At 36.9% G+C, this 72,089-nt stretch overlaps 2 long non-coding RNA genes across 2 annotated transcripts; one reads left to right on the top strand and one right to left on the bottom strand.

Moving 5' to 3' along the window:
* Positions 1 to 29,347: 29,347 nt before the first annotated feature.
* Positions 29,348 to 32,231, top strand: LOC116255549 (uncharacterized). Its single transcript, XR_004172892.2, has 2 exons — positions 29,348 to 29,536; positions 31,879 to 32,231. It is a non-coding gene; the product is annotated as an uncharacterized LOC116255549 (long non-coding RNA).
* A 15,660-nt stretch (positions 32,232 to 47,891) lies between these two features.
* Positions 47,892 to 50,753, bottom strand: LOC116255528 (uncharacterized). The gene is made up of 2 exons (XR_004172886.2): positions 50,616 to 50,753; positions 47,892 to 48,243 (listed from the first exon to the last, which is right to left on the bottom strand). It is a non-coding gene; the product is annotated as an uncharacterized LOC116255528 (long non-coding RNA).
* Positions 50,754 to 72,089: the final 21,336 nt, after the last annotated feature.

The following is a 72,089-nucleotide window of genomic DNA, read 5'->3' as shown; positions in this document are numbered from 1 at the left end:
TAAGCCTTGATTAATCTTCCAAGGCAAATTAAAGGAGGTGGTTGAACCCACCTCCTCCTCTATATAAACTTCCCCTTGGCCACCAAGGGGGGGGGGTGGGGGACGAAAATTTGAGGTATTCCATCAAGTGTTGCAGCCAAGGAGCTACGAGGGAGAAGTCAAGGAAGAGAGGAGAGATTCGTCCTAGTACTCTTCCCCATTTTTTCTTGATTTTCTTCTATTCTCTCCATTGATTTTGCTAAGTTAGGGTGCTTAAGTGAACCCTTACTTAGGATTTTCATGGTGAGAAGTCTTCTTTCCTGCTACAAATTCCAACAAGCAAGCTATTCTACTTCTAGCTTTGCTAAGCTCGAATCCAACCTTGGATTCTTGCTTAGGATTGCTCGATTTAGAAAACAAGTGAAGACAAAGATCAAGTATCAAGACCGACCGCAAGGTAGGTGATTTTAACCAATTTCTCATATATTTTGGCTTCTCGTTAGTTCATTTTAATTCCAGCAATTCGTGGGAGGGTTTATTTTTATTTGTTTAATGGCTAAAAATGATGTCCAGCTAGAAAAAACCTACGATTAAATGTACATGTTAATGCATAATGCATGCATAGCTCGGTTTTTCTTAAAGATGAACCCACGTATCAAATCTTGAAAAGGACCTCAAGGCCATGTTCCTTTCAAAACAGCCAGCTTAAAACCATTTTGAACTCCCCCACCATGAGAGAATCTCACAGTGAGAGAATGTTCTTGCTGTAATATATATATATATATATATATATATATAATAAAAAAAAAGCCTATTAGGGCTGGATGCATTCTCATGAATGGAATCCACATTTGCATGGTGAAACTAAGGATTGACTAGCTTGAACATTCATTTATCTCTTTCTATTTAAAGTTATTTTATTTCATGCTTTATTTAATTGATCAAGGGTAGTAGGAGAGATTTGAAACAAGTTTTCAATCCTCCTACATAAAAGAACCCAGCCATGAATCTTCATGACTCGTGAGTTATGTGGTCCCTTCATGAAATTTCATTTTGAAGAGTAAAGTACGTATATGTATACGTTGTTATATACATGTTCAATCTCTTGTTAAAAAAATCTTTCTTCTCTTAAAATCAGATTAGAACACGTTTCCAAACTGTTTTTAAGAAGATGGTTCATTTTGATTTTCATAGTACCAAGTTATGAAATCATTTTCATTTCATTTTAAAATTTGCTTAATTTTAGCAATCCATACGTAAGATGTATGTATGTTGTTGAAATCAGACCATGTTTTATAGGAATTGGTTTAAGAATATCAAATTTTACATATTTGAAATGCCAACTATCTTAGATCCATCCAAAGAAGTTGGCAATTTCATGAGTACGAAATCTGAAATTTGATCAAGGACTTCTCACTTATATTTAAGAAACAAGCCATTTATTGGGATCAATGTCCACAACTTTCAGCCATCTAAATCAATATAAAATCTAATTTTTTTGGCTATCTTGAGACAAAAGTGGATGTCATCCACGTCTCCCATCTATTTCCAAAAATTGATTTTGGCATCATTTGTATATATATATATATATATATATATATATATATATATATATATATATATATATATATTCATCATTTTGATAATTTTATGTTAAGTCTCAAGCTTATGGACTACATCTCTAATTCATGTGCTTTATCATATAATAAGCACATTTAGAGAAAGTCCTACATTTTAATTAAAATTAATCTTTATGTGTAGATTGTATGACATGTAATTACAATGGATGAACTTTGAGAGATTATGAGAGAGTGAAAAATGTATGTTTTATGTGAATGAATCTTGAGAGATTATGAACGAGAGAATAATGAATGTTTCATATAGTTTCCCTTCTCATTTCATGCATTCACTTTCACTCAAAATCAGTAGCCCACATGCACATTCTCAAGAAGTTAAGTGATTCAAATTTAAGTTGCAAAAAGTGACCAAGTCATATTGCAACAAGAATTGGTAAACTTCTATTAACTTAAAAAAAAAAACACAAGCAATGCACTCACAATCTTGGCCAAAGTGTGTTTGAAAAACAACACGTTTTCTAACAATTTGGAACATATGTTTCATCAAAAGAATGAACTCTACTTAATCAAATCACATGATTTGGTAAAAAAAGAATTCAAAAATCAAGTTTCTTTGCTAAGAAAACTTAGATATTTTTCTAAAGTTAATCATAATTTCAACTCATGAACTATGTAGAGTTCACAATAAAGAACTCAATTTCACTCTTCAAAATCCTCAAGAATTGTGTATTTCAAATCGAATGACACAAAAACAAAGGTTTTTGAACCAACTTGAAAATCCTCTAATCTTCAAAACTAGTTCAAATCACTCATTCAAAATGAATTTTAGTTCTTGAATCCAAAACCTCAATGCATAAGCATATAGGATTTGCATCAAAAAGCTCGTACATGATTCAAATGTTCCTTCGTCCTTGGTCCAATTAGCCCTGTTAAAGGCGGTAGAAAAGGTTGGACCTCGTACATGTCCCTTTCCCTTAGGATATTTTTCAAAACCTCCATTTGAAAAGAATTTTGCTGATTCGCATTTCAACCCCCATTGAGAGAGGGGTGGGGTGAGAACAGATGGCACACCTGGTCAATTGCATGCACCATCAATTTATGCTCCAGTAGTGTACCTTCATTCGGTTAGCTCACCCTGGCCGTTCTGTATGTGGTTCTTCGACGTGGTCGGTCCAATCAATCCGCCTGCCTCAAATGGACATAGGTATTTTCTTGCAGCAATAGATTATTTTACCAAATGGGTCGAAGCAATCACCTTAAAAACAGTCGAAGGACGACATGTAGTGTCCTTTATCCACAAAAATCTTTTGTGTAGATTTGGCATCCCGCACGATATCGTTTCTGACAACGGTACTCATTTTAAAAATGAGAAAGTGTGCAATCTTTGTCACAAACACAAAATACAACATCACTTCTCTGCCCCATATTACCCTCAAGGTAATGGTCAGGCAAAAGCAACCAACAATATTTGATTCGTGTCTTAGAAAAGACTATTGAAACAGGCCGAGATTGACACGAGAAAATGCACAATGCACTTTGGGCGTATCGAACCACAATTCGAACACCCACCAATGCTACACCAGCAGAGTTAGTATATGGAACGGAAATTGTCCTTCCATTACATGTCCAAAAACCAGCAATGAAATTTGCTGCTCTCATTGAACTCCCAATTAGCAAGTATCAAAAAAAGAGACTTGCTCAATTAGAACTCTTAGACGAGAAAAGGCTACAAGCGGCAGAGCATGCTGAAGTCTATCGCATGAGAGTCACCCGACATTATGAAAAATCAATTATTGAGAGAAAATTTCAGGTAAATGATCTTGTACTAAGATCTATAGTTCCACTCAGGAGTAGACCCAAAGGAAAATGGGCACCGAACTGGGAAGGCCCCTATGTTGTCAAAGAGGTTCTACCTCACAATTCTTATCGGCTGATTGACGCCGATGGGGTCGAAATCCCTGATCCAATTAATGCCTTGCATCTCAAGAAATTATATACTTGAATTTGCGAATCAATGATTTCGAAACAATTGTGTTTTAATAAGCACATTTTTACCAATTTTCAAACCAACTAAGGGGCACAGTATCCCTTAGAGAAAATTTCAAAAAAAAAAAAGCATCAAATTTTCCAAAATTTTCAAACTCAGCTCATGTTTTGAGGACAACAATTGAGGGATTAATGTATAGAAATTAATGTTGGTCCCGACAAGTGGCACTTGTAAAGGTCTAGCATGAGATGCCACAAGAAAAAGCCCTTGTGACCCAAAAGACCTTGGCAAGATACAAGAAAAAGCCCTTGTGACCCAAAAGACCTTGGCAACATACAAGAAAAAGCTATCAAGCAAAATGAGTTGAGCGATGAGCTCGGGGTGAGTGTAGTTGTACGTCTGGTTCAAAGCTCTGTAGGCGCGGGTGGGCATATGACCTACGCTTACACCATGAAGCTAAACATAAATCCATGAACGTTTTGCTTATATTAAGTCTCCTAAAGCCTTCTGAATTCGAGTAAGTAAGTCCGAGGAGTGTTTTACACTTGGTACCCTAAGGCCAACTGGTCTAGGAGTTACCGGCCCAAAGCTCGCTACAAGGGTTCAGAAGAAAGCCCGATAGACTTGATATTGTACAAAGCAAACTACACAAAACCACCAAAGAGGTGGAACTCCATAGTAGCTTTTGGGGTGGTGAGGAATTTTCCCTAAGAGTGAAGGGTGGCTCAAAAAGAGAAAATCAAAATTCAAAAGCAAAGGTGAATAGGTGAAAAGCTAAGTAAAATGAGAGAAAAAGCACTTGCCAATGGTCTACAAGGCATCAAATGCAAAAAACTTTCGCAATTGCAAAATTTTTCAACCAACATTAATTCCTCCACAAAGTCTCCAGCGAGAAAGAGGAAAATATTCTTATTTCAGGTCTATGCCTATCATTTCCCCTCGAGTGAGGATAGTTCAACCTCACTTGAAAAATGGATTTTTCAATTTCAATTTGCAAAAATTTGGTGCGTAAATCTTTGCTCTAAGCAAATTCTTCAACTTGCTTAACAACAAAGAGGGGCATCTGTTAACACCCCAAATTTTTCCACATCAAAATTGAAGCAATGTGAAAATTTCTCAAAAGAATTGTGAAATTTTGTAATTTCAAAACCAATTTCAAACCTAAATGTAATTTGGATTCAAATAATGAATTTAACTTGTGACACAAATCCCAATGCAGGATTACGAGTCCAAACTATGTCCAATTTAGGATTTGAAATCCAAATCCAATTGCAGAATTCAAATTTTGACTTAGATCCAAGAATTGGATCTAATTCAGTCTAGAATGCTACGTGGAACCCACGTGTGGGCCTTACCTAGCCCGTGTGGTCAGGAGGCCCCCAGGGGTCACACCCCCCATTTAAAAAAAAATAAAAATAAATAAAAGTTTTCTCCCAATTAAATGAAAAAATGATTTTCAAGGAGAAATGAATGATACTATAACTAAAAATCTAGGAAAAGAGAAACATTTATGCATCTCTCTCTTCTTTAACTAGGTCCTCTTTAAAGAGTTTTCAATCTTCGAAAAGCAATAACTAGACTGGTCAAACCCACTTAATTCAAGTAGGTTCGACCCTAGTGCACCCAAATCTTAACTAGGCTCAGTCAACATGAGCTCAGCTTGGCAAAAAAGTAGGTCTGTCTCACGATCCAATTAATGGACGAAAATAGACTTTGACCGAACCAAACTCACTTTGACTAAACTAAGTCAAAGTACAATTTAGCTCAATTAAGAGCTTTCTTAGCTCAAATTTATCAAATTACCTCAAACAAAGTCAAACTACTCACAAATGAGCTTTGACTTTGGCCAATTGGTCGAAATTAACCAATCTGGACAATTTTGCCCTTCTATGGTCAAATTGAGATTACAAAGTCCGAATTGGTTTATGAAAGACAAATAAACATTTGGATTTGTCAAATTCATAAATCAAATACCAAATTAAAATTCAAATTTTCAAACGAAAGTTTGATTCAGTTGAAATCTGTCTTCAATCAAATTATGGACAGAAATACCCTTTTCGAGCATAATTTGATAAAATTTTTAAATTTTATTCAAATTTAAATTGGATTATCATAATTCGATGGCATTTGGAGCTTAGAAACTAGGTTTGAACCTAACAAGCTTGATTTCAAAAAAAAAAAAAAACATAAAATAAGGCAAAACCCTATGCAAGAGCATTTTCATCCAAAATTTTTGTCAAAGTTGGTCTGCTAGGTCTGAACCAAGGTTGACCACACCTAGCCCAGCCCATCTAGTTCGTGCAAATGGGCTAAGAATGATTAAATAGAGCCATAAAACTCATTTAATCCATTTTTCACCACTCTAAGCCTTGATTAATCTTCCAAGGCAAATTAAAGGAGGTGGTTGAACCCACCTCCTCCTCTATATAAACTTCCCCTTGGCCACCAAGGGGGGGGGGGGGGGGACGAAAATTTGAGGTATTCCATCAAGTGTTGCAGCCAAGGAGCTACGAGGGAGAAGTCAAGGAAGAGATGAGAGATTCGTCCTAGTACTCTTCCCCATTTTTTCTTGATTTTCTTCTATTCTCTCCATTGATTTTGATAAGTTAGGGTGCTTAAGTGAACCCTTACTTAGGATTTTCATGGTGAGAAGTCTTCTTTCCTGCTACAAATTCCAACAAGCAAGCTATTCTACTTCTAGCTTTGCTAAGCTCGAATCCAAGCTTGGATTCTTGCTTAGGATTGCTCGATTTAGAAAACAAGTGAAGGCAAAGATCAAGTATCAAGACCGACTGCAAGGTAGGTGATTTTAACACATTTCTCATCTATTTTGGCTTCTCATTAGTTCATTTTAATTCCAGCAATTCGTGGGAGGGTTTATTTTCATTTGTTTCATGGCTGGGAATGATGTCCAGCTAGGAAAAACCTATGATTAAATGTACATGTTAATGCATAATACATGCGTACCTCGGTTTTTCTTAAAGATGAACCCATGTATCAAATTTTGAAAAGGGCCCCAAGGCCACGTCCCTTTCAAAACAGTCAGCTTAAAACCATTTTGAACTCCCCCACCATGAGAGAATCCCACGGTGAGGGAGTGATCTTGTTGCAATATATATATAACAAAAAAAAAGCCTACTAAGGATGTATGCATTCTCATGAATGTAATCCATCTTCGCATGGCGAAACTAAGGATTGACTAGCTTGAGCATTCATTTATCTCTTTCTATTTAAAGTTATTTTGTTTCATGCTTTATTTAATTGATCAACGGTAGTAGGAGAGATTTGAAACAAATTTTCAATCCTCTTACATAAAAGAACCCAGCCATGAATCTTCATGACTCGTGAGTTATGTGGTCCCTTCATGAAATTTTATTTTGAAGAGTAAAGTACATATGTGTATACATTGTTATATATATACATATAAATGTTTAATATCTTGTTAAAAATTGCTTTTCTCTCTTAAAATCAAATTGGAACACGTTTCCAAACTGTTTTTAAGAAGATGGTTCATTTTGATTTTCATAGTACCAAGTTATGAAATCATTTTCATTTCATTTTAAAATTTGCTCAATTTCAGCAATCCATATGTAAGATGTATGTGTGTTGTTGAAATCAGACCATGTTTTATAGGAATTGGTTTAAGAATGTCAAATTTTACATATTTGAAATGCCAACTATCCTAGAACCATCCAAAGAAGTTGGCAATTTCGTGAGTACGAAATCTGAATTTGATCAAAGACTTCTCACTTATATTTTAGAAACAAGCCCTTTCTTGGGATCAATGTCCACAACTTTCAGCCATCTAAATCAATATAAGATCTAATTTTTTTGGCTATCTTGAGACAAAAGTGGATGTCATCCACGTCTCCCATCTATTTCAAAAAATTGATTTTGGCATCATTTATATATATATATATATATATATATGTATGTATTCATCATTTTGATAATTTTATGTTAAGTCTCAAGCTTATGGACTACATCTCTAATTCATGTGCTTAATAATATAATAACACATTTTGAGAAAGTCCTACATTTTAATTAAAATTAATCTTTATGTGTAGATTGTATTACATATTAATTACAATGGATGAACTTTGAGAGATTATGAGAGGGTGAAGAATGTATGTTTCATATGAATGAATCTTGAGAGATTATGAGAGAGAGAATAATGAATGTTTCATATAGTTTCCCTTCTCATTTCATGCATTCACTTTCACTCAAAATCAATAGCACCACATGCACATTCTCAAGAAGTTAAGTGATTCAAATTTGAGTTGCAAAAAGTGACCAAGTCATATTACAACAAAATTTGTAAACTTCTCTTAACTTCAAAAGAAAACACAAGCAATGCACTCACAATCTTGGCCAAAGTGTGTTTGGAAAACAACACGTTTTCTAACAATTTGGAACCTATGTTTCATCAAAAGAATGAACTCTACTTAACCAAATCACACGATTTGGTAAAAGAAGAATTCAAAAATCAAGTTTCTTTGCTAAGGAAACTTAGCTATTTTTCAAAAGTTAATCATAATTTCAACTCATGAACCATGTAGAGTTCACAATAAAGAACTCAATTTCACTCTTCAAAATCCTCAAGAATTGTGTATTTCAAATCGAATGACACAAAAATAAAGGTTTTTGAACTAACTTGAAAATCCTCTAATCTTCAAACCAAGTTCAAATCACTCATTCAAAATGAATTTTAGTTCTTGAATCCAAAACCTCAATGCATAAGCATATAGGATTTGCATCAAAAACTCGTATATGATCCAAATGATCATTCGTTCTTGGTCCAATTACCCCTATTAAAGGTGGCAAGAATGGTTGGACCTCGTACCGACGGGCGGATCCCTTTCCCTTAGGATATTTTTCTAAACCTCCATTTTAAAAGAATTTTGCTGATTCGCATTTCAACCCCCCTTGAGATGGGGGTGGGGTGCGAACACTGTGCTAAGCAAGTTCACCATAAACATAGGCTCTTCTTTTATGCCTCAGCTGGCTTCCATTTAAGACTCCACTTGAAGATAATATGCTCAGAAAAAACAAAGAGAAAGGCTGATAACAGGAAACAAATAAGGAGTCATCAAGAAATGTTGAGATATGAAAATTATAATAGACTTTTTCTTTGATTATAAAGGGGAAAGAAACTTTTCCAAGCTCTGCTGTTGAAGCATCACAGTCTCAGCTAATGTTATATAACCACTGTAAGATAAAAAAGAAGTCAGACAACATAAATATCCAAGTAGTTAATGACATGCTGATCCAGAAACTAACATCTGTCACTCTGTCTCTCCGTGAGAATTACACAATTAAGATCATACCAAGTATCCTGATTCATATGATACCTTTGTTATGTAACATAACTATAAAGAGAAATTAAACATGGAAAAACCAAAGGACTTACAACAACCTGCAAGATAAGCAATCATGTAGTGTGATTTTGACAAGTTCACTTTAAGACTGACCTTTTTGAAATAGCAACTTCTGCCTGCAAAATGAACAAATCCATAGTTCAACTCAACTATATTTAGATTTCATGTTTAAGTGTCATACTTTAGCATGAAGGGTTGATCTTGATTGCATAGAATTTATCTATTGATCTTGATTACTACCTAGTAATCTTCCACTATCTGTGTCCACAACATGGTGAGTAAGCCACTTTCTGTGCCTCAAGCAAGAACGTAAATTACATGGTGAGTAAGCCACTTTCTCCAATCTTGCTCGAATACTATGGGTTCTGCCTCTAAGAGTCTGATGGTCATCCTTCTGCTAGGCTTTCCACTGAGCTCCTACAATTTCCCTTTTGTAATGGCAGGCGGCAACTAACATAGCCAATAGGTAACGTCTACGAACATCGGCATCCTGGTAAGACTGGTGACAATAAAATAATTTAGGATCGATGTAAAATGTAATGGTACTATAGCAACCTGAAACCTCATTCTCTCATACATGTTACGGTTTAACCTTCCATTAACTTTCATTGCAAGTATATTCACCAGATTGGTGAATCCTTGACAAGGAAAGAGACTTGAAAAGCCAGTCACATTTTGGGACTGTTTTACTCATTTCTCATATAAGACACCTGAGAGGAGACTTCATGAAACATAATGGCTAAAACCATATCAATTTAGCAATAGACAGAGAGAGAGAGCATCGTTCCAATAAAACATCACCAACTAATCTCTTTTATAACTACATGCAAATGGTTCATATATATAACAGATAGACAAATGCTCAAGGAAGAAACAAAAGGAGAGGAGTAACACATAAATCACAATAATCTATGTGTATGATGAATGAAACTTCAACGTTATAGTTGTGTCGTATCTATCTGTGATGAGAGAGCTGCCAGTGTTCTTCGAGGGTCATCGGAAAGGTGTAACCCCATGCCGATAGTCCTCGACAACAAGGGGAGATCGGTTGAAGCACTCACCTAAAACCTTGAAGGATGACACAAAGTAACAAACTTACAAGGGTTTCATTTGGGGAAAAAAAATGTGATATGATAGAGAGAACAAAAGGGCAAAGAGGTACTCACTAGCTCACTGCGACGAGAGAGCTGCCGGTGTTCTACCAGGGTCATTGGAATGGAGGAACCCGACGGTCCTCGTCAACAAGAGGAGATCAAAGCGGCGGCGCCTCGCTTGAAACAAGTTGAAGTTGAAGGATGAAGGGTTTTCTTACGAATAAGGGTTTCTACATTGGGGGAAAGCATTTTTGAAACAATTGAGAACAAAATGGCAAACCGAGACAAAGGGTTCCAAAACCAAATTTTTAATAAAAAAATGAGTCGGGCACTACACATGATTAATCGAGCTGAGTCGAGCTTTAACAGTCTGGAACCAGTGAACTCGAACTCAACTCGATTATTTGAATGAGTCGATTCATGAACTCAAGCTCGACTCATTAAGCAAATTACTTAGCTCAAACTCATTTTCGAGCCGAGCTTTAACAAGTTGAGCTCGAGTAGCTCGATTGTTGTTCATCCCTATACAAAATTGAACATATGAGCATGCAACTATCAATATATTGTCCTGTCACGCATAGATAACCTAATGTTTGCTACGAAATCCACATATCAAATGTCAATGTCGTTGCGTAGAATCATTTATAAATTCTTCAAATTGGGCTTTCTCAATTACATGACATAATTTCTCTTTTCAACATTTTTCTAGAAAATGGAACTAACCTTTCATTGCACCCTTGAAGAAGTTTGTTATGATATTTATATTCTGCTAATTTGAACGAAAGCTCATGTGCTATTACACACTTTAACATCAACTTTCTTATAGACTCCATGTCAAATTTTTGTATACATAGAGAAGTTGCACCAGAGTCACCAACTGCAAATGATAAAGTTCTTTGTTTTCCTTCATTGATTTGCCTATTTAAACAAGATTTTATATGTTCAATTAAATGACTAGTTCCATTAGCACGGCTTGTTTTCAGTTGTTCTCCACAATGTTTGCATTTGACAAACTCTTATTCCTTATATTTAGCCAATATAAAGTCAATTCATACTTTTGAAGTCATTTTTTTCTTGGAGACAACTTCTCTCTCGGTAGATGAGTATGATTCGACTATTTCCATAAGGAGTTGGGCAATATTCTTCATCAGAGGAACTAGGCAACATAACTGACATAAGTTGAAATGACACATGTAAATAACCAAGACAATAAAAATGAACAATAAGATGCATAATAAAGTTTTTGAGAATGGACTTATTTAAACTATTGATGAACAATAAAATAGAATAAGTTGCCACTTGTTGAAAGAAACAAACATACCAAAATATATCACATAGAAGATTGAGAGAAGTTACATGATAAACAAACATACCAAAACAAGTTATAGAATACATAATTTTAAGTTACATGAGAGGTTACATGATAATCTGTGTCACATTCTATCAATTCAATTGTTTTTGTAACCTTATCAAACAATTCCATTACTATTATATCAAAATTCTCTTTATTCCATTTCATGACACGCCAAGAGAGGGAAAGCATCAACACTACTAAATCCTTTACCTTTCACCATCGCTATCATCTGAACAAAAAATGACCATGTGCCGCAACTTTATATGACCAAAAACAGATTCCATAGGCTATCATTATCAACTTAGTTAAGGTAAGTTTAGTTTTAGATATACAATACTCTAATTCACAAATCTTGTGTTCTTTCAAATCTCCAAATGTATTGTTTCAGCTTCCCATAGAAGACCATAGACAATGTATTACTGGCTATTATTGGAAACACAAGCCACCCCATGCCGTACAATACTATGACAAGAAGAGAACCTCTTTCTGAACTTGTCCAATTTCCATCATGTGACTACTGCAATTTTGGAAACACCTATGGTCCCTGAGTTCTGTCCATCACAAACATTTTCATTTGTACTAATCTTTAGATAAGGTAAGCCAAATTATAGAAAATAAGAAGGGCATAAGAGCATAAGAAAATAATAACTATTCTTCATAAATGGTCAAAATCTAAGAGCAAAAGATTCCATAGGTTAAAAACAAAGGAGTTTGTAGCAGAATGAAAGCCCATATTAAAAAATAATAATAAATATGGAAGACAATATATTAATTTCTCGTAAGATTTAGACAAATTAAGCATTATAAATTTGTCAGGCAATTGTAATTAGCATGCTCATAAAACTTAGAACATGAAACTGTTAAACATAGGTACGAAGAAGGACAAACATTTTCTACATCACCCTTTCTAAAAGTTGAAGAAGCGCAGTTTTAAACTAACGAACACCACATCCACTAGATGTCGGATCCAACCTGTGAGCCTTTTCAAAAGCATACAATCGGCCTACGTAGATAACTAGAGGTATCAGGTGTCAGATTTAACAGCTAGAAAAGATGTTCACTCTGTTGCTTGATGGTGATACAAGAAAGCTCTGCTAAGTAAAATGCCCTTGTGGTGAAAGAGACTTGCTTCAGACATTTGGACATGCTATCGCAGACTAGCTATGCATAATGTAAAACAAATTTACTGGGCCGGAGGAGGTAACTGATGGGCGACGGGGAGGACCGGAGGAGGCAGCTGAATCGCCGATGGGCGATGACGATGACCGATGGGGAGGACCAGAGGAGGCAGTTCTCTTGCAAAGCCACAAGCACAGAGGGAGTGGAGGACTAGAGGAGAAGTGGAAAATGACGGACGACTCTAGTCGAGAATGAAAGATTGAAAGTATGAAACGAAAACCCTAAGTCAATTTTTCTCAAAAAAAAAATCTTTTTTAAGTTATTGTCGGGCTTCTCGGGCCCTCAACGATGATAGTTGAAAACCCGAGCCCGAGCCATTAATTACCAGGCCGGGCCGGGCCCGATCAATGAGCCCGCTAAGCAGTTTTTCTGGGCTTGGGCCCGGGCCCGAGTTGGGTCGGGCACCAGGTACCTGGTGGCGGCCCAGCTCGGTGCCCAGGCTTAATTTTACTAGTATTTTTCATGCATCATAAAGACCCAATTTTTTATGGTGTTGAAATGAGTTCCATGTCATTAGCTTATATATGTGTTTATATGCAAAATTTTCTTTTTACATGCATACTGTAAATGAAAGAAAATATAGTCCTTCCATATGATTACATGCAAATCCACAAGGGGCTGGAGCTGACCTATTGGTATGAGGTTTGACTATTCATAGTATCTTTACTAAGGGTAATTAGACTAAAGACTGGATGTTGTGTCGTAGAGTCTAAGAAATTGAATGTCATCCTATCCTTAAATGCACCAAAGCAAAGGTGCCCTAGTTTTAGAATGATCAAGTTGAAATCTAAGTGAACCATGTGAGACATGATTTATAAATTAGCAAGTTTAGAGAGAGACTAAGTCCATATCACTGTTCATCACAAGTCCATGCAAGAATGAGCATAGACAATTATTATGCAAGCACAACTATACATGACCAGGATCTAGTTTACAAAGTTTTAGGGGTTTGGACATGGCCCTAGAAGTTCAAGCTCAAATTGAAATAGTTCTGTTAGAGTTCCAATAACAACTTTATTAAAGTTTGACCTAAATACTCATCCCAAGTTCTAGTTTTGATTCTTCCTAAATGGTTCATTTGATCTAATTCCTACAAGGACAATCCAAATTGAAGGGTGATATGTAGTCATGATACAAAACCTATTGTGATGCACAGTCTAAATTTGAAACTCGATATCATATTTGTGATCCAATACCCAAAAGTCTGATTCAAGATCTACTCTAAGTTTGGATTATAATGTAGTTTAAAATCTAAATAACCTTACGACCTGAATTGGAAGACAAGGTTCAAATTAAAGTTCAAGGTCAAAGCTCCAAGGTTACATAGGGGTTATAAGTTCCAACACAACGTTGTGTTAAGGTAAAACTCATAATCCAAAATTGAGGTCCAATATTATCCTTCTTTAGATCTAAGATCTAGTGTCTAAATTTATGATCCAATTCTAGATCTATTATCGTTGTTCCAAAAGATCCATCATCCTAGTTTAATATCTAGACTACTATAAAGCACATGCTTGACTTGGAGGGATGAACTGGATATGCTTGCTGTGTTCTTTTATTTTTTCTTTTAGTGAAAATTTCTTTGAACTTTTTGGGCTAAGTTTTTTTTTTTCTTTTAGTTTTTGGTTGAGTGAACCCTACAAGGATCACAATGTTTTTTGAACTATAATATTTTTTGTCTGACTGCTTGACATACAATGCATTATTTGTGATCTTACCCGATATCAATCAATAAAGACTTCCTTTCATGATTGCACATGGTGGGGTTAATTCACTATAAATTCAAAGCATGTTTGATAAACGAGAAAAAGGAGGAATACATTTTTTTTGTCTATTTGGTGATTTAGCTTAGAGAAAAAGGGAGAAAACAGTGATAATTGGTATTTGAATTCTTGTAAATTGGCATAACCTCCATTGGTTTGCAAGTTGCAATTTGCAGTCCACTTATTCTATTAAAATGAGCACAAATTAATTTTCTTATTTCAAAATGTTAAATCCAAATGGCAATTAACAAGAAACTGATTACAAACATAGCTCCATAGCCTGGCCATGGCCAACCTTGGCCTAGCGATTGCAAAGACAAGGCAAGGCCATGACTTGCAATGGCCTGTGGCTAGCAAGGGTTGGCTTCACTTGTTTGTCCATTGCCTATGCAGGCACTTGGGTGTGCCTCTTGTTCACCATCTTAGGATATATCAAGGACAAATGTTGTTAAATACTTGTAAATTATTATTTTCCCTAGTCCATCCCAACCATAGGTTTGTTAGATTGAGAAAATGAGCAGACTTCTCATGGTGCTACCTATACTCATATGCATGGCTCGTCCTCCACAATGTCCAATAACGTTATAAATGTCATCAAGTAAGTAAGCAGGCAGGAGTCAATAGTTGCTTGGGTCAATGAATCAAGGTCAATTAGTTGGGTACCAAATTAATTATTTGAATGCTGCACTACACTAAGACTATCTACACCACTTTGCACATGCACTTGTCATTTGAACAATGATGACCTATAACACTTTCCTTGTGCTATGGTCACTTGCGCTGCAATCACCTACTTCTCCCTGTGCTTTCATTATCTCATTATTGATGACCATTGCAGTGAGACCTATTTGTGGATGTGGAGGGCACAACCTACATCGAAATCTCATATTATGAACATTACGTCGATGATGATGGTTGCTTGGAATTGGGCTAACATCGATCTTGTGGAAGCAATATGCAATGCCTGGCATTGGGCCAACACAAATCTTGAAATCTAATTGCCTTCGTATTGATATGGCTTCATGTACCTAATGAATACTGCTTAGTTATAGTTTAAGACAACCATGGTGATTGCTAAGTTGTATTGTGTATGATATAATGAATTTGGAACATAGATTTCACTATGGAGAGCGTGCATCTTGTTATTCTTCATTGCATATGCATTGTATGGACTATTCTATACTTGATTGTTTACTATGTGATTGTTTGATGCTGTTATGTAACTGTTTGATGACTGTGATTGTTTGTCAAGAGCACAAAAAGATTGTGAGAAATAACTTATAACATGTATATTTTGAGAACATGTTTCCTTTTGCTGACTGTTGGCCATGGCAGGTCATGGTTGGACTAATTGAGCCCACCATGAAATGCACGATGGGTAAGCAGCATAGGGGCCTGGGTTGTTTTTGGGAATCGGCTTCTGAAAATGGGTTTACATGGTAAGTGCTCAGCAGTTGAGCCACTAATAAGGAACAAGTCTGGTCATACAACATTGAAGTATGGGACATTGCTACTGCAATAGTAAGTTGAGGTCAACATTTTATTCCAAGGAGTCACAAAGGGGATGCTCCACAACTCTTCTTTCCAGTTGACTCATTAACAATCTTATTACTATGCTATGCAATGGTCGGCCCTATACACTTGAAGCGGGGTGGTGCCACTTTTTATTTCTTAGGAATGTATGGGTATTTTCCATATTCACACTAACTACCAATGCACATTAGTTACATATTGGTTATTTTTATTATTCGGTAAATGATTTGTATGACAATTTTGCTTTGTCATCATCATCAATTCCCACAATGGTTGGGAGCATGCATATGAGATAAGTATGCTATTGCATTGGTGTTTATCTAGTTTTATAGCCTTGTTTAGTCTACAGTACAATTATATATTACATTGTTCATTATCTTATCAGAGTTATATGGGTTGCATGTACTCCCTTTAATATATACCATTACACTAGTGATCATTCAGTTACACTATCATGCATTATATGTCAAATTGATACTTTTCTCTTGAGGTAGTATCTAGTTAGAGATCAAGTAAAACCCTTTTTTATTTGAATGGTAGGTCGTTGGAAATTGTATCATACTCAAAACATCATGCTTAAAGTTTAGTTTCCCTTTTAGGTTCTCACTAAGTGAGTGAACATGCACATTAATTGGTGTATTTACCCAAAAGCAAGGATGATCCTGGGAGAGAGGGCAATACCCATATTTTAGATTTACATTAGATTTTGGAGGATCTTTTATTGTGAAAATTGCTCACATACTATAAATCACTCACATACTGTCATGGGGTGTGATTTATGTATATAACAATGCTCTTATGTATAACGTTTCACATTTCCAATATTAAGTAGCATATATGTGTTTCATTGTTTGATCTTGTATTGCACAATTATAATTATCACCTTTATAGTATGGAATACATTATATGCTTACGATAGATCGAGCTATGTGCCAACTACGTAGGCATCGCTTATTCTGTGAATGTAGAATAGGTTGGGCCATATGCTAATTACATAGGCAAAAGCTTTCTACTATTGAATGTTCACCTCCATTGCGCATCATATGCAAATGGTGTTGTTACACCAATTAATAAAAATCTTGCTATAGTTTTCTACACTTGGTCAGTTTTTGCGTGCAACTTGCACATACAACATGGAGTATATAACCTTCTTCGAGTGTCAAGTGGGTAAAGGACATCAATGAGGGCACATCAATTATTTTAAATAACAACCCTTGCTTTCCATCCAAATCCCACTACTTTTGGACAAATTCAAAACGAAGGAAAATCCTCTTTCTTTTTCTTCCCCTTCCCTTCTATTCCTTTCCAACCAAACATTTTCCTTCTCCTTTACCCAACCATTTAAGCATTATCTAGGAGTCCTTGTCTCCTTCCAGCTTTCGACATTGGCTGCCTTGCCAGTGTTGGCAGGTCCGTCCTCTCTCTCCATCTGATGGGGTATGGCTTTTCGACATAAATTTTGTCAGTCCTTCAGTTGCCCCTTTTCTCTTTTCTCTCAAACGAAAGCATATTGCTGGTTTTATGATGCTTGTAAAAATCTTGTGTTTTTGACTTTCCAGCAAGCTTTATTTGCATCTCAAAAGTGTCTTTCTATAGTTACTCTTGTCCTTCTTCCTAAAAGATTATGTTCTTATAATATGCTTTTGTGTTGAATGTTCTAAAACAGAAGTGTGCTTTTCCTATCATTTGATGTGCTGGACTAGATTTTATTGTGTTGGACATGACATAGGTTATAGGTTGCTAAGTTAGTATTTGACTTTTTCATATTTTCAAAAACGTTTAGTGTTTTGTTACAGATTCTATTCTCATGTAAACCAGGAACTGGTTTGAATCGAATGATTTAAATGACAAGCGATGTTTGTCAAATTCTATTTCTGGCATTAGATTTTTTAATGAAGTTTTCTTTAGTGCCTGTTAGATGCCTTGTCTTAATAACATTGTTAATCTTAATCTTAGTTTGTCCGTTTTGCTTTTTTTTGTTAGTGCATATTGCTTAAACTAATAGTTGCTTCAGCTGACTGACTATCAATACGACAACCATCAGAGCTGCCTATGACTCTATGTTACATCTAGAATTCTTTGTGAACACTGTGATTTTTTGGCAGATGATGAACCAAAAGTTAATGTCAACCTTGCATCAAAGCAGTTTCCCAAAATGGGATTGAGTGAGAAAGTTAATTGCCTATTGCATGCAGAGGAGGCTCAAAATAATAAGAATTTCAAAAAGCAAGTATGTCGTTGCATGCATTGTGATTTTTCTCCCTCATTGAATTGCATGATGCTTCTTTTATCTGTTCTTACTCAAAGTACAGGTTATCTATTTGATTCCCCTATGTACCAAAGGGCATTTCTCATACTTGATCAGTTGTATGCTAAGCTTTATAAATAGTATACAATTTCTTTTCCAAACAAAGATAAATGTTTTCCAGCAGGGTTGTCCACTAATACTCAAAGTACACAAATATCCAAAATACACAAAGTGCAATACTATTAAATTGCATGAGCCTCTTCCGCATTAGTGATAAGACCTGACATGTTACAAATATTCAACTTTGGGAAGAATTAGTATCCATTTGATTTTTGTTTATATTCATATTTCTAATTTTTCTTTCTTTTTTGTTGGATCTTTTTTCTTTTTAGGTTCATGATCCTCTTGCATCAAAAGATACTTCATGATACATCAAAAGAGCCTCTCCAAACACACATGTTTGACATGCATTTATCACTGTTTCTAGAATCTATTTCATTTCTTTCTTACCATATGTCTTTGTTACATAGAGAAAAAAGTTAAATGTGCAAAATTAGTGCAAAAGTTAAATATGTGTTAAAATTCTCATGATGAAGAGCACCATTCTAATAAGGAAAGTTAATCCAATGCATGATTATCATGGTAATTTTTTTTCAATTTGTAGTGTTTAGTATTCTATTTATGTAATTTGTGAACTAACTATTGTAAGTCTTTTGCATGTAATATCTTTTGCGGTGCGGAGTCATGGAGTCACGGATAAACTTATGATAGCATGGAATGTTTTCCATTAGTGACCGTTTTGACTCTGTTCTCCTTTATGACCTTGTTTATGTTATTTTTTGTAACTAAGTAAAACATTTGAAATTGGGAAAGCATTATTTGAGGTGTTTCGGGTTTCAGCGAGTCATCAATGCCAAGATTCTACTATAACACGAACTGCCTTCATTCACTTCAATGTAAAATATACTTGTCATTTGGAACGACTCTTCCCTCCACCAAAGGAGCTTTCCTCTTTCAATTAGCTACATTTAAAGGCAGGGCCAAGTATTTTGTTTACCGAGAATTTCATTAAAATTTTCAGCTTTTTGCAGGCTTGATTTGAAAAGAAGGCAGCACGTTTGGGAATTTGTCAATATTCGGCTGTGAACTATATATATATATATATATATATATATATATATATATATATAAGATCTAGTGACTTGCTCTTACACTTGGACTTGTGCCCCAGTTGATTTCAATTGAACCAAGCAAGAAAAATGAAGATGGCTGGCCCGACCCGACCTGACACATGTAGCAATTAAAAAATAGGTTGGGCCAGGCCTCAGACGTGGTTGACTAGGCCCGCTACCCGGCCCCTTAATAGTCAGGCTGGGTAGCGGGCCAGCCCGATCCGAATTTGACATGTTAATAGTGTTCTGTAAACAGGCCGGCCCGGACCGATGCCCAGGCTTAGATGTTAACACTAAAACTAGTCAGAACCAGATTCAATTAAGAAAACTTTCAGTCCAAGTAATAATCTAAATTTGATTCTATTGAATTTCATTAGTTGAATTTGCTGAAGGCTAAATTCAAACTTGATCCGAACCATGTAAAGCTTGCATTTGATAGCCTCACATCTTATATCTGAAGCTACATAAAAAGGTGGGTCTTGGGAGATCCTCAATTGAAACAAACCGAGGATCTCAACTAAAAATCATGGATTTAAGGTCATATGGATTTATGGTTGCATGGAGGTTCAAACCTTAAATCCATGAATCAAAGATCCTAGAAATCTTAGGGTTGTTGCAGATCAAGATCAGTTTAAACAAACACAACATTATTGACCAAACATGGATTCGGGTCGAAAATTAGATAAATTTGACAGAATTGACTTCAACTTAGAGCGAGGTGTACCATACGTAAAATTCATGAAATGCACTACCACTTTCAGTAAACTTGAATTCCGACATGAATTAGGGTTCTCTAGCTTTATATATCTAGCACTCTATGCCCTATCTCTCTTCCAGTGTTCCCTTCTTGTTATGGAGGGGAAGCAGTGTAGGCTTAAGGGTCGTTGTGAGGTGATTCTAGCAGAAGGTAAAGCGAAGATGAGAGTGAAAGTCAGTCTCCTACATCATCGCATTTGTTTCTGTCTTATCTTCATCTCTGTGGTTTTAGGTTTTAATATTCTTTTTTCTTTTATATCTACATGGAATGGTAGAAACCGTAACTTCTTGGGGGAAGGAGTTATGTAGATGGGGTTCATTATTTCTGGTGACTCTAGAGTGATGTGTTTATCTTGTGTGTTCTTCAGCTAATTTTAGTCAGAAATGCTTATTTCAAAACCTAGAAGCTTATTCATGCTACTGGTTGCAAGTGAGAAGCTACCTTAGAGGTGATGAAGATCTACAGGTTGCCGTTCTGTTTGTCTCATTTGTCTTTTCAGATTTGATCCTCTTATTGACTCTAGGTGACTCAATTTCCATTTGTTGCAAGCTAGAGGTGACAAAGATCTATAGGCTGCAGTTTTGTTTGTCTCATTTGTCTTTTTAGATTTGATCCTCTTATTGACTCTAGGTGACTCGATTTCCATTTTTTGGAAGTTACTGTATTACTGTTTTAGGGTTTTCGAAAGGGTTTAGTTAATATTTATCTCAGTGTCTGGCCTACTTGTTGTCTAAGAATGATGTGTTTTCTCTTTGTTCTTTGTGTATGCAATTGGTTTCTGATAGGCATTCGGTCTATCTCTTCCATCCATTTTAAGACAATATTTCTTTGTTGGACTCGCCTTTACTGAAATCCCCCAAAATGGAGTTCCTATGTTCACAGGCGTAATGCGGTTTCATGGTATGTATTTGTTAATTGTGTAGTTCACCGACGTTCAATGTCATAAAAGTCTTATTTGTTTCTGACTTTTCTAATTTGTAGAGATTGCTTTAGTGTGTTCGTCTTTTGGTGGACAGACTAACTTACAATGGTTTGCGTTATATTGTGGTTGTATTTGATTATTCCAGTAACTAGACTAAAAACCATGCAACTGGACTAAAAACCAATAATGGCATGGTTACAATCCTACCTCTGGTTTCAAATATTTTATTTAAGCCTTTAACCTTTTATTAGTTTATAGTTTATATTGTCCAAATTGTTGTATTCGAATTCAAAACAGAAAAAGGAAAAAAGTTGGTTTAAGGTTAGCAGTGACGAAGATTGCAATGAACAAATGAAGCCTTTCCTTCTTTGGAGTTAGCAATGTTGTTCATCTTCCACGATTCTGATGCTTACCTCTTATGTCCCACAAAATTATGTTTCTCCTTTTTGCTTGGTTTTTTCTCATGAAATTTTTCCTACTGTCTTTGTTTTAGTTACATAACTTGAATTGGCATTCATTTTGTAGGGAGTTTTTTTTCTTTTCTCTAGCATGATTCCATATCTCAAAAAACTCTTCTCCTATCCCCAGCATTTCAGTTTATTCTCCCAACTTCACATGCATTTGGGTATGTAGTCTCTAAAAAAATTGGGATTCCTTTTGCAGGGAGTTTTTTCTTTTTTCTAGCATGATTCCATCTCTCAAAAAACTGTTCACAACCAATTTAGCTGAATCACCGATTAGGTTCAAAATGATTTTCATAGAATACATGACTACATAATTGAGTTGAAGTTGAAGGAGGATTCTAGGTGCTGACTACTTGATCAACTTCAAGATTCAAGCAGACCACAACCCACTTTTAAGTAGGTTTGCACCAAAATCATGCACAATATATTAGATTTCAAGTGTTTTTTTTTTCCATAGAGACTTAAAATTTTATCTTCTACAACATATTAATCTCAATTTGTAGATGCATTTCTCCTAAATCTTTGTTTGGGTCATGAAATCATAGGTGTATTGTGTGGTTTAATCTTTATTCTTATGCATTTTCATCTAGAGTAGTCTAATTGAGTAATTCCTGTGGGCATTGGTCAACTTCCATCACATAGCTATTAGTCTTTTTTTTTTATTTTCAGTATGTTCCAGACAGTTAGATTTTTTTTTCTATTGTTTCATATTGTAGCAAGATAGAAACATGTCTGTGGGCGTGTCTATGACTTTTGTTGTTGAGTACTGTCATTGTTTTGGCTTAGATATGGCAGAAATTTAGTGTAGTGATCACCAACAACACATAAACTGTCTGGTGATTAGTAGAGATTAGTGATTCCTTGATCGTATTTAGTTGAATATATAGTGACTTTATAGTACAAATTGGGGGTCCGGTGATGAGATAGCAGGCTGTTGCGTATAGGACTTGCCCAGCCCTTAATCTTCTAGATTTTCTACTAATTGCATAAGTTTTGAGTTTCCATTTGATGTAGCTTTTCCACATTAGTTTATATTTGATGTTAAAGATTTGTTTCTAGTCCATTGTTACTTTTTTGTCTAAATCAAATACGGGGTTTTATAATTTCCAATAAGTTGCTAGATGCTAGCTGAGTCCAACTTTAATTTCTCTTTTGTTTATTTTAATTGCATTCAGTTTCAACCTTTACTTGAGGTTTTTTCATAACCATCAGTTAACATTAGGTTGCTAGTAACAATTTTTAATTGAATACTTTGTATTTGATCAGTTTGAATTAGGGGTTTGTTAGTTTTCAGTAAGTTGCTGTCAAAACCCACCAACTACTGCATGTTGGTCATGCCCAGCAGCTGGTTGACGTGGAATTTGGGTGTATTCTATTGTAAGCAAGTTGGTTCAAATGTTCATCTTTCTATTGCATTGTTTTGAGTAGAAATTTCTAGTTTTAATCTTATTTTGTCGTTAATTTTAGAGTTTGGACTACATTGGAGTCATCAACCTTTTTTTGTTCCTTGGCATTTGTTTTAGCTTACACCAGTTTATTGTACGCCTTTCTGATGTTTTCTGTTATTTGAGGCTGGTGTAAATAATCTTGAGCAACTTTTGCCCTAGATACTTAGTTTAGAGAAATAGGTAATAATAAGGAAACACATGTTCAGCAGCTGTAGAGGTCTGCCGGCTAGTGTGGACATGGTTTACAGAAGACTACTATAATGTTCAACTTAAAATTGCATTTTCTTAGTCATATTTTATCATTCATTTGAATTCATTTTTAAATGCACATGAGTTGTTAGTTACTAGTGTTCGGCACTGGATTTTCTGTTTTTGGTGTAGTATGTGTGCATTCCATCTTATTATTTATTGTGTTTTACTGTAAATTCTGATGTAGTCTTGTATATTAAATAGATATTTTAAGTTTAAATTTGTTTTTCAATAAATATTAATTGGTAATAATTAAATGTACTTAATTTGAGTGTATGGACTGTTTTTACTATATTTCAGGTTGTAGCACTGTTAGTGTGCATCTGATTTAGCTTGTTTTTTATTATATTTTACAGCAAATTCTGTTGTAGATTAGTAATAGTCATATGTTGTTAAAATTAGTTTTTAAGTTAAGGCCAATTGTCACCAAAAATATATATTTTGTATTTTCAGGTTCTACTTATCGCTTGGATGCATATTCTCTTGTTTCATACTATGTTTTAAATTGTTATCTTTTGCTAGAAGTAGTGTTAGAAATAAAAATAGTACCTTTAATTATAGTTAAATTAATATTGTGAATACTTTCTGCAATTTAAGGTTTGTAGTATACTTTATGTATTTTACTTAATTTTTTGTTAAGTTTCCATAGGTTAGATAATTATCTTATATAATTTACACATTTGAACTATAATATATTATGTTAAAATTGGTCATACGGAGTGTTTTATGCTTGTTATTGTTCGTTATTCTAGTCATTAGTGTAATTTATAGGATTATCATATTTTGCAGCAGTTTGCTTTATATTCTTTTATGTTTCATATAATAGCAACAAGTGTCCAAGTGTTGCAATGGTGTAATTAGTTGTATAATCAATGTTTTAGATGATCGAAATTATTTCTGAGTGTTAGGTTAATGTTTAGGACTATGTTTTAATATGATAAGAAGTGTAGACATGTAAGTTTATGCTTTTTATTGTAGTTTACATTGTATCCATTGAATATTCTATAGGAGTGAATAATTTGCCGGTTTTGATTAAGTACTTAGAATCATATTAGTTGATTATTGTGATTGTAGCTAGTCAGTGTAGGAACTTGAGAAAGGAATCCAGCGTCGGCTTTATAGGTGGCTAGTGGTGTGCAACCAACTATTGCTGGTTGTTAACAAGTTATTTTTGTTGTGTTCTATTATAGTTTGTCATTGTTATATTCAATTGTGGACATGTTTAATAATTTTAAATATATCTAATTGGTGCTTAGAGTCTTTTTAGTAGTTGTATTTAGATTGTTAGATGTCACATTAATTTGAATTGTCTTTAACATTCAGCTCGTTTCATTTAGTTGTTTAGCATAGTTGTTTGTTTTCATTTTTTTCTTCTTATGTTATTTATTGCTAGACATATTTAGTTTTGGTTTTCAATTGATTAGATTTGGACACATTTTAGATTTCTAGCAAGCCATTGTAATAGGTTGCATATTTTATGTTCACACAAAAAAATAAAAAAAGAACGTAGATGAAGGAGTTGGATTGGCGGCTATAATTGAGTCTTAGATGACTTTTTGTCACATAGACACTAAAATTAGTTGACATTTTATATTAGCAATAGTTAACACACACACACACACACATAAGCACAAGCCCATTACATAGTGCCATGTTGTTATATAGGGGCAATATTTTCTAGTTGTCATTTTGCTTCGTAACATATTATACAATTGAATACACTTTTGTGCATCTCAAAAGGTGGAGTGATAATAAAGAGATTGAATGTTGCACAAATTGAATATTGAAGCAACCCGTTGAAGACTAAAGTGCTCAAGTGTCTTCGAAGGGCTGCCACATTTAGAACTAAGATTTTTTATTTCTTTTGTTTGTTTTTATAAAGGATAAATACTTTTGCATAAGTTTAAGAGTCCATGCAGCACTTTAACTATTGAAAATTTGTCAAACTCTATTTTTTAGCAATAAAAGTATTTCTTTAAGTATTATAACTCTTGTTTTATCTTGGTTTCAGTTGAATTGGATGTCTTGTATTGAGTATATACAATGACATTAAGGTGGTTGTCCTCCAAAGTTAAACAAATATGCAACTAGGATATAGTTAGATCTAATAGAAAACCCAAACTGATGTACACTAATAAGTTTAACTTTGATCATGAAAACCTATTTCTACCTTGCTAATCAGAGCCACAATGCATCGTAAAGCCCTAAGTAAAAGCTAAGTACAAATATAATTAAGTCATAGGAAAGCCCCTAAATGAGATTTCATAAATTGAATATTAAATGCATTTTAGATCTCAGCCCCACCCTAGCCACAAGTAGGAATAAGATCTAAGGCTAATTTGATTGCCCATATTAGGAAAAACAATCATGAAAACAATCAACTATTTCAAACAAGAAAGCAAACACAAGGAGAACTAGGGATGGCAATAGATTGGATTTTGATTTGATATACTCTTAATCATATTCACTTTTTTCAGATATTCATATATTCATATTTAAATTAAGACTCGAATATAAAGGAAAGTCATATCTGAATCAGAAATCTGGTTTTACAATTTGAATATGAAGTACAATTTTACAACCGAATCCGAACTGAATCTGATTTTTATATTTATATCCAAATCCAACTATGAATTTTTTGAACCAGATTTTGCCAATTTTCAAAATGTAGTGGCATTAGATACAAATATTTGTCCAAAAATGAAACCAATCCAATTTGATATTTATGTTTATCCGAATCCAAACGGAAGCTATTTATTAAATCCGAATTTGATTCGATTTCTTAATCAGATACTATTTTGTTTTTCTTATCTGCTTTTTTCAGATCGGTTCAATCGGATATATGATTCAAATCAGATATATTGACATCCCTAAGGAGAACCTTGATATGCTAATCACATCTTTTACCTATTCAAGCTCTAGTATCAAATCTTAAAACCACAAACTAATTAACAATTAATTTGGCTGATGAGATCTGATAATATGATCCAAATAGACATGAAGGTTATGTTTAAACCATGCTGATCTATGCTAGAACCACAAGAAATAATGGAAGAAAACAAAGTCAACAAACAGGTCTAACACCAACACTAATTCTAAATTTGAATCTTAATCCAATTAAACCCTTAAATGAATATTCTACTTAAAACCATAAATGATGCTTTAAGGTAGTCTACCTCACGCTGCATAAAAATTCAAAACCTACACCATGATCCAATCAAGACTTAATAAAGTTCAAAACCACTAGCTTGTTATGAAGAAAAATCCTAAAAGTTTGAAATAAATAAGAAATGAAAGTACATATGAAAATTCTCTACCTTTCTTTTATGATTCCAATCATCATGGGTACCTTGAGTAGGTCCTCCAAAGTTGAAAGAGATGATAGAGGAGTTTAAACACAAACAAAAGATGAGAATGAGGCTTAGTTATTGTTGAGAGGGATTAGAAAAGAGTGCTGTTGATGTAAGACAAAGAATGGTTTAAATAGAAAAGCCAGTGCCATGGGTTAGGTTGGGTCAAGGAAGTGAGGAGATTGAAAATAAGGGCAGCTCTTATTGGAGGCGTTTAAGCAATGGCACTCTTAGGGGTGCCTAGGGTTTCCACTCCAATAGTGGATCTTACTCAATGGATTGGAATTTGGAGCTCTCTCCCTTTGTTCAATTGTTGGATTTGGGATCCAAATTTAACCTTGGATGTTCTATTACACCTTGACCCTAAGCCTTCTTAAAATCTTTGATTAAGTTCCATTTTGCCCTGAAACACATGCACAATGAAGTTCGTGAAGAAAATGCACATAAATATAGACTTTCAATCATTTTAATATTCTAAATGCGCAAGTAAAACGCTATGCAATGCATACAATTCATCTTTCATCATGAAAGTTACCAAGGCTACGTCATATCGTGGAAGTGGTAAGTATGAACCCTAACAAGGTGACATTGATAGATCAATGATGAAAACTAATGGATGGTAAGGATTATATGGCTTGTTCTTGGTAAACAAGGATTATAATCCACCACTTGGAAAAAATCCCATTGTACATGCTCATGTGGGCCCAATACATGTTAGTTATTACAATAATTTAATACAATTTATGACATAAAATAGATTGGTCATGGGAATCACCACATTGCGAATACGTTGCTAACACAACCCATCAAAAACAAAAATATATTATGCCCTCTGGGGAAATTGTTGGGTTTGTTTGTGTTGGCAAGCTATCACACACAATTCATGAGACACTATGCATGCGACAATGGTGCGGGGCCTTAACAACCATGCCTATGATTAACTAATAGTGACAATGGCCTTCTGTTACAATTGCCTTACTTTCAAGCAGTAGCTTGGAGTGGATTTGGGGCTAGGTGTGGGAGCAATTCTAGAAGAGGCAACTCACGGCTTACTTCAACAAGACCATGCCTAAAACATTTTAGGTCATAAAAGTTGATGGTCCTTTGTAATGTACAAGTGAAGGCCACATCAACCCAAGAGGTGATTCCTATTGAGAAACTAAGGGGGCATTTGACAACATAATCAATAACACACTGTTTTATGAACCCGACTTAAAGATTGAGGTAAATTCTTGGAACACTACGTTCTATTCTTTTGTGAATCTACTCTAATTTTTAGAATAGATACATTAAACAATATATTAGTGTTATCCTATTGCCAAGTACCCCCTAACCACCATAACCTATGATATCTAAACAAGGTAGAGGATGACCATGCCTATACAATAGAGCTAACTCAATGAACAAGCTGAATGGATATCATTTTGACAATGAGCATCGGGCAAGGGCCAATAGCCAGTTGTTCAATGCCACCATGTCAAGGAGGAATAAAGGCAAGGTTGAGCAATGTTCTAACTTTAGCTAATTGGCCCTACCAAATATTTAGGTAGGTTGGAGAGAAGCAATAACAATAATCAAAAGCACAAAATATCAAAGTAAAGTGAGGCACCACATCTCAGGTTGGGAAAGGCAACTACTCTGCCACAAAAAATGGTTTACTTGCCCAAGCATAGTTTGTAGATCAAGAAAATCTCCTTCAACAATTCTATGTTACCTTGGAAAGGTGCCACTTTGTCAGCACCCAAACCTAAACAGACTATGTTAAAACAATCCCTGCCAGTCACCCCTTACACCATAGTGAGTTGCATGCACCACACTAGTGCACAAAATAAATATGTGTCACAGGGATTTTGAGGTGTTTTTGACATTCTGAAACAAAAGTGGACATTTTAGGAAACTAATTTCTTTCACTTCCACCTTTTTGCCCTTATACAAACACTGTGAAGTGTTGTTAACACAGTTTATAGATTTATCTTCAAGACCACATCCTACTATCAGATCATCTGCAAAGAAGACCCAATAATAGAAAATTTGATCCAATAAATTTGGGAAAAGTAATCCTCCTTGCACGCGCCTCCATTTTAATTTTCAGAGAACATCTCCACCCATCTTTATGGTGCTTTTTCAAATGGTTTACTTGAGCTTGTATTTATTTGGAGTTGGAATTGACTTTGAACCTTTTTAAGTTCAACCTGGGCCAACCTCGGGCTAATCAACTCGAGCTCGAGCTAGAACTAAGCACGAGTTCTTCCTTTTGAGATTCCAACAATGTTATATTTTGAAATCTTGCCCTTCCAAGCATATACTAACATCCTTATTCCTTGTCACTTGAAGGCATGTATGAGGGGATGTAAATGGATCAACTTATATCTTATCATTAATGGCATGTACAAGGGGATGTAAATGGAACAAATTATATTTTAATTGCTTAATTATTGGAAGACACATGGAATGGGATGTAAATGGATTGAATTGTATCTTATCACTGATTTAATTTTACATTAAACAATATCTGGTTGAAAGAATTTGATATTTAATTAATAATCATATTCAAATTGAATATGCAAATACATAACCGAATCTGAATCTTGGTTTGAAGTTTGACCAAAATTACAGTAAGGATTCAAGCCCTTTGCTTATAGGTATAGATGTAAGCTCTTATACAAGTCAGATCCAGGTTCAATTAAGAAACTTCAAATCCAAGTTATAATCTGAGTTTGATTATATGGAATCCCATTAGTTGAATTTGCCCATTTCCAAAGGCTAAATTCAACCTTGGTTCGAACCGTGTAAACCATACTGATTCAACATGGATTCGGTTCATGAACTAGATAAATTAGGCCGAATTGACTTTCAACTGGTCCGAACTCGGGGAGGGTACTCATATGTAAAATTGATGAAACGCGCTACCCGTTTCAATAAATATGGATTCTACATTGAATTAGGGTTCTCTCCCTCCGGCTCTCTCTGTCTAAAAGGGGCGCTCTGTTCGCTTACCCCCTTCCATCGTTTTGAAGGGGAAGCAGCGGAGGCTTAAGGGTCGTCGTGAGACGAGCAGAGGGAATAGAAGATGAGAGCGAAGGTCAGTTTCCTATCTCATCCAATTCGTTCCTGTTTTCCGCTCATAACGGTGGTTTTAGGTTTTCATGTCATTTTTTCTTTTCTATCTGTACGAACCATAGGAATCGTAACTTAGGTGTTTCTCTCTGGGGCCATGGAGTTCGGTAGATGGGGTTCATGATTCCTGGGGACTCTGGAGGGATGTATCTATCTTGTGTGTTTTTGAACTGATTTTAGTCGGAGACGGTGATTTCTAAACCTTGAAGCTTATTCGTGCTACTGGTTGCAAGCGAGAAGCTTCTTCATCGGTGGCGAAGATTTGTAGGCTGCCGTTTTGTTTGTCTCATTTGTTTTTCTAGATCTGATTCTATCATTGATTCTAGGCGGCTCGATTTCCAGTTGTTGCAAGTTACTGTATTACTGTTTTAGTGTTTCCGGAAAGAGTTCAGTTAATTTTTCCTGGTCTATGGATAATGCACTTTCTCTGTGTTCTTTCTTGTGCACTGCAATTGCTTTCTGATACATATTCTCTCTATCCTTTGAATCCGTTTTAAGTTTTCCTTTTTCAATGTTTCTTTCTTGGACTCGCCCGAAAACCCCCAAAAAGGACTTTCTACGTTCACAAGCATAATGCTGTTTCACGGCATGCATTTGGTGATTGTCTGGTTTGACCGAATCTTAATGTCGTAGAAGTCTTATGTCCTTTTGACTTTGCTGATTTGTAGACATTGCTTTAGCTTGTTCTTTTTCTGGTAGATAAACTAAGTCCCAATTGTTTTTGTGTTATATTGTGGTTGCATTTTTTTATTGCAGTGAATGGACTAAAGCCCATGTAAGTGGACAAAAAACCATTAATGGCACGGTTGCGCAATTCTCTCTCTGGCTTCAAATGTTTTATTGAAGTCTGTAACCTTTATTAGTTTAGAGTTGTGCGTAGTCCAAATTACTGCTTTCAATTTCAAAATGGAAAAAGGAAAAGGTGGTTTGAGGTCTGCAATAACGAAGATTGTAATGAACATCAACAAATGAAGCCTCTCCTTCTTTAGAGTTGTTAATGTTGTTCATCTTCAATGACTCTGATGCTAACCTCTTATGTCCCATAAAATCAAGTTTTTTTTTTCCGTGAGGTTTGCCTAATGTATTTGTTTTGGTTACATAACTTGAATTTATGTTCTTACTCAAAGATGAACTCGGTTGTCCATTGATGCGGTTCTTAAATTTGTGAAAGAAAGGAACTCATGTTGGCCAATAAATTGCCAAAAGAAAGGAATTTGTGTTGGCCAATAGATTTCAGCCCTTTTAAATTTTTGCCGGAATTTATGACATTAAATTAATTATATTTTATTTCCTTGTTAATGGTCCTGTGGCATTTAGGTAAGTCTTGCAATATCGATTTCTTTGATCCTTGAGCTAATGCATTTTTGGTATAAATTCTGAAGTCAGAATTGACTTGCAATATTTGGTATAAAGTCAGAAGTCAGAATTGATTTGCAAATGCCTCTTCTTTCGGCTTCAAGAGTATCGTACGTCCATTTCTTGCTGGTCTTGTTCTGGAGGCAGATAGTAAAACAAGAGAATGGGATTCCTTTTCCAGGGAGTTTTTTTTTCTTTTCCCTAGGATGATTTCTTCTCTTAAAAAACTCCTCTCCTATCTTCAGCATTTAAGTTTCTTCTCCCAACTTCACCTCATTTGAAACATCAAAGGGGAATTTGGTGGATTGGCCATGTAGTCTTTGTATTCTATATTGCTTATTATGGTCATTTGAATTGGACAAACAGGTTGTATCCACCATTATGAAAATCGTTTCGAACATTATGAAAATCGTTTTTGAACCTAATCAGTGATTCAGCTGAATTGTTTGTGAATCAGCGAAAAACATTAAAAGACCTTTCAAAAAAAAAATTTAAATTTGAAAAATGTATAACAGGATAATTAACAATAAAGATTTAAAGTATATTTGAAAAGTTCTTAGTAATGTCATAACATTGCACATGGAACCATAGAATCTGTTAGGCGGATGCATTGGCTTGAATTGGAATAAGAAAAAAGATCTGTGGCGGATTAAGGCTGACTCTGATAACAATAGTTGTGTCTTTTACTTTTGAGGTTTTATTTCTAAAATTTTTGAGGGTTATGTTGATCTACATACAACTGGTTTTCTCTCATACATCACATCTGAAGTAACCCAAGTATCTCCCCTGGATATTCTGAATTGTTTCTAGCCTTGTTCCTCCTTTTGGTGCCTCCTTTTTTAGGTGTCACTGCATTTTGAGGTTGTAACTTGTAGGATGCATTTTTTTCCTTGTCTGAATTTGGCAAGTGAGGTCGTTGAACATGTTCTTTTGTTCCTTTTGTTGGTGCAGTGGAAGAAGAAGCGAATGAGGCGCCTCAAGCGCAAGCGCCGGAAGATGAGACAGAGATCAAAGTAAGCGCCGCGGCCGTCTCACTAGACTCCATTGCTTGTTGCGTCTTAGGGTGTGGATGGAGGAAGGATTTTGATTTCCATTCCTGACAACCTTTCACCCTGTGGAATTAGGCTTTGGAGGGACGAATTAGACTCACTCTTGCTTTGTTCTTTTTTGTTTTCCTTTCAGTGGATAGTCTTTTAACCTGACTTGGTTTCGAACACGTTTTTCTTTCTTGGTTAATCTTGTTGTTTAGCGAACTGATTCTTAATCTCTATCTCAAATGATATATTCTTGTTTGATCAACCAAAGTATTACATGTATGGTTCTGTCTTTAACTGCTTAAGTTCTTTATCAACTACACACTGTTGGATGGTTGGGACTCCCAAGTAACGACAGTGAGTGCAATGGACGAAAGGACATTGAGGGCGAAAAAAATTGCGTGAGCACATGCTTAAGCTAATGAGTAATTGCAGTAAAGTTACCATAATTGATTGTCATTATCGCGACAGGACTATACATTGTGACGCCTCACAAAAGTTAGATCATGAGTAGAAATATATCCGATTCAGGATATCCGACCAATCCGATCCGAAAAAATTGAATATGGATAAAAATTTAATATCTGATTCTTGGATTCGGATTTAATAAATGACATCTGATCGGATATGGATACGAATACGGATATATATGAATATCGGATCGGATTTGGATAAGGATTTAGATGGGATTCATTTTTAGACAAATATCATCTATCTAATACTTGAAAAATGATAAAATCCGGTTCAAAATTTGGATTTGGATTTGGATATAAATATAAAAATCAGATTCGGATCGGATTTGGATTGTAAAATCGGATTTTGGATTCGAATTCGGATATGATTTTGCTTTATTCAAATTCGAATCTGAATCCGAACATATGAATATCTGAAAAAATGGATATGATTAAAGATGTATCCGATCCGAATTCGATCCGTTGACATCCCTAATCATAGTCTCAATCATGAGTCTCGGCAATTTCCTATTTTTATGTATCAATTAGTTTATTTATTGCTAATGATTTATAGATATAGAAGATAAAAAAGGATGAGTTCACCCTGATTTTGTAACGTCTTATTAGCGATACCTCTCAGCCGGGAAATGCTGTTTGACAATTTATACAAGCGAGACCACGAATCTCGTTAATTACCCACTTTATTTACCAGTTAGTTTATATTAATTTTTAATTATTTGTAGATGCACAAGATGAATATCGATGGGATTCACTCAAATTTTTACTACTAAGCCAAGCGAAACGGTTTAAACCATTACCTTGAATGGAAAATGTCAACACCAGTGTTAGGATCTTATTACAATAGTTTGAACTAAATAAAAGATTCATTACGAACCTTAATGAAATTAAAATGCAAATAAAGCAAGCTAACTGATAGGCATTCGCCTGCTATGTGGGCTGCCCTCAGAGTTCCAACTCGAAAGTGACAAATTTTAATTATTTTTGTAAAACCCTAACTTCTTTTAAATCATGCCGCTGATTTACGAAAATGGTTTTTTCAGTAGTAGTAACGACTTACGTGGTTCGCTCAATCAAAGCAAATATTGACCTGCAATGCAGTTAGACCTAATGAAACACCTAAACCGATTTACACTTACAAGTTTCACTTTGTTAATGAAGATCAATTTCTACCTTGCTGATTAGAACCGTACTGCAAAGCCCTAAGCGAACCTAAGCACAAACATAATTAATCAGTAATTGAATATTAAATGTTTTTAATATCTCAACCTCACCGTAATCACCGCTAGGAATAAGATCTAAGCCTAAATTGGTTACCCAGATCAGAAAAAAAAATATCACTCAAGCAAGCAAACACAAGGAGAACCCTAATCTGCAACTGACAACCCTAAATCAAGCTTTAGTCTTAAATCTTAAAACCAAAGCCTAATCAACATTTAATTGCTTAAAGAAAAATCATGCTCATGAACCTATGCCAGAATCCAATCAGGATTTGATCAAAATTCAAGAACACTAAATCTTTATGCCTAACAATCTAAATGTTTGAATAAATAGGAAATGAAGGTAAATAACCTGGCCAACTACCTTGATTAGGGCCTCCAAAGTTGAAAAGGGAGGATAGATAGGTTTATACAGCACCAAAAGAAAGAAAAGGGAAAGAAGAGGATGGGAAAGAAAAGGGAAAGATGAGGATGGGTCTTAATTAGTGTATGGAGGGAATTGGGAAAGAGTTGATCTTTTACAGTTGTAAGGGTAAAGCATGCCTTACATAGAGCTTTTTGGTGGTGTATGTTAGATGCGGTGCAAAGAAGTGAGGAGAGAGAAAATAAGGCAGTTGCTCCTGGAGGGGTTTGGGAACAAGTAAGACCTCCCTTTAGGTTTCCGATCCCAAGAGTGGAACTTATTTGATGAAATCAATTTTGGAGCTCAGTCCCTATACCTTGAACTGAAGTTCTTTGCCTAAATGAATCCATTTCTTAATTCAAATTTGACTCATTTAATGAACTTGAGCTTATATGAGTATGGCCTGAGGGACATCAACTAAAAAAATTCAAATCTTGAGGGGCACCCATATTTAAAACAACAAACATTTTAAGACACCAATATGAAAATAATGAAACTTTGAGGGACTGGTGTAAGCATGGTGCCCACCTTGATCTTTTTCAGCTTTGTGAAGGAATGACCTATTTGCCGTAGGTATTCCCATCCTGTGGAATTTATCTTCTTTAGGCAATCTATTTACATATAATAAAGTGACATGATCATGCTCTAGTTGGACCATGGTGGTTCACAACCTCATCCTCAAGCTTTATCTCCAACTCAAAATATACTCGATCCATCTATTTGACCAAAAAAGTGAAATGACAGGATAGAATGTGAGAAGCAACTTTCTCATCGAAAGTACACATTGGAAGAAAAAAAGTGCTTATTAGTGAGTGTCATATAGAATGACATTTTTAATGTTTGTGTCATTCTACCAAGAATAATATGTATTTTCTATCAAAATGATAGTTTTTGATGGAATAACATCATGTTACAAATATGAACAAATGGTAGCTATTTTTCATTTTGTCCTAATTGTTTCACCTTTTTAAAAGGACATAAAATTCCTTTACGTTATCATTGTAAATTTTATATCATGGTAGTGGACCTCATAATTACAATGCCAAAAGAATTGTTTATGTCCTACTTTTATATTTAAAGAAAATTTGTGGAAACTTGCTTTGGTAATTTATTTTATTAAAATCTATTGATAGACATTAATTAAAAAGCACAACATGGTCTAATTCATTTGTTGTGTCATGATGTGGTTGTATGTGCAAGTTGCATGCAAAAACTAACCGAGTGTAGAAAACTATAACAAGATTTTTATTAGTTGGTGTAACAACACCATTTGCATATGATGTGCAATGGAGGTGAACATTCAATAGGAGAAAGCTTTTGCCTATGTAATTAGTATATGGCTCAATCTATTCTGGCACATATATCATAAGGAGATAATGTGCTCCATACTATAAAGGTGATAATTATAATTGTCCAATACAAGATCAAACAATCAAACACATGTAAGCTACTTAATATTGGAAATGTGAAACGTTATACATAAGAGCATTGTTATATGCATAAATAACACCCCATGATAGTAGGTGAGTCATTTACAATATCTAAGTCATTTTCACAATAAAAGATCCTCCAAAATCTAATGTAAAGCTAAAATATGGGTGTTGCTCTCTCTGCCAGGATCATCCTTGCTTTTGGATAAATACCCCAATTAGTGTGCATGTTCACTCACCTAGTGAGAACCTAAAAGGGAAACTAAACTTTAAGCATGATATTTTGAGTATGATACAATTTCCAACAACCTACCATTCAAATGAAAATGGGTTTTACCTAAGCTCTAACTAGATACTACCTAAAGAGAAAAGTATTAATTTGACATATAATGCATGACAGTGTCACTGAATGATCACTAGTCTGATGGTATATATTAAAGAGAGTACAAACAACCTATATAATTGTGATAAGATAATCAACAATGTAATATATAATTGTAATGTAGACTAAACAAGGCTATAAAACTAAATAAACACCAGTGCACTAGCATACTAATTTCATATGCATGCTCCCAATCATTGTGAGAATTGATGATGATGACAAAGCACAATTGTCATACAAATCATTTACCGTATAATAAAGATAACCAATCTATAACTAATGTGCATTGGTAGTTAGAGCGAATATGTTAAATACTCATATATTCCTAAGAAATAAAAAGTGTCACACCCCGCTTCAAGTGTATAGGGCCGACCATTGCATAGCATAGTAATAAGATTGTTAATGAGTCAACTGGAAAGAAGGGTTGTGGAGCATCCCCTTTGTGACTCTCTGGAATAAAATGTTGACCTCAACTTACTGTTGCAGTAGCAAAGTCCCATACTTCAATGTTGTATGACCAGACTTGTTCCTTATTAGTGGCCCGACTGTTGAACACTTATCATGTAAATCCATTTTCAGAAGCCGATTCTCGAAAACAACCCAAGCACCTATGCTGCCTATCCATGGTCAACAGTTAGCAAAAGAAAACATGTTCTCAAAATATACATGTTATAAATTATTGCTCACAATCCTTTTGTGCTCTTGACAAACAATCACACCCATCAAACAGTTACATAATAACATCAAACAATCACATAGTAAACAATCAAGTATCAAATCGTCCATACAATGCATATGCAATGAAGAATAACAAATGCCAGGCATTGCATATTGCTTCCACAAGATCGATGTTAGCCCAATTCCAAGCAACCATCATCATCAATGTAATGTATATAATATGAGCTTTTGATGTAAGTTGTGCACTCCAGATCCACAAATTGGTCTCACTGCAATGGTATTAATAACAAGATAATGAAAGCACAGGGTGAAGTAGGTGATTGCAGCGCAAGTGACCATAGCACAGGGAAAGTGGTAAAGATAATAGTTGTTCAAATGACAAGTGCATGTGCAAAGTGGTGTAGAGAGTCTTAGTGTAGTGCAGCATTCAAATAGTTAATTTGCTACCCAACTAATTGACCTTGATCCATTGACACAAGCTACTATTGATTCCTGCTTGCTTACTTCCTTGATGACGTTTATAATGTAATTGGACATTACGGAGGATGAGCCATGCATATGAGTATAGGCAGCACCATGAGAAGTCTGCTCATTCTCTCAATCTAACAAACCTATGGTTGAGATGGACTTGGAAAAATAATAATTTATAAGTATTTAACAAGATTTATCCTTGATAGAGTGTCCTAAGATGGTGAATAGGAGGCACACCCAAGTGCGTGCATAGGCAATGGACAAACAAGTGAAGCCAACCCTTGCTAGCCACATGTAGTCCAATGCAAGTCATGGCCTTGCCTTGGCTCTGCAAATCGGAAGGCCAGGGTTGGACATGGCCAGGCTATATTTTTCTAATGAGTTTCTTGTTAATTGCCAATTGGATTTTACATTTTGAAATAAGAAAAATAATTTGTGCTCAGTTTAGTAGAATAAGTGGATTGCAAATTACAACTCGCAAACCAATCGAGGTTATGCGAATTTACAATAATTCAAATATCAATTATCACTATTTTCTCTTTTTTCCCTAATATCAATGACCAAATAGACAAAAAAAAAATCTATTCCTCCTTTTTCTGGTTTATCAAACATGCTTTGAATTTATAACTAGGTGAACCAACCCCACCATGTGCAATCATGAAAGGAAGTCTTGATTGATTGATATCGGGTAAGATCACAAATAATGCATTGTATGTCAAGCAGTCAGACAAAAAATATTATAGCTCCAAAAACATTGTGATCCTTGTAGGGTTCACTCAACAAAAAACTGAAAGAAAAAAAAACCCTTAGCCCAAAAAGTTCAAAGAAATTTTCACTAAAAGAAAAAATAAAAGAACAAAGCAAGCACATCCAGTTCGTTCCTCCAACTCAAGCATCAGCTTTATAGTAGTCTAGAACTTAAACTATGATGATGGATCTTCTGAAACAACGATAATAGATCTAGAATTGGATAATAAACTTAGACACTAGATCTTAGATCTAAAGGAAGGATAATATTGGACCTCAGTTTTTTATTATGAGTTTTACCTTAACGCGACGTTGTGTTGGAACTTATAACCCCTATGTAACCTTGGAGCTTTGACCTTGAACTTTAATTTGAACCCTCTCTTCCAATTCAGGTTCTAAGGTTATTTAGATTTTGAACTACATTATAATCCGAACTTAGACTAGATCTTGAATCGGGCTTTTGGATATTGGATCACAAATATGATATTGAGTTTCAAATTTAGACGGTGCATCACAATACGTTTTGTATCATGACTCCATATCACCCTTCAATTTCAATTGTCTTTGTAGGAATTAGATCAAAGGAACCTTTTAGGAAGAATCAAAACCAGAACTTGGGATGAGTATTTAGATCGAACTTTAATAATGTTGTTATTGGAACTCTAACAGAACTACAATTTGAGCTCGAACTTCTAGGGCCATGTCCAAACCCCTAAAACCTTGTAAACTAGATCCTGGTCGTGTGTAGTTGTGCATGCATATTAACAGTCTATGCTCATTCTTGCATGGACCTATGATGAACAGTGTATGGACTTAGTCTCTCTCTAAACTTCCCAATTTTTAAATCATGTATCAGATGGTTCACTTAGATTTTCAACTAGATCATTTCTAAAACTAGGGCACCTTCGCTTTGGTGCATTTAAGGATAATATGACATTTAATTTCTTAGACTCTAGGACACAACATATAGTCTTTAGTCTCATTACCCTTAGTAAAGATACTATGAATAGTCAGACCTCGTATCGGTAGGTCGGCTCCAACCCCTTGTGGATTTGCATATAATCATACGAAAGGAGTATATTTTCTTTCATTTACGATATGCATGTAAGAAGAAAATTTTGCATATAAACACATATATAAGCTAATGACATGGAACTCATTTCAGTACCATAAAAAAATGGGTCTTTATGATGCGTGAAAAACACCAGTAAAATGGATAGAAACTTGAGTAGAAGTTTCACTGAACTTTGTGACTAAACATCAATGAATATTCAACAAAAGCAGTGCTAATGTTTCAAGGAAACATTAGTATGGACCAACCCATTAGATTTTAGCTTAAGTATAAACTGATCTAGACTTGCGTTTTTGTGTCTGAAAATAATTTTTATTGATATTAATGCTAATGTCAGTGTAGATGAAAATCTTTAGTGACATTTTGCTTAACGTCATTGTAAATATAGAAACAAAGGTTGCACTCACTATATTTAATCTTAATCAAGGTCATTAAGGCCTTGCACTATTATGCAATGCATAGTATTTCATAAATTGTATGCAATAGCTTACAGTTAAGACAAACAAACCCTACAACTGCCCAAGGGGTACAGGGTTGATGAATTGGGTTGGGTGGGTTATAGTTGGACTCTCATGGATACTATGTTTTTATAATAAAAAGGTGGTGAGGACATTGTGCTAGCCAATGCACATTGATCCCACAAGGGTAAGGAGAATGGGGGGACCCTCATGCTTTTTTCCCAGTGGTGCATCACAATCATTGCTCACTAAGAAATGAGCCATGCAATTGCTTGTCATTCATTGGCTTTCATCATTAGTTTGTCATTGCCACCTTGTCAAGGTTGAAATTGACCATTTCCTTGGTATGGGGTGGCCCAGGTAACTTGCATCATGATGGATAGATTGTACATATTGTAGAAAATTTCACTCATGCATTTAGAATATTAAAGTAAATAAGAGCTCATAGTTATGTGCATTTTCTTCAAAAACTTCTTTGTGTGTAGTTCAGGACAAAATGGGGCTCATGCAAAGATTTAAGCAAGATTTCTGCCAAGGTGTAATAGAAAATCCAAGAAGTTTACATCCCAATTCCAACAATTGAACAAAGGGACTGAGTTCCAAAATCGAGTTCGCAAATAAGATCCACCCTTGGGATCAGAAACCCAGAAGGAGGTATTTACTTGTTCCCAAACCCCTCCAGGAGTAATTGCCTTATTTTCTCTCTCCTTACTTCTTTGCATTGCATCTAACCTACACCACCGAAAAGCTCTACGTAAGGCATACTTTACCTTTACAACTATAAAATATCAACTCTTTCCCAATTATCTCCAGACACTAATTAAGACCCATCCTCATCTTTCCCTTTTCTTTCTTTTGGTGTTGTTTAACCTATTTATCCTCCATTTTCAACTTTAGAGGCCCTAATCAAGGTAGTTGGCCAAGTCATTTACCTATATTTCTTATTTATTCAAACCTTTAGATTGTTAGGCATAAAGATCTAGTGTTCTTGAATTTTTATCAAATCTTGATTGGGTTCTGGCATAGGTTCGAAATTTTTATGCAACGTTAGGTATATTAGGTTAAATTATCTTAGATTGTTTTAACATAAATTAAAATATCTACTTAAAGTCTCAATTGAGTTAAGATTCAGACTTGGTATTAGTGTTAGACCACATTCTTGGTTAGGGTTTGTCTCAATTGGATAGATGTTCTTCAAATCTTTCTATGGTTCTAGCGTTAGATCAGCACGGTTTCATCTCCTTGCTAACATTGCCGGTTGAAATCGTGAGAAACAGAATTCTTAGTATCTCATCCAAGCACTCTTTGGTATGGTCTTTACGGGGATCCCTTAGCCGGACAAAGGGCTCTAGCTACGTCTGCAAAGGATAATAGAGTCGGTCCCCAAAACTATAATCTCACTACAAGCTCTCAATAAGTTTCATGGTTTCAGACCTTAAGATTACAACTTCGCAGTGGTACAATGTCTCAATCCACTAAATCTCACTCAGCATTTCATTCACATCAACCTAAGAGAAGCAAACCATGCCCCTTTCCTCGGTAAGTCTCCCATTGCAGGGCTGTGTCCTCAACAATGGTGCTAGAGGAGGAGCCCAAAAAACAGTGGCTACCGGTGACAGTTTTATACGAAAGCAACACCCTTCCCATCATTGCTATAGGGGGTGAAGGAAGATACCGGGTGAGCTCTCTCGGCGGAAGAATGGCAGCAACCGAGGTGATGAGTGTGACCTCCAAAAGCCTAGGTACTCGATCAGCCCGATGGAAGGCTCGTCCCCATGGTGGTTACCCTTGTGACAGATAATATGAGAGGTGATTCAAATGTTGTAGGAGGAAACAAATAATCAGCGAGAAATTATATGAGTGGCCACTTCATCAGAGTATGATGTCGCCCCTATTGATATTGAATAGGAGGATGTTGTCGTCGGTTTGGCGCTGGCAGTCGTCCTTCAGCAAGATTGCAGTCAAGCAGTTGGCTACTCTTCTTGCTGTAATTATTCTCCATCCGAACAATATATCTTCCAAAATAGAGGATTGTAGTCAATAGGAGAATGAGATAATTGCAGAGAGCCCTTAGTTTAGAATGCTTCACCAGATGATGAGTTGAACCTCGAGCTGTGTCTAAATTGGGGAGGCAGATGCCGTTGAATGCTGGCATATGCGTGCTGCTTTCACTCCACAGTCTTCTCCTTCGTACTACAGCTTTGGTCTGTTCATGCGATGCTCAGGAAGTAGCGGCACTCGCACAATTTTCAAAACTCACCCTCAGCTCTGATTCCTCTGAAACTTGGACAAGAGCTTGACATTAGGATGGAGATTAGACACCCTTCATTTTAGCTTCGGTTCAACTCCAGGGAAGAATCGCGTGAGACATTCAGCTCGCCTGTGTTTGGCTGATTCTCCTGAATGCTGTTCTTCACTCTCCTTTATAGGTTCATACGATTTTTCCAAAATGGACGCCAAGATTAGTCAATTCTAATCACAAGTAGGGAATTAGAGCAAGAGTTGATGTAACAAGTCACATAATTATATGGATTTCCTAGACTGTTAGACAGAATAGGTCGCGGATGAGGACATCCCCTCGTAGGAGTTCTTCGGCGACTTCCAGAGCAATAGAGTTCGTATAATTTTCAAAATTCTCCTTCTACGTCAATTGATATGAAATTCGAACACCAGCTTGTCGATGGGATGAGGAGTAGACGCCCTTCAATTCAGCTCCACAAATCGTGTGAGGATTCCATACAATAGACCCCCGATGTGCTGTGACTTCAACTCTATCTGCTTTTCCTTGAATTCTCCCATATTCCAGGGCAATACAATCAAATTCTCAACAAGCAAAATGAACTTAGAGCATGTAATGTGAAGAAGCGTCACTAGATGCTGACGAAAACCCAAATTGATGAAGAATTTGGGAATGCGTTGAGGCTTAGCCTCGCTAGTTCGATCTCAGGTGCTTCACAAGTTTAGGCGAAGCTTTTGGAGGTGGCGTTAGCTCCTTGTAGCTCGATCCAGGTTGAATCTCTATCAAACGTTCACCAAGACCCTCAAGAGCTTGTCGTCAGCGGACCATGTTCTCAGTCTAATGCATTTGAAGGAGCCCCCTCAAGCGTGAAACTGATCCACACTCATGAAGCAAGGGATGCGACATGCCTGCTGCTGCTGAAGAAGCTCAAGACAGTCGGGACACATCAATTTCCAGATGGGATTTGCCGACTCGTCGAGCTGCTTTGACACTGTTGAGCAAGATACAATGAGTGTGGAGGACACTGTTGCCTGAAGTGTGGCATTGTATGGGAATCGCCTTCTGCCGATGAACTCCGATGAAATCCCGGTGGGATATTTCGCTAGATTCTTCGAACTGGCTGGAATTCTTCGTCCGCGGCAAAAAAAACGCAGGAGATCTCCCGTGATCTTCTACAAGCAAATATCTCAATCGTTCGTGAATGAATTTCAATGTTCTATAGCTCGATGAATGCGAAATTTCTTCAAGCATCTCCTCACATGATCATCTACACGTTTTGAATCTGTGGTCGGCCAGAATGGACGACAGATGCTCTCGGACTCCTCCAAAAAGGGAAAAATGGAGAATGAAATTCAAATGCAGTGCATAAGCTCGATTTATTCAGAGAAATTAGTCATGGATTGACTCACCGTACGTAGATCAATTGTTTGGGATTGTTCAACTGCGGGATTGCATTAAAGTTTCTCCGATTAAGGTTTTGGTATTGCCAAGCTTTCTTGCCTATTACTATCGTTTCAACACCTGCAATCTCCGAATCGCCGTCGATGATAAATGTAGCTCTGATACCAAGTGGTGCAGCCTGTCCAGTGAAGCCTGTCGAGAGGCTGCCGAGGTGTCACCGCTGCCCAAGGATCACCCTTAGCCAGTGGTGCGAGGGACAGGATAATAGGGTTCTGCCAGCGGTTTGCCTTCAGGTGCAGAGGAACGGAGATGGCCAAGCGATGGCTGAGGGGTGGAAAGGCATGAAGTGGTTATGGGAGAGTGAGGGGATATCCGTGAGACTCAGGCGGAGGGGATGTAATGAACAACAAAAGGACTCCACCGTTAGATTGCCTGAAAACCAATAGAACACTGCTCGATGGGGAAGGAGTGTCATGTTTCTGCCGTGGGACAGAGACTGAGGGGCTTGGGTTGGTCGGACTGCGTTTATCCACCATCGACGATCACTCAGAACCACCACAGAGTGACTCACCTAATGTCGTAGGGGTCGGAGACGCTCGAGCTAGCCAGAGATGCACCACAATGCCAGTGATTTGTAAACCGTCATATGAGGAAGGGGAAGAACCACATCCTCCTCCTCAAATGTTGGATTTGGGAGTGTTTCAAAGGTAAAAGAAGAAAGCCATTGTTGGTTGTTTGATTCAACTCGCATGTGTTCTGGTTGCCAGAAAACCACACTGAAATCTCTTCAGAGGCTGGTATTATAAGGAGAATCAAAAGCAAAAAGCAAATCCAAACATTGTTTCTTTTTGAAGCAACAGAGGAGAAGGAAGGCACTGGCCATCCGCCGGGAGTTTCGGGTTTAATACCGATATTTTAGCAACAAATCTAATAAATCTAAGTGTAGTGCTTGGTGTATTGATCTTTTTTGGAAAGGGAGTGTGTGCGAGTTGTGTATTTCAAGAATAGGCTGGAACCAACCAGCTGCACTTTATATTTTGCTATTGTAATCTAATAATAGAGAAAGGTGCACGATCTCAACGAATTACTTCTGAATAAATCAATAAGTCCTATGTAAGAACCATAGCATTTCGTGACTCATTGGTAAATTGGATTCTCTATTAACCAATAATGTGAGACCATTTAGTTAACATGGTTAAAGCTGAACTGTTTGGGCGGCCTTGCATGCACGAGCGGCCTCGCACGTACGAGCTGTTTGCCCGCACGACCCAGTTCGACAACCAGTCGAGCTGTCGAACTGGGTCGGTCACTAAAACCCACTCGGGTCCAGACATAGACTCAGGTCAAAGGGCCGACTCAAACAAAATGGATCTGAGTCCCATCCCGAATCCACCAAAACAATCAGCTCCCCAACCTGAAAGAACACTCGTCAGGTCGGGTTTACAAAATTTGCGGGCCCCAACCTGCCTATACAGACTAGGTCCCATGTTTGGCAACCCATGACTCGCAGTATCTGACACTGCTCGGTGTGTCCCGCATCACCGAGTTGCGTGTCCCGCTTCGATTATCCATTGTGTCTCCCACGTGTCGCCGTGGCTGAGTCTGCTCCTGCTCGGCATGTCCCGCCTCGCTGCTGAATGTGTCCAGCCTTGGAACTCAATCACGTCCCGCACGTGTCCTGTCCAAGGGTCCTAACCATCCTGGCATGTCCCACGTCACACCTCAGCATGTCCAGTTCCTTGCCCTGCTTCCAGCTCTCCACGCGCTGCCTTGAAGGTGTCTCTTCCTCTCCATCGTGTCCAGCATGGCATAAGAATGTTGTGATGTTTTTGAAAACCTGGCCGAGCTCCCCTTTGGCTGTGCGTAAGGGCTCGGCAACCCTTGGTGTCCTCGGTCTGGGGTGGGAGTTAACCTCCCTTGGCGAATTTTTGCACTCTCGAAAGTCACTATGGCACCGCCCGCACCTTCGGCACTTTGACACCTCATGAATAGCCTCCCTTGAGTGGGGAAACACTACTGCAGCTGACAGCCCTTTGCTACACCTGGCTGAGATGTATAGCCTCCCTTGCATGTGAAAGGGCTCCGGAAGTAAGAGGGAGGTGCCCTTCATAAGGCAAAGATGGTCACGTCTTCCCTGTCTTCTTTAGTAAACCGGATTGTCATGTCGAGGGGATTAGGGTAATATCTCCAAGGGATTCAAGCCACGGGCTGCCGAGTACTACGTCCAGTACTATGTCCATGCCCCACAAAAACATATAAGTCTGCCCAAAATCGGTGGTGTTGTATCTTGATCTCCACGCCCTTACATGCTGCGCAATATGGCCCTCTTGCATCACCCTCAACTCCCTCATTGGGTGAGTCGTATTTCATTATCTCATTCTCAATCCAACGGACAACTTAGTGGTTTATGAGGTTTGGGGAGACCTACTATCCACAAGTAGTACTACACCCAGGTTGCCAATGTAACCATGCACTCTTAAGGCTTCGACAGTGGCGGTACTAGTGGAAGCAACGGTAGCAGCTGAAATCTCTTCAGTGCTTGCCCCCATCTCTGCTATGTGCTCGTTGGTAGATAGTAGGGTCCTGTGGTCCACGGCCTCCATTGCAACTGTTTGGCTGACAGATATGGAGGGCACCTCCTTGGGAGCCAGCCGAGTGCCCCTTCCCACTTGGGTAGAACCAAGCGCCTTATCAAGGGTAGCAGCTGCTTGCATCATCTTCTTGTGGGTTCTCTTGTGCGATTGAAGTGCTCCCTTTAGAATGGGGACCACGCTGCAAATCATTTGGGTTGTACCCGTTAGGACTGTGGGTTTTGGTGTAATCGGGTTGAACTCCATTGCATTGTGGAGGGTGTAACCGATTCAATCCTTCCTTTCGTGGCTGCCCTTGGGAAGGGTTCCCTTACCCCTTGTAACCGGTCCACTCTCGCCAATCATAATAGGCTGTAGCAGAAAAATGACCTTTATCACCTCATGCAGTCTAATAAGGGGTTCTTATTCTACCCATATTCCCGGCCCGGTGGTGATGTGTATAGGTCCTAGACGCTGCATTCTCACTAGCCGGATGGGTCATGCCGGTTCGTTCCTTTCCCAATATGCCAAAATGTTCACGCCTAATAAGAAAGGTTACTGTGCTGCTGGCAGGGGGTAACCTCTCGATTCCTCTTCATCCCCTGTTCCCTTGTGGGAAAAGGTGCCTTTGGGATCTTCTGTAAGTTTGGCAGGATAGGACCCGCCCTTGCTCATCACAGTTTCAGCTACGTTCGCCCCTCCAAGTCCGGCTGTTTCTTGCCACTCCAAACCAAGGTGGACTTGGTTGTATGCAGCCAGACTTTCCACTCGTCTTGGCTGGTCAGTGCTATGTTGGGGCAGCTGGGTTTCATGTTCTTGGCTGATCACCTCAGCCTTGCCCTCCTCTATGTCTGTTTGGACTGCACACGTAGAGGATTGAGCCGTTGTTCCTTCACTACCTGGGTGGACCAAGCCGTTTGACTCATCGATTTGATGGATGGGCTCACACCTATGCCCGCACTGTCACCTTGGGTCACATCTGAAACACTGCCCCATTCAGATGCGTTCCTTCCACTCTTTGCTTGTCATCTGTTGCAAGCTTGGTTTATTTCTATAGAGGATATTGCTGAAATTTCCCCTTTTTCTGGTTGTGCACTATAGAACGTTTCCTTGTCCACCTCACTCAAGGGATCATTCGCAGTTGAGGTTCTTCCTCTCCTAGAGTTTCACTCAAGGGATCATTCGCAGTTGAGGTTCTTCCACTCCTAGAGTTTCACTCAAGGGATCATTCGCAGTTGAGGTTCTTCCTCTCCTAGAGTTTTTGCTGATGATGAGGCTAAGTTATTCATGTGAATGAGAGGGCACATTATTTCATCTCCTTGTTGACATTGCGGGCTGAAATCGTGAGAAGACAAAAATTTTAGTATTTCCTCATTCTCTCTTTGCCACCTAAGAAGAGTCTAATAGATTAATTTAACATTTAATAGATTAATTATGTTTGTGCTTAGGTACACTTAGGGCTTTGCAGTACGGTTCTAATCAGCAAGGTAGAAATTGTTCTTCATTAACAAAGTGAAACTTGGAAGTGTAAATCGGTTTAGGTTTTTTATTAGGTCTAACTGCTTTGCAGGTCAATATTTGCTTTGATTGAGCGAACAACGTTAGTCGTTATAACTACTGAAAACACCATTTTCGTAAATCGGCGGCATGATTTAAAAGAAGTTAGGACTTTACAAAAATAATTAAAATTTGTCACTTTGGAGTTGGAAGTCTGAGGGCAGCCCACATATAGCAGGCGAATGCCTATCAGTTAGTTTGCTTTATTTGCATTTTAATTTCATTAAGAATTGTAATGAAACTTTTATTTAGTTCAAACTATTGTAATAAGATCATAACGCTGGTGTTGACATTTTCTAATGAAGTTTTTGATTCTGTGTTCGAATCTTAAAACCGTTTCTCTTGGCTTAGTAAAAATTTGAGTGAATCCCATCGATGGTCATCTTGTGCATCTACAAATGATTAAAAATTAATATAAACTAACAGGTAAATAAAGTGGGTAATTAACGAGATTCGTGGTCTCGTTTTTATCCATTGTCAAACAGCATTTCCCGGCTGAGATATCGCGAATAAGATGTTACAAAATCCGGGTGAATTAATCCATTTTCATCTTCCATATCTATAAATAATTAGCAATAAATAAACTAATTGATACATAAAAATAGGAATGTGAGGCAAGACAATGTATAGTTCTTTCACGATAATGACAATCAATTATGGTAACATTACTAAAATTACACATCAGCTTAAGCATGTGCTTCACGTAACTTTTTTCGCACTCAATGTCCTTTCGTCCATTGGTCTCACTGTCGTTACTTGGGAGTCTCAACCATCCAGCAGTGTGTAGTTCATAAAGAACTTAAAGCAGTTAAGACAACCATACATGTAATACTTTAGTTCATCAAACAAGAATATATCATTAGAGATAGAGATTAAGAAAAAGTTCGCTAAACAAAACTTTAACGAGAAAGAAAAACGCGTTTCAAACCAAGTCAGGTAAAAAGACTATCAACTGAAAGGAAAACAAAAAAGAACAAAGCAAGAGTGTTTCTAATTCGTCCCTCCAAAGCCTAATTCCCCAGGGTGAAAGGTGACACAGGAATGGAAATCAAAATCCTTCCTCCATCCACACCCTAAGACGCAACAAGCGATGGAGTCTAGTGAGACAGCCACCACGCTTACTTTGATCTCTGTCTCATCTTTCGGCGCTTGCGCTTGAGGCGCCTCATTCGCTTTTTCTTCCACTGCACCAACAAAAGGAACAAAAGAACATGTTCAACGACCTTATTTGCCAAATTCAGACAAGGACAAAAAATGCATTCTACAAGTTTCAACTTCAAAATGCAGTGACACCTAAAAAAACGAGGCATCAAAATGTGGAATATGGCTAGAAACAATTCAGATTATCCAGGGGAGATGAGATAATTGGGTTACGTCAGATGTGATGTGCGAGAGAAAACTAGTTGTATGTAGATCAACATAACCTTCAAAAATTTTAGAAATGAAAACTCAAAAAGGTAAAAGATACAACTAGTCTTATTATGTAGATCAACATAACCCTCAAAAATATTAGAAATGAAAACTCAAAAGTAAAAGATACAACTATTGTTATCAGAGTCAGCCCTAATCCGCCACAGATCTTTTTTCATATTCCAATTCAAGCCAATGCAGCTACCTAACAGATTCTGTGGTTTCAAGTGCAAATGTTTTGACATGTTAAGAACTTTTCAACATATTTTAAATTTTTATTGTTAGTTATCCTGTTATACATTTTTCCAATTTATTTTAAATTTTCATTGTTGATTATCCTGTTATACATTTTTCCTTTTTTTTTTGAAAGGGCTTTTAATGTTTTTCGCTGATTCACAAACAATTCAGCTGAATCACTGCTTAGGTTCAAAAACGATTATCATAACGGTGGACAGAACCTGTTTGTCCAATTCAGATGACCATAATAAGCATATAGACTACATACCCAGTCCACCAAATTCCCGTCAAATGAGGTGAAGTTGAGAGAAGAAACACTTAAATGCTGAAGATAGGAGAGGAGTTTTTTGAGAGATGGAATCACCCTAAGGAAAAGAAAAAAACTCCCTGGAAAAGGAATCCCATTCTCTTGTTTTAATATCTGCCTCCAGAACAAGGCCAGCAAAAAATGGACGCACCATTCTCTTGAAGCCGAAAAAAGAGGCATTTGCAAATCAATTCTGACTTCTGACTTTATACCAAAAATTGCAAGTCAATTCTGATTTATGAATTTATACCAAAAATGCATTAGCTCAAGGATCAAAGAAATTGATATTGTGAGACTTATATAATGAGACAGCAACATTAACAAGGAAATAAAATCTAATTAATTTAATGTCATAAATTCTGGCAAAAATCTAATAGGGCTGAAATCTATTCGCCAACACAAATTTCCTTTCTTTTAGCAAGTTATTGGCCAACATGAGTTCCTTTCTTTCACAAATTTAAGAACCGCATCAATGGACAGTCGAGTTCTTCTTTGAGTAAGAACATAAAGTCAAATTATGTAATCAAAACAAAGACATTAAACAAACCACACGGGAAAAAAACAAAAAAAAAACTTGATTTTACGGGACATAAGAGGTCAGCATCAGAGTCATCCAAGATGAACAACATTGCTAATTCTAAAGAAGGAGAGGCTTCATTTGTTGATGTTCATTACAATCTTCGTTATTGCAGACCTCAAACCACCTTTTCCTTTCCTATTTTGAAATTGGAAACAGTAATTTGGACCATACACAACTATAAACTAACAAAAGGTTACAGGCTTAAATAAAACATTTGAAGCCAGAGAGAGAATTGAAACCGTGCCATTAATGGTTTTTAGTCCACTTACATGGGCTTTAATCCAGTTACTGGAATAAAAAAAAATACAACCACAATATAACACAAAAACAATTGTGAGTTAGTTTATCAACCAGAAAAAGAACAAGCTAAAGCAATGTCTATCAGCAAAGTCGAAAGACATAAAACTTCTACGACATTAAGATTCGGTCAAAGAAGACAATCAACAAATGCATGCCGTGAAACCGCATTACGCTTGTGAACGTAGAAACCCCTTTTTGGGGATTTTCAGGGAAGTCCAAGAAAGAAACATTGAAAAGGAAAACTTAAAACGGATTCAAGGGATAGACCGAATATGTATCAGAAAGCAATTGCAGTGAAACTCTTTCGGGAAACTCTAAACCAGTAATACAGTAACTTGCAACAACTGGAAATCGAGCCACCTAGAATCAATAATAGAATCAGATCTAGAAAAGCAAATGAGACAAACAGAACGGCAGCCTACAGATCTTCGTCACCTATAAAGAAGCTTCTCGCTTGCAATCAGTAGCACGAATAAGCTTCAAGGTTTAGAAATCACCGTCTCCGACTAAAATCAGTTAAAAAACACACAAGATAAATACATCCCTCCAGAGTCCCTAGGAATCATGAACCCCATCTACCGAACTCCATGGCCCCAAGAGAGAAACACCAAAGTTACGATTTCTACCGTTCGTACAGATAGAAAAGAAAAAGGGAAATGGAAACCTAAAATCACCGTGATGAGCGGTAAACAGGAACGAATTAGATGAGATAGGAAACTGACCTTCGCTCTCATCTTCTATTCCCCTCTGCTCGCCTCACGACGACCCTTGAGCCTCCGCTACTTCCCCTCCAAAACGATGGAAGGGCTTAAGCGAACAGAGCGCCCCTTAATATATAGAGACCCGGAGGGAGAGAACCCTAATTCCAACCCATATTTATTGGAAGGGGTAGCGTGTTTCATCAATTTTACGTACAGGTACCCTCCCCGAGTTCGGACCAGTTCACAGTCAATTCGGCCAAAATTATCTAATTCATGACCCGGATCCATGTTGAGTCAGTATGGTTTACACGGTTCGGACCAAGGTTGAATTTAGCCATTGGAAATTGGCAAATTGGACTAATGGGATTCCATATAATCAAATTCAGATTATAACGAATGGGATGGGGTGTGTTAGCGACGTATTTGCAATGTGAAGATTCCCATGGCCACTCTATTTTATGTCATAAATTGTATTAAATTGTTGTGATAACTAACATGCATTAGGCCCACATGAGCATGTACAATGGGCTTTTTTCCAAATGGTGGGTTATAATCCTTGTTTACCAAGAACAAGCCCTATAATCCTTACCATCCATTAGTTTTCATAATTGATCTATCAATGTCACCTTGTGAGGATTCATACTTACCACTTCCTCGATATGATGTAGCCTAGGTAACTTTCTTGATTAAAGATGAATTGTATGCATTGCATAGCATTTCACTTGTGCACTTAGAATATTAAAATGATTTAAATTATATATTTATATGCATTTTCTTCACAAACTTCATTGTGCATGTGTTGCTGGGCAAAATGGAACTTAATCAAAAGCAGGCTTGGGGTCAAGGTGTAATAGAACATCCAAAGTTAAGTTTGGATCCCAAATTCAACAATTGAACAAAGGGAGAGAGCTCCAAAATCCAATCCACCGAGTAAGATCTACTATTGGAGTGGAAAACCCGAGACACTCGTAGGAGTGGCACTCCTTAAACGCCTCCAATAAGGCACTGGCTTTTCTATTTAAACCATTCTTTGTCTTACATCAACAGCATTCTTTTCTAATTCCCTCTCAACACTAACTAAGCCTCATTCTCATCTTTAGTTTGTGTTTAAACTCCTCTATCATCTCTTTTCAACTTTGGATGACCTAATCAAGGTACCCATGAGGATTGGAATCATAAAAAAAAGATAGAGAATCGTCATATGTACTTTCATTTCTTATTTATTTCAAACTGTTAGGATTATTAGGCATAACAATCTAGTGGTTTTGAACTTTATTAAATCTTGATTGGATCATGGCGTAGGTTTTGATTTTTTTACACTGTGAGGTAGACTAGCTTAAAGCATCTTAGATTGTTGGTGTTAGACATGTTTCTTGATCAGGGTTTCTTGAATTAGTGTAAGGGTTTAATTGGATTAAGATTCAAATTTAGAATTAGTGTTGGTGTTAGACATGTTTCTTGATCAGGGTTTCTCTTTGTTGGCTTTGTTTTCTTCCATTATTTCTTGTGGTTCTAGAATAGATCAGCATGGTTTAAGCATAACCTACATGTCCATTTGGATTATATTATCATATCTGATCAGCCAATTAATTGTTAATTAGGTTGTGGCTTTAAGATTTGATACTAGAGCTTGAATAGGTAAAAGATGTGATTAGCATATTAGGGTTCTCCTTAGGGATGTCAATATATCCGATTTGAATACTATATCTGACCGAATCGATCTGAAAAAAAAAGTATCCGGTTAAGAAATCGGATCAGATTCAGATTTAATAAATGTCCAATCGTATTCAGATACGGATTTGGATCAGATTCATTTTTAGACAAATATCTTGTATCTAATGCAATTACATTTTGAAATTTGGCAAAATACGGTTCAAAAATTCAGAATCGGACACAGATATAAATATAAAAATCATATTCATATCGGAATCAGATTGTAAAATCAGATTTCAGATTCGGGTTTAGATATAACTTTTCTTTATTCGTATTCGAATCCGAATATATGAATATTTGAAAAGGTGGATATGATTAAGGATATTTTCGATCCGAATCCGACTCGTTGTTATCCCTAGTTCTGCTTGTGTTTGCTTTCTTGTTTGAAATAGTTGATTGTTTGCACGATTGTTTTTCCTAATATGGGCAATCAAATTAGCCTTAGATCTTATTCCTAGTTGTGGTTAGGTGTATGGCTGAGATCTAAAATGCATTCAATATTCAATTTGTGAGATCTCATTTAGGGGCTTTCCTATGACTTAATTATATTTGTTCTTAGGTTTAGTTAGGGCTTTACGATGTGTTGCTGCTTTGATTAGCAAGGTAGAAATAGGTTTCATTATCAAAGTTAAACTTATTAGTGTATATGAGTTTGGGTTTTCTATTAGATCTAACTAATCTTAGTTGAATATTTGTTTTAACTTCGGAGGACAACTGCTTGAATGTCATTGCATATACTCAATACAAAACAAATCCAATTCAACTGAAACCAAGATAAAACAAGAGTTATCATACTTAAAGAAATACTTTTATTGCTAAAAAATAGAGTTTTACGAAAGTTCAATAGTAAGTGCTGCATGGACTCTTAAACTTATGCAAAAGTGTTTATCCGTTATAAAAACAAACAAAAGAAGTAAAAAGTTTTAATTCAAAATGTGGTAGCCCTTCGAAGACTCTTGAGCTCTTTAGTGTTCAATGGGTTGCTTCAATATTCAATTTGTGCAACATTCAATCTCTTTGTTATCATTCCACCTTCCTCTCAAGCAGACTCTGAGATGCATAAAAGTGTATTCAATTGTAGAATTTGTTACAAAACAAAATGACAACTAAAAAATATTGCCCCTATATAACAACAAAGCACTATGTAATGTGCTTGTGCTTGTGTGTGTGTGAGTTAACTGGTTGCTAATATAAAATGTCAGCTAATTTTAGTATCTATGTGCCAAAAAGTCTTCTAAGACTCAATTATAGCTGCTAATCCAAGTCTAGACTAGTGCATCTATGTTCTTACTTTTGATTTCTTTTTTTCTTGTGTGAACATAAAATATGCAACCTACTACAGTGGCTTCCTAGAAATCTAAAATGTGTCAAATCTAATCAATTGAAACCCAAAATTAAATATGTCTAACTATAAATAAAATAAGAAGAAAGAAATGAAAACAAACAACTGTGCTAAACAACTAATGAAATGAGCTGAATGTTAAAGACAATTCAAATTAATGTAACATCTAACAATCTAAACTGCTAAAAACACTCAAAACACCATTTAAATATATTTAAAATTATTCAACCTATACACAATTGAATATAACAATGACAAACTATACTAAAACACAAAAAAATAAATTGTTAACAACCAGCAATTGTTGGTTGCACACCACTAGCCACCAGCCACCTAGAAAGCAACCGATGGGTTCCTTTCTCAAGTTCTTATATTGACTAACTACAATCACAATAATAAACTAATATGAATCTAAGTACTTAATCAAAACATGCAAATTATTCACTCCTATAGAAAATTCATTGGATTACAATGAAAACTACAATAAAAAGCAATAAACTTACAGATATACACTTCTTACTATGTTAAAACATAGTCGTAAACATTAACCTAACACTCGAAGATAATTTCTATCATCTAAAGCAATGATTTACCACTAATTACACCATTGGAACACTTGAACACCTATTTCTATTACATAAAACATAAAAGAATATAAGGCAAACTTCTGTAAAATATGCAAATCTACAAATTTACACTAATAACTAGAATAACTAACAATAACAAGCATAAAACACTACATATGACTAATTCTAGCATAATAATTAATAGTTCAAATATGTAAATTTATATAAGATAATTATCCAACCTATGGAAACTTAACAAACAATTAAGTAAAACACATAAACTATACCACAAACCTCAAATTGCAATGAACTCAACTATAATTAAAGGTACCACTTTCTTTTCTAACACTACTTCAAGCAAAACAATTTAAAACATAGTAGGAACAAGAGAATATGCATTTAAGCGATACAAAGAACTTGAAAGTACAGAACACATATTTCTAGTGACAATTGGTTTTAACTTAAAAACCAATTTCAATAACATATAACTATCTAATTTACCAATCTACAACAAACTTTGCAGTAAAACATAATAAAAAACAAGCTAAATCATATGCACACTAACAATGCTACAACCTGAAATGTAGTAAGAGCAGTCCATACACTCAAATTAAATACATTTAATTATTACCAATCAATATTTATTGAAAAACTGATTTAAACTTAAAATATCTATTTAATATACTAGACTACATCAAAATTTTCAGTAGAACACAATAAATAATAAGATGGAATGCACACATACTACAACAAAAACAGAAAATCCAGTGCAGAACACTAGTAAGTAACAACTCGTGTGCATTCAAAAATGAATTCAAATGAATGATAAGTAATTAATATAACTAAGAAAATAAGATTTTAAGTTGAACACTATAGTAGTCTACTGTAAACCATGTCCACACTAGCCGGCTGACCTCATCAGCTGCCGAACCCATGTTTCCATATTATTACCTATTTCTCTAAACTAAGTATCTAAAGTAAAAATTGCTCAATATTATTTACACCAGACTCAAATAACGGAAAACATCAAAAAAGGCATAGAATTAAATGTATAATGACTCTAATGCAGTCCAAACTCTAAGATTAACTACAAAATAAGATTACAACTAGAAATCTAAGCAACTCAATAGGAAAATAAACATTCGAACCAACTTGCTTACAATAGAATGCACCCAAATTCCACCTCAACCAGCTTACTGAAAACTACAAAACCCCTAATTCAATCTAATCAAATACAAAGTATTCAATTAAAATTTGTTACTAGCAACCTAATGTTAACCGATGGATATGAAAGCACCTCAAGTAAAGGTTGAAACTGAATGCAAATTAAAATAAACAAAAGGGAAATTAAAGTTGGACACAGCTAGCATCTAACAACTTACTGGAAATTATAAAATCCCTGATTTGACTTAGACAAAAAGCTGACAATGGACTAGAAACAACTCTTTTAACATCAAATATAAACTAATGTGCATAAGCTACATCAAATGGAAACTAAAAACTTATGCAATTAGTAGAAAATTTAGAAGATTAAGGGCTAGAAAAGCCCTATACGCAACAGGCTGCTATCTCATCACTAGACCCCCAATTTGTACTTTAAGTCACTATATATTCAACTAAATATGATCAAGGAATCACTAATCTCTACTAATCACCAGACAATCTATGAATTGTTGGTGATCACTACACTAAATTTCTACCATAACTAAGCCAAAACAATGACAATACTCAATGACAACAGTCATACACACCCCCACAGACATGTTTCTATCTTGCTACAATATGAAACAATAGGAAAAAAAATCTAACTGTTTGGAACATGCTGGAAATAAAAAGGAAGACTAGTAGCTATGTGATTGAAGTTGACCAATGCCCAGAGGAATTACTCAATTACACTACTCTAGACGAAAATGCGTAAGAATAATGATTAAACCACACAATACATCTATGATTTCATGACCCAAACATAGATTTAGGAGAAATTCATCTACAAATTGAGATCAATACGTTGTAGAAGATAAAATTTTATGTCTCTATGAAAAAAAAACCCTAAAATCTAATATGCTATGCATGATTTTGGTGCAAACCTACTTAAAATTGGGTTGTGGTCTCCTTGAATCTTGAAGTTGATCAAGTACTCGACACCTAGAATCCTCCTTCAACTTCTTTTTTCCTCTCCAAGCTTGGCTCGAGTTGTAAAAATATAGGACAAGAGAGACAAACGGGTCACGGTTTGGCGAAGAGGCTGGCAAGAGTGAAGGTGCATAAGCTAGGAATGGTTATGCTGCCTAAGCATCACCAAGGTATAGTTTGCTCCCTAGAATCAGAATTTTAGAATGAGATTCTAGATTTTTTATTATGGAATTGCTGGAATTAGAAACGCGTTGCTATTTCCTAAAATGGTTTCGTGTTTGGCTTGCGCGGATCAAAATACTGGGAATTATATTCCAATGTTTGATGGGCATGGAGTCGGTTTTTTTGGAATGTGGACCATTTTCTGGAATATGAGAAAAGTCGTGGCGTCATGATGTCCTTTGGTTGAGCACCATCATTTTATAATTTTATCTAAAGTAATGGCCCGAAATGAAAAATTCTTTAACGTGTATAAATATTCGTCAGACGAGTTTTCTCTTTGTTCACTTATTTTTCTCTCTCTTCCTCCACCCTCCACTATTTCATTCTTTGTCAATATGTTGCTCCAACTGTCCTCTGTTATCTCTCTCTCTCTCTCTCTCTCTCTCTCTCTCTAGTTCTTGAAACCCTTGTCGAGTGTTTCAGTGTGCCGAAAGCTCTCATCGAGGGTTTCAGTTCGCTGAAAACCCTTGACTCAAAGGGCTTCTATTGTCGACAGAAACCCTCTTTCCATTGGTTTTTTTTTTGACACCAAAAAATCAGGGTCGGCCTTATGCAGTCGTCAACCGACCTTCCCCCTCCTCTCTCTCTCTTTCTCCTTCCATGAGGTGCCCCTACCTGGACCCTCCCATTCTACAAGGACTTTGTGCCTGTGATGCCCATTCCGGGGTATATATCTATGTCTAAGGATTCAGTAAGGGGTAGGCTCCTAGTTTGGCATATGCTCAATGGATCTAGGTAGCTGCCCTTGATGTGGTTTGAGGTGAGTAAAGTCATGACGTGTTCACTCATACGTGATAGAGAGTCTGTAGCCTTATTCTCGGGCCCTCTCTTTACTCAATGGTGAAATCATACCCCAAGAGTTTCGCAAGCCACCTTTGTTGGATTGGGGTAGATACGCGTTGCTTGAACATGTATTTGAGGCTATTTTGATCAGTTCTTACAACAAATCTTTGCCCGATCAAATATAGCCTCCACTTTTCCAAGGCTAAAACATTTGCTAGGAGCTCTTTCTCCTATGTGGACAAGAGCTTAGCTCGGTTGGTCAAGGCCTTTGACATAAGGGCGATGGGATGTCCTCCCTAATTGAGTACCGCGCCTACTCCCATGTCACTAGCATCTGTTTCTACCGTGAATTCTTTGGAAAAATCTGGTAGAGTTTGAACTGGGGCTGAAAGCATGACTGTTTTCAACTTCTCAAAGGCTCCTCATGATTTCTCAGTCCAAACGAATTCTCCCTTCTTCAACATATGGGTCAAGGGAGATGCGATAGATCCATAACCTTGGATAAAGTGTCTATAATAACCAGTTAGACCCAAGAATCCCCTAAGCCCTCTTGGGTCTTTAGGCAAAGGCCATTTCTCCATAGCTATGTGTTTCTCAAGATCTGCCCATACACCATCCTTTGAACAATATGGCCTAAGTACCCAATCGAAGGTTGTGCAAAACTGCATTTGGACATCTTTGCATAGAAAGTGTGTTCTCAAAGGATTTGTAAAACCTTCTTAGGTGCCTAACATGCTCCTTAACATTTCAGCTGTATACTAATATATCATCAAAGAATACTAGCATGAAATCCCTAAAGTACTATTGGAAAATGTCATTCATGCACCTCTAAAAAGTGGCAGGTGCATTTGTCAACCCAAAGGGCATAACTAGAAACTCATAATGCCCATTGTGCGTCCTGAATTCTGTCTTAGGGATGTCCCCCTACTCCATATGGATTTGGTGGTATCCAGCCCTTAGATCCAATTTGAAAAATATTGATGCCCTTGTAAGCTCATCCAATAATTCATCTATTATGGGTATCGGCTGACGGTCCTTCATTGTGGCTTCATTCAAAGCCTTGTAGTCCACACAAAATCTCCACATGTTATCCGTTTTCTTCACTAGGAGTACAGGGGAGGAAAATGGACTACTGCTTTGTCAAATAATACCACTCTCTAGCATTTCCTTGATCAATCTTTTTATCTCTGACTTTTGGGCATACCCGTATCTGTATGGCCTCACATTAACCGGTTTTGTACTGTGGGTTAACGTGATTTGAAGATCATACACCCTCCTCGATGGGAGTCCCTTGGGCTCATCAAGAATATCGGGGAACTCAGACAACACATGCTGTACCTCTTTAGGAACCTCTTCCTCTACCTCAATCGTGGGTATTACATCTGCTGCCATGGAGACTAACCAGAAGGCTGGTTGGTTAACTGTTAATGCCCTCAAAGCTGATTTGGGATCCACATCTGACTTAACAGCCTCTAATGTAACTTGTCCTTCTCCATCTTCCTTAAGAAAGGACATGGACATGTTTTCGAAGTCCCACGTTATCTTTCCTAGGGTTTTCATCCACTGGATACCCAAGACTATATCCACACCCCTGATAGGAAGAACGAACAAATCTACTTGGAATGGTACTTTATGCATAATCAGCTCAATGCCTCTACATACTTCATTGCAAGTCAAACTTGACCCGTCACCAAGCGTCACTTGCAAAGTGGATTGAGGTGTCATCCTCTTCCCAATGGATTGGGCTGTGGTAGTACTCATAAAATTATGAGTTGAGCTGGTATCTAACAATACCATAACCTTGTGACTGCTAATCTTTCCAAGTATCTTCATTGAGTTAGACCCATCTGGGTTGGTGAGGGTACGACATAATCCATCCACCTCATTCAACAATTCTTGATCCGTTTTGGACCCTAGATCTCCTACACTCTCATCGCTAGAGGTTGGGATTTCGTCCTCTTCATCACTTTCATCCTTCACCACGAATAGCTGAAAATGCTTACATTTATGCGCCCTTTCCCATTTTTCATTGCACGTGAAGCATAAGTTGTTTTTAATTCTTTCTCCATGTTCTTTCTGACTAATATAATTCGTCTTGGGAGTCATCTGAAAAGAGGGTTTTGGTCCAGATCTGATGGCCGCATGGGATGCCTTCATGTTTGTCACCGTTGGCTTAGAATAGTCCCCTAGTTTGAAATCCAGGCGTCATCAAGCCATCCCCGAACCATACATGCTAGGTTCTCAAAGCAACTTTGGCACTCTTGTACCATAGACGTCTGCTTGAGGTCCTTCAACTCGACCTCATAATTCACAAAGGATGTTTCTCCAAAATGTAAAAGAAGCTCATTTTCAAATTTAGCCATATGTTCTCCCCTTGGACATGGTCCAACCACCTATACCACTGAAGGCCTTCATCATCGAAATACATAATGGCTAGTAACACCTTTTGTTCCTCGTGAACGTTCTGGCATAAGAAGTATTGTTCAGCTTTAAAAATCCAATCTTGTGCCTTCTTGCCATTGAACCTTGGAAAATCTATTTTGAGATTTGGGAGTCAGGGTTCATCGTGGTTCCTACCCCTTCTCTCTTGATATTGTTCACCCTCATGCCTTGGTCTTCTATTTGGTATATGTATATGCCCAATGTCACGGTTGTATCCCATACTATTTTGATCTCCATTTCTCATAGGTCTGCCTCTACGTTGTCCCTCCCCAAGAATAAAGTCTCTCATAGTCTCTTGGGTTGATCTCTCCCCCACGGCTCTTCTTGCTCGCTCACCCAAGTGTGTACCCAATCTTGTGGTTCCTCTCTCCCACTTGTTAATGGGGCTGCCTCTCGTGGCTCTCTCACATGGGTGTGGGTGTGATGTTGGGGTTGTGGTGGGGCTGGCTCACCTCTTATTTGGCTAGTGGCCATCCTATCATCCTCAATGAAGGTGGCACGAATGGGTCCAATTGGATCATGCCTCCTATAGTATGAAGAAGTGTGGGATCTTGGTTTTTCATTTTGATTTTCTAGGGCATCCAATTGCTGGATTTGTTGTTGAAATGAGTGGGTCATCTTTTTCGTGAACTCCACAGTGTAGGCTAGTTGTTCTTGAATTTCTCCTAGCTCATTATCCTTCTTGGAGTGATCACCATGCTCACGGTTTTGTTTAACTCCCTCAGGCATCACACTCTTCTCCTCAACAAATGGGGCTTCAACCTCCATGGTTTTGCCTTTACACGCTATAGAATCAACTCAAACAAAGCTGAATAAAACTGAAAATATCACCAAGATGCTGCCGTAAACCTGAGACTATACTGTCCCCAAAACTGAGTCTATGCTGCCTCGAAAATACCAACTTAAATATGCCAATAACCGGCTGGATTGAGTTCTTCACTGAGAGAATTCCAGCAATCAATAGGCCTCTCCAACCGCTCTGATACCAACTGTTAGGCTCGGTCTTGACTGGGACAGAAATAGCACCTTCGGCAGTTGAAGCTACTCCCAAGATCTTGGAGATTCTGACGTAGATAAAATAATTATTAATTACAATATGAGTTTCCCGGCCGGACAGTCACCCCACACAAATTCCCAATAGGCTGGTGGTACAAGTGAGGTTAAATCCCGCCCAAGTCTTTCAGCCTACTACAAAATTCTAACAAGATAAGTGTGGCTTAATACAACTTGCAGCGATACATAAGACACTCCTCACCCAAACATATATCCAAACCATTTCAAACCACCCTGCCATACAATCCTTAATCGCACCAAACCATGCCCTTATGCCCTTGGTGGTCTTGTAACCCAGAATCGTGTCCTAGGCCGAATGGGCTTTGGAGGGATTCCCGCCGGTCACTTGCAGAGATGGTTGGTTTAGAAAGCAATACACCCTTCCCCAGATCTATAGGGGGTTCGGATCTCACCTCCCGAGGCCTCTCTCTCTCTCTCTCTCTCTCTCTCTCTTCACTTATTTTTCTCTCTCTTCTTCCACCCTCCTCCATTTCATTCTTCGTCAATATGTTGCTCCAGCTGTCCTCTGTTCTCTCTCTCTCTCTCTCTAGTTCTTGAAACCCTGGTCGAGGGTTTCAGTTCGCTAAAAACCCTTCATCAATGGGCTTCTATTGTTTATCATTGCTACAAAGCCAATAAAAAACCGATTTAGTGACAAACAAAAACACTACAAAGTTTCAAAAAATAAAATGCCGTTGCAAGTAAGTGCTTCTAGTTTTCGAAAACACTTGGGTTGTGTTTGATAGTTGTGGATCTTAGGTCAGACCTCACTTCTGTTGAGAAATCCACAACATTATCCAACTTATAAACTTAAATCATTGGATTTCAGATCCTCAAAATCCATGAATTTTAAGAGGGGGAGTTGGTCCGACCTCTACCAGAAATTTGAGATCAGCGTGGGAGGCTATGGTGGGAACAGTGTGCCCACGCCCCCTAGATGGCACCCATAGGCATCATCTTGAGGCTCTCTCTCTCAACAGTCCAAGAGCTGGAGACACTTTTATGACAGTTGGGAGGACCATGAAGCCCCTAGTTGTTGCTGGAAAAGGGGACTCTGGAGCTTCCTTTTCTGATGAAGAAGGAGAGCATCAAAGCCCTCTTTTTGTACAGTAAAAATAGGAGCTTTGAAGCCCTTCTTCGAGCTGGCTGAACAGGGCTTTGAAGCCCTCTTTTTCCTGGTCAGATCAAAGGGCTCTAAGCTCTTTATTCTTGTTGGTTGAACATGTGAGCAAGAGAGAGAGCGAGAGAGAGAGAGAGAGTGAGAGGAGGAAGGGAGAGAGAGAGAGAGAACGACCAACCGACCGACCTTGTGAGGGATGCCATGATTGGTGGGAGTTCGTTGGAGAGTCATGAGGAAGAGAGATGTTGGACCTGCTCTTTCGGATGAGAGAGAGAGAGGAGATGAAGGGAAAAGCAAATCAAACATGAGGTTGTAAAACCTGGCATTTCAGAACCTCGGATCTAGGATCAGAAGGCATAAAATCAGCCCCGGATCTAATATCAAGGGCTATCAAACACAACCTTATATGGTTTTCAGACCATCATGCACAAGGATGAGTCTTCTAGTGCTTAGAAATCATACTCAATTTGAAAAACTGGTACCTTGTTCCCAAATGTTTGACTTAAAACATAATTTAAACTAGAAGATTTCCTTCTTTGGGATGAGTTCCATCAAAGGTTTTTGAAAAGTTGGTCATTTGATGTCAAAGTTCCGCTCGCCTTAGATTTAAACTCATGAAGAAAATATGCCCGATCACTCGATATCCTTTGGAATTAGAATCTTCCTTATTGTCATCACCCTTTCTAGGGTGAATTTCCATTCATTTCCACGATATAAGCTTGGAGGAATTATTTTCAATGTCATAAGGAATCTCATAGGAGTCACTAGCTTGATTTTCTCATAGTTGCAAATAGACTTTATGGTTTCTATACGGAATCTTTGATCTAACCAGTTCTTGTTATTTCAGGTACGTGCTATTTTCCGTGCTTATTTTCTTTTTCCTTTCTTTTTAATTTTCTTTTTCTTCATGATTTGGATTGCATTGACTTTTTCTTTCTACTTTTGACATTATTCTTTTGACTATTTTCACTCCAACCCTCACCTTTGGTGGATATCTTACCACCCCAAAAGCTAATACACAATTCCACTGCTTTGGTGGATATGCATAGGTTTGTCATGTGCAATGTCATGTCGTATCAGGTTTTCTGTTGAATCTATAGTAGGCTTTGGGACGACAGTTCTCAAACCAATTGACTTTAAGGTACCAGTTGTAGAACGTATTTCAGACTTACTTGCTCGAGTTCAAAAGACTTCTCTAACACTCACTAGACAAAAGTTCATAAGTCCTAGCTTCATAAAATGGATGCAAATCAAGCTTTATGCTTACTTGGTAGTCTTGAGTACTGACTTGAAGGAACAACTACACTAGCCCCGAGCCTATCTCTCAACACTCACTTTCTGTCATCTTGCTTGATTTGCTTGAATGAATTCATATCATTATTCCCATGGAAATTCCGCTAGCCCTTTGCTTGAATGAATTCATATCATTATTTCCTAAACTTTGACTCCCTCACTTTCATTGAGTTTTTTTCTCATCTCATATTATGGTCCTATTAAGATCTTCAGTTTTGATTGCCATTAACAAGAATTAGGAATTATTCTTCTCTTGAAAAGACATCAAAGTCACGAGAACATGTTCTCATGTAGGATGCCAAGTTCGAAAGTTTTACGTTGTCTTTTCATCAAACAATGGAACTATGTTCAAAAGCTTCTATATATTAATGTTTTTGCAAAAGCAAGAGTTTTGAAAGTTATAAGAGTTCTTAAAATCTCCATGTGCTAATGTATGGGTTCTATGCTCTGAAATGTCGATTTCATGTACTTGGTATGAGTTCCTTGTGCCAAGCTGTGTGCATAAAGCATGAGTTCTGTACATCGAGGTGTGAGAGTTCCATGTCACTAAGTACGAGTTCCATATGCCGAAGTGCAAGTTCTATACACAAAAGTTTGTCCTAATGCAATAAGTGAGTTCGGTGTGCTGTAACACAAGTTCAATGCATTGCAATAAGAGTTCAGGGTACTGATGCATGAATTCGGGGCACAAAAGTGTGAGTCCACTACACTAGAGCATGAGTTTGGTGCATCAAAGCAAGAGTGTAGTGTGGCAAAGTATAAGTTCAGTGCATTGACGTGTGAATTCGGTTATGCAGGAGTTCAAAAGTTTGTTACAAAGCATAATTTAGTATGTGGATGTCGAGTTTTGTCTCACAAGAGTTCAAAAGTTTGTGTACGCAAAAAACACGAGTTCCAAAAGTTGTATACACAAGAAGCACAAGTTCAAAAGTTCAGTGCATGAAATCACAAGTTCCAAAATTCTGAATGAGGAAAACTTGAGTTCAAAAGTTTTGTGCATGAAAAGCCAAATTTCAAAAGCTCTGTATATGAAAAGCACATGTTCCAAAAGATCTATGCATGAAAAGTTTGAATTCACAAGTTTTGAAAAGTTCCGTGGAGTTCAATTTGCTGGGCAGGCTTTTAAAAGTAAATTCCAGAGTTTTACATTTTGAAAGTTCTTAAAGCTCTGAGGTTCCAAAGGCCCCAATTATAGAAGTCCAAAGTTTGAAAGTTTCAGAATTTTTGAAAGTTCAAAGGCTCCAAAGTTCCAAAGTTTTAAAAGTTCCATCATTCTAAAAGTTCTGATAAATTACTTGAGGGTTTTAAAAGTTCAAAATCGTTTGCTCTTTCTTTCCTTTGCAAAACATTTTGGAAAGTTTTTAGAAAATTTTGCAGTGATCCTAATGCCCTAGCATAGGGTGACAAATTAAGGTCAAAGTCACACAAGAAAGAATGAAAGAGCAGAAGAGAAAGATAGTGAGTCTAGTCATCAATGAAAATCAATTTTGTTGAAGAATAATGTCTAAACATGAAAATTTCTTTAGATGAAGAATGTTTACAAGGTCTAGACATTTTACATCATCAACGTTGATTAGATGATCAAAGTTGCTAGGAAGAACTTCCCTGATCACATATAATCCATCATAAGTTGGTACCCTCGTGGTTGATTTTTCTACACATTAGTTGACTTGAGGCCCATTTTGTTTACATTAAACTTGTGTTCCATGATAGATTTGACAAATTGATAGGTGATTCTTTGTCAATAAACCTTTGCATGCTCATCTGCTTGTAGTCTGATGTGAACTTTAGGGCTAGTTTTTGCATGTGTAGTGACAACACTCAATCAGTGCCATATACAAGTTCTACTAGTGTGACATTGGTGAGAATTTTGTTAGTGGTTCTATAAGGTCACAAAATAACATGGATCATTTCATGCCAATCATGGCCCATTTCCATGGCTATTTCTAGAATTTTGATTAGGATCTTCTTTGTGGCCTCAGCTAGGCCAATCCTTGAGGCTACAAGTGAAAAAATGGTGCTTAATCATTTTGGTGCAGAAATCCCACATCCTCTCATTCTTGAAGTGAGTACCATTACTTGAAATAATAACATGGGGCACTTCAAATTTGTAGAGAATGTTATAGTGGATGAATAGTACCACATTCTTTCCTTCAATAGTTTTCGACATGACAGCTTCTACCCACCTAGTGAAGTATCCCATAGCTGCCATAAAATATTTGTACCCATTGGATACTAATGTTAGGCCAACTACATCAAATGCCTATATTAAGAAGGGTCATGACAACACCAGTAAATGTAGATAAGCAACTAATGCATGAATAAAGCATGCATTTGGAATTTTAACCAATTCTTCACATGCTTGTAATAGTCATGTTACATAGTCAACCAGTAATGACTAGTACTTTAACCAAGGTTTGGTAGCGGATGTGGCCACCACAAGTCCCTTCATGTGCCACCTTGATCACTCATGTGCCTAGTACTTAGCAAGTCATCTAAAATATTCTAAGTTAAAGCCTCTCCTGTACAAGACCATGAATAAGACAAAAATATCTCATGGACATTTTGTGAGATGCAACATTCTCCTTCCTTGGCATCTCAGGAAGGAATTCCCCTAGTTTCACACAATTTTTCACGTTCTGGTACCAAGGTGCTTCTTTTGACTCAACTTGGTTGATGTGTTTTTGCGGTTCAAATGTTGGCAGGTGAGTCTCCCAACTTCAAAATCTCTACATAAATTCGGCAATTTTTTGAATGTGACAGCTGACCCTGGCCAAACCATCCACAAAGTGATTGAGTTCTCTATTGACATGGAAGAGCTTAAATTCTTCAAATTATTGAACAAATGCCTTGTAGCCACCTATATGACACCAAATTTGTGTTCTTGACCTTCCACTGTTCATTTACCTGGTTCATGATTAACATGGAATGAACCCTTTTGACTTTGAAGTCCAACAACATCCTCAACCCATGAATCATAGCTTCATATTTGGCCATGTTATGGGTGCAAGTGAACTCTAACTTAGGAGATAAAAGGATCGTCTCTCATGAGAACCCCTATTCCCATTTCAGCCATGTTTTTGGACTCGTTAAAAAAGAGTCTCAACTAGAGGCGGCTGCACATGAAGGACCTGTTCGTATTGAAAGCTGCCATGAGCCCTTAGCTCCTTTGCCAATGGAAAATCTGCATGCTAATATGATAATGCTCACCCTTTGATTGACTTTTGAGAAAATGTACTCCAAATCACATTCCATGAGAAGTGCCTACCATTTGGCGACCCAACCACTGAGAAATGCTTGTTGGAGGATATACTTGAAAGGATTAAGTTGAGACTATCTTGATTTCATATTTAAGCAGGTAGGGTCTGAGCTTCTGACACATCCACACGAGTACGAGACATGATGTAAATACATAGTTTTTTTTTTTTTAGTTTTCTCGCTTTTGATCATTTTTGTTGCTGCCAGGATCTATCTTCCATCATTTTCAGTTATACCCCAAAATTTTTGAATAAGGATTGGACAAATTTTTGTAAAAAGATTTCAAGGAAAATTCCACGTGTCTAATCTCACAAATATCTCATTCAGTTTGTGATGCGGAGCCTAATTCATTCTTGCAGAGACTATATCCACAAGTGTGATCCATGATCCAATTAGGATTCACCATATAGTCTTTGCTTCTTGATCTAGATCTTGTTTTTAAAGTTTGAACTATCTCCTTTTGGTGATCCATGGTCTATCTATCATTCTAGATCCAGATTCCTTACCCAAAACATTTCCTAGTAGGAACTCCAATCATCTTTAAGTTCTAGATTTGGACCATATGAAGGCCTAAGCCATCTTATTCACAGATCCATATCTCCAAAGTGGACTCATGGATTTAGATTGCTTGGTTTCATTTCAATTCTTCGAGTAAATTTAAATCAAATTCAGACGCTTTATCTTTAGCTAAATCAATTTCTAGTAAATTTGCAAATTAAAATCCAAGCGCTGTCAATAATTTTCAAAATCAAATTCAATGGATCTTCAATTGGACTTTCAAGTCAATTACAAGAATGTTTGTCAATAGATTACTAAGAATTTTTAGATGATTTTCAATCAATTTCAACGAATTTGAAGGATTTTCAAATAATTTCCAAAGCAAAACAATTTCCAAGGATCTTCAAGTGACTTCAGATCAATTTTTGGATGGTTTCAAATAAAATTTCAACAATTTCTGAAAATTTTCAATCAATTTTGAAGATTTCAACAAAAAATGCAATAAATAGTTTTGGATCAATTTCAAGCATCTAAGGAAAAAATTTAACGATTTTTTTAGACCATGTTAAAGGAGAATTTCAAGCAATTTTTCTTACCCCTTAATTTCTCATTCTCTTTATCTCTCCCTCTCTCCCTCCCCCCTTTATTTCTTCTCCTACACAACCCTTCTCTCTTGGATTCCTCCACTCTGTCCCTCTTTTTTCCACCCTACCTGCACTGCTCTCTCTCATATATATATATATATATACATATATATATATATATATATATACATATATATATATATATATATATATATATATATATATATATATATATATATATATATATATATATATATATATATATATATACACACAGCTCCCATTCACTTCTCTAAGGTTTATGGGTTAGGACGTGGCCCTAGATGTTTAAGCCCAGAACCAAATAGTCTGTCAAAGTTCCAATAAAAGCTTGATTCAAGTTGATGATCTAGACAATGATCCAAAGTTCCAGTTTTGGTTCTTCTTCTAAGGTTCATTTGATCTAATTCCAACAATCACGATCCATATTGAACAACTAATTCAAATCCACATCTAAGGCCTACGCTTTAAGAGTGATCTGAAGTCATGATACAAAATCCATTGTGATCCACAATCTAAATTTGAGATCCAATATAATATTTTTGATCATATATCCATTATCTGAAGTCTAATTCAAGATCCAATCCAAGTTTAGAGTATAATCTAGTTCATAAAAGTGACCTCCCTATCTGAACTGGAAGACTAGGTTCATATTAAAGTTCACGTCAAAGATCGAAGGTTACATAGGGATCATAAGTTCCAATACCATGCCATGGTAAGCTGAAATTCATAATCCAAAATTAAGGTCTAATATTATTCTTGCTTTAGGTCCAAGATCCAACATCTGAATTTATGATCCAAATCAATATATGTTGCCATTCTATCCAAAGATCCATCATCCTAGTTTAAGATCTAGGCTACTGTAAAGCTCAAACTTGACTTGGGTCTTTGTGACTGAACCTACTTAGGGTTTTGAGATACTTAGGGTTAGGATCAGTGATAAAAAATGGCCTTCAGTATTGGTCTTGTATAGATGTTGAAGTGGAGATTAGGGTCGGCCAAAGCACCTAGGCCTAGGGTTTGGGGTATTAAGTGGAGGGTTCCAAGGGTGGTTTGAATTAGGCCTTACAAGGCACACACGTGGGTTGGACCTGATTATGCATGAACCTATGGTTTTAAAAACATATTTCAAAAGAGGTTTAATTTAGAAATCATTGGCTTATGAAGGTATTCAATTAAGAATTGAAGCTGAATTAGGGTTTTAAGCTTCGCAAACTACCATCAAAAGCACATTACTCTTCCCATCTGTCTTAGTTACTAACCAAAATATGTGTTGTGTGCACCATTTGTTAGACCATAGTGCATCGTGTAAATTCAGATGCACAAGCATGACTAAATGTAAGCAAAAAGAAAACTTTATGCTTCAACCAAAATTGATGAACTAAAATTTAAAATAAAGAGGAGAGATAGAAGGAGGCATACCTGACCTCCATGCCGGTCCTAGAGATAGAAAAATTAGACCCCATAGGGAAACATGAAATAAACCTACACTACAACATACTTAAGAAAATTAAACTAGCCTAGGCATAAAAATTAAACTACCCTAGAAAAGAAATATGAACTATATTAAACATGATAAGAACATAAAGACGAAAATCTAAAGCATGCTACTAAGAAAGTAGGAAAGAAGAGAAAGAAAGAAGAACAAAGAAATTACCTAACGGCAGCCTCTCCAAATCTCTGCCCTCCTCCTAAGCTTGAGCTGGTCTCATGGGGAATTGAGCTTAGAAAAACATGGTTTATCACTACCATGACTTGACTCAGACCTAGAACCTTAAAATTTAAATTATTTCACCAATAATTTGTTTTTGAGCAATGAAAACTTTCTCCAATTTTTTGTTCGTTAGAGCAAACATGGAATTTCGTGCCTTGGGAAGGGAACCTACTCCCCTTTTGTAGCTATCCAAATGAGAAGGTTTCTCTTCTGCCATCGATATATGACTGAACATTTTGAAGTTTTCGAGCTGTCCTCATGAAACACAATATCAAGCAGAAGACATTATCTTATGTCAATTATAGATAATGCATTGCAGAATATTGTATTGGTTTCATGCTTGATTTGGGATGGAAATCAATTCTAACAAATGGTGATCGATGTATATAGAGCATTGAAGATTTCTAAAGAGTTATTTTTTACAATTAATTCAAAATAGAACAATACAAAGAAATGCATTTGGCACATAAACCATATAATACATCTCATGTAAGGGACATATTTTGCGCACCAAATGAATGTGTCTAGGTTCAATGACTTTTGAACCTTGGAATAAGACTTGGTTCTAAGATCCAGTGGATTATATGTATCTAGAGAAAGCTTTCAAAAAATAGAACTTGGATATGATATTTAATCTGGATCTAAAATATGAGTTCCAAGATCTGAAGAGGTACATGTTACAGATTTATCATGTGATACAATGATTTGGATTCAAGATATGGAATTAGGAGTGCTCTAGACAGGCTAAGTAAGGGATAGGTGGGCTCAAACATGGTGAGTTTAAGGTGACCTAGGCTAGACAAGTTCCAAGAGTCCAGACTCAAGTAGATGCATGTTCCATAGAGCTAGGCTCAGACTCGATCAAGCCAGGTTCAACTTTAGGTTCAAAGCAGGTCTGAACCAACTGGACTGAACTTGTTTCTTCATAAACCTATGTTTAATGTTGCATACAACTAGGTTAGGATCGTGAGCAAAAGGTAATTTAGCAAAGTGGCAACAAGTGAGCTACCTTTACATTTCCTAGGCTCTAGCTATTTGATGCCTAAATAGGATGGGTCTAAACCTAGTTTAAAGGCCACCTAACTTGAAACCCATTTGAAAATCAGATTTTAAAACAATATAATGATTGGCAAGATAGTCACTTAGCTAGTATGAAAATTTGAAGTGTTTACAATGCAATAGTTTAAGGTGACCATATTATAGTTGTACACTTTTCATGTAGGTCAAATGTAACTAAACATTTTAACAAATAAATGTTGAATGTCACGTTCTTTTGCAAATCCAGTTGTTTAAACTATTTGTGATGTTTTCCAAGCTCATGTCAGAGAAGACAAAGCATCTCTATTGCTTGTCATTTCAATCCAGCCTTTTGCTGACTCATTATTTTTGTCATGAGGAGGTAAATGGATCGGCAACAAAGAACTATAGACATGCAAGTGTGTAGGGTTGGTAGGACATTGAGAGGTGGGCCTTCTACATTGGTGGACTATCAATGGTAGGTTATTCTAGGGCCATCAAAAGCAGATTGAACAACTCCATAGGCTAACAACAAGAAGTAAGCCAAAACCATTCATAGGCAGGTCATGAATGAACACTAGTAGTAAATTTGCAAACAAGAAGCTAGAAGAAGAACAGTTTGAAGCACAACAGGTAGCAATAGATTGATTCTAGAAGCAGCAATAGTAGGGGGCCTTGAAGAGAAGGCTGACAAGAAGCAAGAATTTAGTTGTGATCTGCCGATGGTAAGAGGACTGGGACAATGGAATGGCTAGTGGCTACAAGGCAGAGAAGTAGCCTAAGAAGGCAGCATAGGCAGCCAGGAGAAAGGCATGAGGATTTCCAAAATAGACAAAAAGGCTAATAGAAGGGCCAGTAGTAGCAACAAGGGCAAGGTCAATGTGGGGGCCAAGGGTAGTAGCAATTATATCAGGATCCGTGGTGAATAGCAAGCCAATAGGTGAGCTGCTAGTGATAATGGCAACGAGACCAAAGGGGCTAAGGACAATATTGTCTATGTTAGGGCCAAGCAATGAGCGACATGACCATGAAGGGTTCTTAAGATGAAAGAATAGAGTAATGGGAGTCAGTAGGAAGATTGAATTGTGTGCACACCTATGTGCATGCAACAAATATGCACCAAAGAGGGTTGGGGGTATTTTGTGAAATTTATTACAAAGTAATGGACATTTTAGACTTTTCATTTTCTCACAATCCGTTCATACCCTTTTAAAAAGCTTCTTTGTTTATTTTAATAGGGGTATTTTGGTCATTGCATATCCCTATACACAATTTCTTTGTGCACAGGGGTGGTCAGATGAAGCATCGAAGAGGCCATGGATGACTAGAAAATTGTGCACAGGGGTGTCCACATAGCCATCTACGATCGGCTGAAGCACTGAGGAGGCCGTGGACAACTAGCAAAGGCAACATGGCTTCAAGAAAACTTTTGGTGTGAATAGTAGGCCGAACGTGAATGATGCCAAAGTAGCAATTGGACCTAGAAGGACTCTAGGCAAAGGAGGGCAGAGGTCATAGGGGGTAGCCATCACCCCTAAGGAGTTGCATATAGAGCCAGTCTGCAAAGGGAGTTATAAAAAGAAGTGAACATGCTGAGACATGCGAGCCATGGGGAAGCCAAACGGGTGAAGAACTATCATAGGCAAGGGTACGGAGGTCAGCTACAAGCTGGGGAAAAAAAATGTTAGCAACGGAAAGGGGCCTTAGGTGCCGGGGCA

This window comes from Nymphaea colorata, chromosome 6, assembly GCF_008831285.2.
Source record: "Nymphaea colorata isolate Beijing-Zhang1983 chromosome 6, ASM883128v2, whole genome shotgun sequence".
In the NCBI taxonomy this organism is placed as follows: domain Eukaryota; kingdom Viridiplantae; phylum Streptophyta; class Magnoliopsida; order Nymphaeales; family Nymphaeaceae; genus Nymphaea; species Nymphaea colorata.
This window is presented reverse-complemented; position numbering and strand designations above follow the sequence as displayed.